At 43.8% G+C, this 72,089-nt stretch overlaps 1 protein-coding gene across 4 annotated transcripts; it reads left to right on the forward strand.

The window, feature by feature from the left end:
- The first annotated feature begins 12,636 nt into the window (after positions 1-12,636).
- Positions 12,637-44,338, forward strand: LOC106579808 (scavenger receptor class F member 2). 4 transcript variants are annotated; one of them, XM_014160001.3, is made up of 11 exons: positions 12,637-13,531; positions 19,416-19,474; positions 19,622-19,723; positions 19,991-20,510; positions 24,610-24,828; positions 25,555-25,683; positions 26,288-26,391; positions 29,102-29,216; positions 29,885-30,009; positions 37,307-37,462; positions 38,552-44,338. In XM_014160001.3, exons 1-11 carry the CDS (start codon positions 13,425-13,427, stop codon positions 39,796-39,798), a joined length of 2,883 nt encoding a protein of 960 aa, XP_014015476.1. In that variant the 5' UTR covers positions 12,637-13,424; the 3' UTR covers positions 39,799-44,338. The 4 variants fall into 4 exon arrangements, with proteins under 4 accessions (XP_014015476.1, XP_045560225.1, XP_014015475.1 ...); XM_045704269.2 differs by having other exon boundaries at positions 29,912-30,009; XM_014160000.3 differs by having other exon boundaries at positions 12,638-13,531; positions 37,304-37,462.
- Positions 44,339-72,089: the final 27,751 nt, after the last annotated feature.

Consider the following 72,089-nt stretch of genomic DNA (forward strand, 5'->3'; position numbering starts at 1 on the left):
ATTTGCACATTTGGATCAAAATGACTGTTAATTAAAACCATCACCCCTTTTTAATTTATTTGCCCATGGGAGAAATATATTTCACCCCCCCCCCCCCCCCCCCAGTCCTTTTTCTACAAAACTTCATCTAAAATTGTTGAATGGGTTTCCTGTAAACAATAGGTATTATATTCCTTCTCTTTTAGCCAGGTAAATACTGATTGCCTTTTCTTATTATCTGCCAGGCCATTATAATTGTAACTGGCTATACTTATTTCACCACTTACCATAATGAGACACAACTTTCAATTCTATTTATCAAAATATATGTTTGTAAACATACCATTAAAAAGTAACATGATGATTGAGTGTCTATATAGCTGTACCATGATATTTGCATTGCTACTAAGTAAACCTAAAATTGGTCACTACTATTTCACCCTCTAAAAGCCCTCCTCATCCCTAGTTGGGTTGTCATCCCAATGCCCGGCAGACCACCCCCGACCCCTCTTATCCCATGGCCCTGAAAAGACTGGGATCCATCCTAGAAAAGAGTACACAGTGCCATTTACAGAACAGAAGTAGATCAACCTCCAAATGCATTTCCATCGCCCTCACCTCGATTTGTATTATATATAGCCATAAAAAAAAAATATATAAGACTCCTATTAATATTTGTAGTAATGTAGGCAATTTATGAAAAGGATTTTACCTCTCACCAGTCTCGCCATTATCAAAATTACATTATTGCAAGCAATTATTATTTTAGCAAACAATTGTTGTGAATCATCCTCTATTGTCCCTAACATCTTTTACTCCTTCGGAACAGTTGTGGGATACACACATACACTCATACACACTCACCCCTTTCCCCCCACACAACCATAGGCTCACATTCTCAACAGTTGCACCATCCCTGAGCTCAACTCAAGAACGGTCTTGATTTACAAATGCATTTACAGTTGCAGCTGTATGAGAAGGCCTGCAAGACCGTGCAAAAAAAATGGGCAGAAATTGAGATTTTATTAACCATTGTCACGTCCTAGATGATGGAGGACAAATGTACACCTTTTTCCTGAAACACCCATAACACGGTCCCCCATATTGACCATATTCCCAAGCATCTCCATGCAGTCAGACTTTTGATTTTGTGCCACCAAGGCCACAATAATATACCCCCTTTCTGAATGTCTGCGTGTGACCCCCTCCCCATGGGTTACCGTAGCAAGTGTTGCCAGCACTGCCACTGCCTGGGTGGGGGCACCCCACCGGAATCCCCACCGGCTAGGTACAAGGTCGTCAAGGTTCTCATTAGCAGCTTTGAGAATTTCCTTGTATAGTATGCTCTCCCTTCAGGGGGCTTTGGCTTTGCAGGACCAACCCTGCCAAGCAGTCTTTTACCCAGGCTTTTAAATCATTATTTTATCTTTAAAGGAAGCAAATTTGGCAACGATTTAGCGTTCATACCTTTGCCCTCTCTGTTTCGCGTGGAATCTGAAGTGCTGTAAGGAGGAACTCTCTAACTACAGATTAAGGAACTTCTTCTTTCTCTTGGATACCTGTAAGTACCAGATTCTCTCATGGATCTAGTCTGTATGTCAAGTAAGGCTTCTCTCAGAACAGTGTTCTCCTTTTTAAGTTAATTCACTTCGGTTTCAATCTTATTGACTGTCCCTTTCAGCTTGTGTGTTTCCTTCTCCAGTGTCACAGCTTTTTAAATCACTCAACTCTTTTATCCTTACTAATTCAAGTATACCCAGTTTGTCATTTATTGATTTTAACAGATCGGTTTTGACCTTCACCATTCCCGGTGGTGAAAATATTAAATTGTCTGTGTCTGTAGAACAGTCACGTTTTCGTTTAGAAATCGGTTCCCCTGTCTTACTCTCCGTCATGTTTGGGTGTTGCTTGTTTTTGTAATATTTGTCAATACATGTCTTTAGTCTTAAGATTTATTTTGTGTTATTATCCAGATTGAAAGTTATCACCCACCAGATTGTGTAGTGCTAATATTTAGTCTAACTTGCCGATATTGAATATTACGTTTTTATCTTGAGGTGCTCTACATAACTTCGTTCAGTCTGCCATTACCTGTCTCAGTCCCGCCTCCCGCCTTGTGTACAGCAATCTTTAAGTCATACCACAGATTCTCAATTGGATTGAGGTCTGGGCTTTAATTAGGCCATTGCAATACCTTTAAAATGTTTCCCCTTAAACCACCCGAGTGTTGCTTTAGCAGTATGCTTAGGGTTATTGTCCTGCTGGAAGGTAAACCTCCGTCCCAGTCTCAAATCTCTGGAAGACTGAAACAGGTTTCCCTCAAGAAGTTTCTTGTATTTAGCGCCATCCATCATTCCTTCAATTCTGACCCATTTCCCAGTCCCTGCCGGTGAAAAACATCCCGACAGCATGATGCTGCCACCACCATGCTTCACTGTGGGGATGGTATTCTCGGGGTGTGGAGAGGAGTTAGGTTTTCGCCAGACATTGCATTTTCCTTGATGGCCAAAAAGCTTGATTTTAGTCTCATCTGACCAGAGTACCTTCTTCCATACGTTTGAGGAGTCTCCCACATATCTTTCGGTGAACACCAAACATGTTTGCTTATTTTTTTCTTTTAAGCAATGGATTTTTTCTGGACGCTCTTCCGTAAAGCCCAACTCTGTGGAGTGTATGGCTTAAAGTGGTCCTATGGACAGACACTCCAATCTCCACTGTGGAGCTTTGCAGCTCCTTCGGGGTTATCTTTGGTTTCTTTGTTGCCTCTCTGATTAATGCCCTTCTTGCCTGGTCCATGAGATTTGGTGGGCGGCCCTCTCTTGGCAGGTTTGTTGTGGTGCCATATTATTTCCATGTTTTAATAATTGATTTAATGGTGCTCCGTGGGATGTTCAAAGTTTCTGATATTTTTTTATAACCCAACCCTGATCTGTACTTCTCCACAACTTTGTCCCTGACCTGTTTGGAGAGCTCCTTGGTCTTCATGGTGCCATTTGCCTAGTGGTGTTGCAGACTCTGGGGCCTTTCAGAACAGGTGTTTATATACTGGGATCATGTGACAGATCATGAGACACTTAGATTGCACACAGGTGGACTTTAACTAATTCTGTAACTTCTGAAGGTAATTGGTTGCACCAGATCTTAATTAGGGGCTTCATAGCAAAGGGGGTGAATACATATGCACGCACCACTTTTCTGTTTTACTTTTTATTTATTGAAACAAGTAATTTTTTTCATGTCCATTACATGAAATCCAAATAAAATTCATTTTAAATTACAGGTTGTAATGCAACAAAATGGGAAAAATGAATAATTTTGCAAGGCACTGTAGTTAGTGGCTCAAATGTAAGCCTAACACCCCAACAGACGGACTTGCCTAAGCTTTCTTTCTCTGTAGCGGACACACGTGATCTGTCAACAAAAAAGGAGCGAAAAAGAAAGCTGAATGATCCACTCATTATGGATGTGAACAGTATTATAGTGTTCATTATGTTGGAGCTCGCCACAGTCCACACACACAAACATTATTAAATTCCTTGGTGAACATGAGCCTGGCACATCAAATCCCATTCCATTTGTTTAAATAAACACAATTCCATGAATTGTATTGCCCTTGAGGCACCAGCCGGTGGATATAGGACACATATCCCCACAGGTGGGGCCCAGATAGACTGATTTAGCTGTCCCTGCCCATGTTTAATTGGACCTTCACGAAGGGCACTCAGACATACTATACAGCTGGACCTATGTCCATACCATTACAGAAATGAGATCTGACTCATATCACGTGATATGACTACTCAGGGGCCGGTAAGCTTGATGACTATACAGCCTGGTCACACCAGATCTAATGCAGTATTCGACATTCATCCAGGTCCACAGAATGGCGGGAGATGCCTTCAATACCGGGCCACTAGGGGCAACGGTGAGCACTATTACCATCAAGTGGGCGTTGTGGATGGGGATGGGCATAAGCCATGAGCTCCGGCTCCAAGGATTGCAGGTTCAATCCCAGTGCTAGGCACTCTTCTTATTTTATTCCCAAACATTAACCAATCGGAATCAATGCCTAAACTTAACCGTCAAACTCTTTAGTTTATCTCCCCTTTGGACCATGGTCGAATACCGTGTTAGACTGTGTCAGTCCGTGAGATCTTGTTGGGGTATTTGGACGTAAGAAAGTTTGGTAACAGGGGGTAGATGGTATGTCTGGACTGTAAGTGGAATACCTTCATCAGACATGAGATGGAATGTAAATACCTAGGGGGTGGGTTGTTGGTTGGTTATTTGTGTGTAAAAGTACAAGCTTGTTGTGAAAAATGTTTTTTTTTTCTTCTCGGGGATGATTCTATTATTTTATATTCCATTCTATGGAAGACCAAGCATCCCCTCTTGTTCATACTGTGTCTCACTCACATGCTGCTGAGATGCTGCCTGGTGCAAGCGTCTTTGATAAGTCACATGAGTACATGTCAAGCACAATTGTATCAGAGCGTTGTCTTGCATCAAATTGGACTAGCTAACTCTCCCTGGCTTATGCCTTGCAAGTCTGTTTTTTACCAACACAAAGGTCTGACTGTCTTCTGATGGTAGACAAAGTCCAGAATAAGCCAAAAACTTAACAGAGCAGAAATGACTGGGTGTCCTGTCCTAATATTATTTTCATGGTAGAGTTAGATTTTTCAAACAGGGCAGGGAGTGAGTAAAGGCCACACTGTCTTACACCTGTTTTTGCAAATTAAACAAGATCTCAGGCAGCCATTGGTCTGAGTCAACAGAGCTGATCACCTGCTGATTCTGAGATGTACCTGACCAGAGTGACCTCTTTCAGAGAGAGACAGACACAGAGAAACACTCAGTCCTTTGGCATTATGTCCCTATCTCTCTCTTGCACTGGATGCAATTCAGACGAATTTACTTATTTTTTAGGCATGTAATCTCAAAGTTATTCTCCAAAGAGGGGAAATGAAGGTGAGTTCAGAAGAATAACTCAGTGTGACTACACTCCTCAGAGAGGACAGTGTGTAAGTTTTTCCTGGCCTGTCATACAGTTTTATATCAGAGCAGGGATCAGACTGTCTCCGTCTTGTGCTGCTGCAGCTTGCCTCATGTGACAGAATTCCTGAAGAGTGAGAGTTCCGAGAAGACAGCCAATCAGACAAGGGCCTTGACCAAACCGACCAATGGGGTCTGGACAGAGTAGTGTTTACATCCTGAGAGGGATATCAAATTATAGCCTGTCCCTGGCTTCAAACAGGGGAAAATCATACTGTGGTCGTTCACCCTGGTTAGATCTGAATTCCTTTCATTCAGAATAAGGAAATAACATTCGTTTGCGGAAACACTTTTGATGTGTGAAAAATACGTCTACCTGCAATTTGAAAGGTTTCTCAAAATGTGGTGCTGCCAACAGGTGCCAAACACAAAAGAGCCTTAACTGCATCAATTTCCTCTTGACACTGGGTGGACCAGAAATTCAGCCTTGGCCTTCAGATTGTCAGGGGAGACACTACTATAGAAAAGTTTACAGAAAGCACGGTAGTACCCCGCCATTACCAGGAAGCGCATCAGTTCTTTCTTTGTGGAGGGCTGTGGGAACTGCTTCACAGCCTGAACCTTGGCTTGAACGGGACAGACAACACCCTGACCAACAACCTTGCCTAGGTATGTGACTGTAGCTTTGGCAAACTCACTTTTCCAAATTGACAGTCAACCTGGCCCACACCAGTCTTTCGAACAGGGCTTGCACTCTCCAGACATACTCCTCCCAGGAGTCTGAGTAGACGACCACGTCGTCCAATTGCAGCCTCTTCCTCAGATACACAATAAAATCTTTTTGATAGACATCGGAGATGCTAAGCCTATGTCATGCTCAATTAAGTGGGTTTGCGATAGAGTGTCAGAAAACAAAACAGGGTCGTTTCTAATAAGAGCTACCAATTCATCACATTTCTCAGAGTCTAAATGATCTACCAAAACCCCAAGGTTTTGCAAAGTCTGGGAGTTTTTCAACCAACCTTGTAAGACCTCATCCGAAACCCTAACTCCCTCCTCTTCTCCCCCCTCCAAAGTTAAAGCCACAAGATGCAGTGACTGGAGCAGCAGTCAACGCTGACCTCACCGCTGGAGTGCCTTCCACTTTGCTTAGATCACGGGAGTGATAACATTTTAACAAGTTCACATGGCATAATTTAGAGGACTTCCTATGACCAGGGGTTTCAAAACGATAGTTCAAATCTGACACTTTGCCTAACACAGTGAAAGGACCACAGTATTTTGCCTGAAAAAGTGAACGTACAAAAGGCAGAAGAGCAAGCACACGATCACCGGGACCAAACTCACGCAGCTCAGCCTGTCTGTCATATTTCAGTTTCATTTTCTGTTGAGAACATTTTAGTTTCTTTCGCCAGTTCACCAGCCCTATACAACTTCAGCCTAAAACCATTTACATAGTCAATAAGGTTCCGAAGTGGTTCCTCAGGCAAACAACCATCCTGCAGCACTGCTAAAGGCCCACTCACCTTATGACCAAACACTAAGTAATTTGGGCTAAACCCTGTGCTTTCCTGCACTACTTCACGAGCAGCTAGTAACAGCCAAGGTAACCCCCTCCTCCCAATCTGCAGACAGTTCTGTACAGTATGCACGAAGCAAGGATTTTAAAGTTTGATGAAAACGTTCCAAAGCTCCCTTACTCTGGGCATGGAACGCAGTAGACCGGTGTTTAACTTTAAGCTGTTTAAGAACCTGAGCAAATAAATGGGAGGTAAAGTTAGACCCTGATTTACTAATTTTGAAGTTGTGGTACACAAGGAAAAAGCTGCCGGATATCTAGTTTCTTGACACATAACAGTTAATAAGTAGCTATGACCTGACTTGGACCGTGGTAAAGGCCCAACACAATCAATAAGATGCTCAAAAGGTTGCCCTATGGCTGGTATTGGATACAAAGGTGCTGGCTTTACAACCTGGTTTGGCTTGCTTGTGCACTGACACGCATCACAAGTTTTAATAAACTGAGCTACATCCCGCTTTAAACGTGGCCAGAAAAAAAATTACGGAGTATGCAATCATAAGTTTTACGAACACCCATATGACCTGCCACATCACCATGTGATGTTTGCAACACCTTATTTCAAAGTAGTAGGTACAACTATTTGAAGGACTGGTTCCCCTAGACCCTGATCATAGTGTGGAACCCATTTCCTAACCAACAGCCCATCAAGAAGAAACACTGAGCACTATTCCTCACCACTGAATCAGGAACTTTAAACAGATCAGCCAAGGTAGTATCGGCCTTTTGCTCAGCTATCAATGAATCTCTAGAACTACTCAACTGTTCTGTCTGGAGTTTGACTGGCAACTAAAGACTTGCTGGCTTACTCGCAACCTTATTACGAGAGGCAGCGCCGGTAACAGCACAAACTGGAAATACCTCAGGAGACAGTTGCGATCTGAAGATACCCTTGCTGAGGACACTGAAGGTTGCTTCATAAAGATGTTTAGTTTGCCATCTGCCCACACCTTTCTACCTGCCAAGTCATTCCCCAAAATCATGTGGACTCCCTCTACTGGCAACTGGGGTCTAACCCCAACATCTACATCACCCTCCACCAGACCACATTTTAGGGTAACTTCATGTAAAGGAGAAGAGAATGGAACTAAACCCATACCACGTACCATTACACAACTGCCAGTATCAGACTCCTTAGAGAACAGCAAAACAGATTCCAGAATAAAAGAATCTAAAGCTCCAGTGTCTCCTAACATCTTGATTGAAACATTTTGCTTGCCATCTACCAGGGACACTACACCATCTGAAATAAAGGCTGAAAAATCAGTGGGAAGAGAGAATCAAACTCAACTAGTGGCTGAAAAAGCTCACCCTGGTGGTCAGAGGCTGAAACAGGAGCTGCCATCACAGTAGGTTTAACTTGACCTGACTTTTGATTTAAAAGTAGAGGGCAATCTTTCTTCCAATGTCCTTCAACTAAACAGTAGTGAAAGGTATTAGCATTAACCGGTGCTTTAAGTCCTCCAAACCCAAACTTCTGCTGAGGCCTTTGGAAAGAAGCTCCAAGAAAAGGTGACCTACTATTCCTAGAAGTAAAGTTATTTCTATGGTACATGTCACTGTTTCACTCAAAACAGCTTTTATGTGTTAGCCTGTACTCATCTGCAAGGACTGCTGCATCACTTGGAGACTTAACTTCACGTTCATTCATGTATGTAGCAACCTGGTCAGACAGAATTTTTGAACTGTTCTAACAATCAAATTAGACAGATCCTCAAGTACTAACTTCAGAAGCTGTACACCAATGATTAAATGCAGAAGTCAAATTACGAACCAACTCAGAATAGGTTTGTGAATCTAACTTTTTCCTGTAACCAAAACGTTGACGATATGCCTCTGGCACAAGCTCGTAGACCTTCAGAACTGCTTATTTAACTTTAGCTTACACTTTACTGTCGGCTACACTCAGTGCTGCAAAAGCCTCACGTGCTTTACCTGCAAGTACACATTGCAACATAGTCATGTCCAAATCTGACCAAGCTCTAGCTTCCACAATACGCTCAAATACTGCAAAGTATGTGCCTGGATCTGACTCAAATTTAGGCAACAAAGACTCTGAAACATCAAACTGTGGTAGTCCTTCTGGTCTATTAGCGCGATTGAGAAATGCTATCTCCAACTGCATTTGCAACAGCTCCCACTGCTGCTCAAAAGTTAATTACATTTTTTACATTTTTTGTCATTTAGCAGACGCTCTTATCCAGAGCGACTTACAGTAGTGAATGCATACATTTCATACATTTTTTTCTCCGTACTGGTCACCCGTGGGAAACGAACCCACAACCCTGGCGTTGCAAACACCATGCTCTACCAACGGGACCATAGTTCTGGGCGGATTCCTCACCTCACCATGATCATTGCAACTCCACGAGGTGAGATCTTGCATGGAGCCCCAGGCCGAGGGAGTTTGACAGTTCTTTTGTGTTTCTTCGAATAATCGCACCGACTGTTGTCACCTTCTCACCAAGCTGCTTGGCAATGGTCTTGTAGCCCATTCCAGCCTTGTGTAGGTCTACAATCTTGTCCCTGACATCCTTGGAGTTCTTTGGTCTTGGTGGAGAGTTTGGAATCTGATTGATTGCTTCTGTGGACAGGTGTCTTCTATACAGGCAACAAGCTGAGACTAGGAGCACTCCCTTTAAGAGTGTGCTCCCAATCTCAGCTCGCCACCCGTACAAAAAGACACCTGGGAGGCAGAAATCTTTCTGATTGAGAGGGGGTCAAATACTCATTTCCCTCATCAAAATGCAAATCAACCCACAACATTCCTGACATGCGTCTTTCAGGATTTTTGTTGTTGTTGTTATTCTGTCTCTCACTGCTCAAACAAACCCACCATTAAAACCACAGACCGACCACCTCTTCGTCAGTGGGCAAACGCACAAAATCAGCAGGGGATCAAATACCTTCCCCCCCCCCCCCACTGTACATGTAACTACTTATCTTCCAAGAGATTCGATCTTTAGTCGATTAATTGATAAAGTATGAACATATTGAAGGGCTAGACTAAACTTGTACCTTCACTACTAGCAGACTGACCCCAAAAAACACCTATTTCCTTAAGACCCTGCTATAATTTAGTTTTAAGTCATTTTTTTTTAGCAACAATCTCAATCTGATAATGTTCAGCAATTTCAATTAACTGCTCCTTAGTACACAACTCTGAAGCTACCTCTGGAGCTTGAACAAAATTACTCAGAATGGAAGACATTTTCCTCAACCAATAACCATTACAAATGCTAAAAAAAAATAAAAATAAATACAACTCACCTGCTGTCAGTCTGGGTTCAAGAACAGGAGCCACACCCCACTATCCTCCAAAAACAATTAACTGACCCTGGTCTTTGTGCAGTCACATGTGGTGGGGTTTTATGCACACAAAATCAGTGGAGTGGAAAAGACAACCAGAACTGCGGCCCCCCCATAACCCTGGAGGTGCTCCCGAGCCAATGTAGGGGAAAAGGAAAGCTCTACCCACATTCACTGCCACCTAAAACAAAAACACCACGAGCCTCCTATTGACACTCGCTGATAAGCCTGAAGAGGAGGAGAGGACTCCCACTTGAACAAAAACCCAGAAAAACCCAGAGTGAATTGCTAACCAAATTTAGCTACCAAACTAACTTAACCAAAAGAACACAAGGCTCTCACTCTCTCCAACAGTATTGGCCCAACCAAAACATCCCCTTAAAGAAAAAAATGTGTCAATCTGAACTAAACTAACCCAAGTTAACTATAAAAGTCAAATAAGCCAAATTACAAAACAAACGTATCAATAATAAAGCAAAGACAATCTAGACAAAACCTTAAAGTAAATGAAAATACTAAAGTAAGGCTAAAGTACAATTAACTTATGGACGAGCCCCCACTTGTCACAGGCCGGCTCATAGCCTGTAGCAAAAATGAGGGGACATGAACAACAGGTATAGGCCAATCAAAAGGTTCTTTATTATAAACCAAAAAACGATTAACTTTAAACAAAGAAAAAGGAATGAGGTGTGGAAATGTCATAATGTAGGGTGTATGTAAGGTGCATGGATGCATGAATCTGTGTGTGGGAACATGACTGAGTGGAAACTAAGTAAACCTACAAAAGAAACAATCAAAAGAAACAAACAAAACAGGATCATACCTGGAGGAGCAGAGAGAGAGATAGTGGTTAGTGAAGCAGTTTTAAATACCCTGAGCCCAGGTGGCTCCAATCACGCCAGCTCCAATCACTAATGACCCTCCTCTGCCAGCAGGAGGAACCGCCCCTGCACTGCAGAGGAGGGGCCATGACACGGGACATAATAGATTCCCTGCTCTGCTGCATCTTTAGGTTAACTGAATGTTGAAAACTGTGGTTAGGTTTTTTGAACCACTCCAAAGAAGAAGTTCCCTCAATGAAGAAAAAATATATATAAATCCAACATGTAAAGTGTTGGTCCCATGTTTCATGAGCTGAAATAAAATATACCAGAAAATGTCCATACACACAAAAACATATTTCTCTCAAATGTTGTGCAAAGATTTGTTTACATTACTGTAAGTGAGCATTTCTCCTTTCCCAATATAATCCATCCACCTGCCAGGTGTGGCATATCAAGAAGCTGATTAAATGGCACGTCATTGCACAGGTGCACCTTATACTGGGAACAATAAAAGGCCACTTTAAAATGTGAAGTTTTGTCACACAACACAATGTCACAGATGCCTCAAGTTTTGAAGGAGCATGCAATTGGCATGCTGACTGCTAGAACTGTTGCCAGATCATTGAATGTTAATTTCTCTACCATAAGCTGCCCCCAACGTTGTTTTAGAGAATTTGGCAATACGTCCAACTGGCCTCACAACCGCAGACCATGTGAGCAGTATTTCTGTCTGTAATAAAGCCCTTTTGTGGTTGGCCTGGCTCCACAGTGGGTGGGCCTATGCCTTCCGAGTCCCACCCATGGCTTCACCCCTGCCCAGTCGTGAAATCCATAGATTAGGGCTTAATGAACTGACTGATTTCCTTACATGAACGGTAACTTAGTAAAATCTTTAAAAGTGTTGCATGTTTCATTTATATTTTAAGTCAGCATGCAGGACAGATTAGAAAGTGAAACCACAGAAAGAAACCTTTAATGTAAACAGACAGAGAAGATAGCATGCAATGATGTGCCTCTAATTTTGCTTTATATGTACTTCGCCAGTTTGAGCTTTACAACAGGAAATAAATACAAAAAATAAGCTTGATTAGTATAGGCCTACCAAACCTCCTTATCAATCAAAAGGTCATAAGAGCATAGTGTGAAAACCACCAAACTTCTGAGCAGTTCTAAATTGTCTTTACTCTTGTATGCTTCCTGTGTATGTTCAAAGTCAAGAGGGGGAAGTATTTCTGCTTTTCGGTGGAGTTCAACTGTGTGCCCGCGTCCTACTCCGCTTAGAAAGGACATTGTCTTCTGAAGTTTATATCCGCGCCTGCCCGAGCCAGGGCGGATACAGTTTTGACGTAAAACACGTGTGTATTCCTCCTTGGTAAAGACTTTCAGGTGGATTCCAGCTCTAAAATCGAAAACACCTGTCCCAATAAATATCCCATCAAACAGGAAATCGTCGTTTTTATTTTCCAAATTAATGTAACAAGTTGATGAAAATAACTATTGTATTAATCGCACAGTAAAGTATTGAAAACTACGGTGAAATGGTAATAATCCAGTCATGTCATGTGGTTATTTTGTCAGTTCATTCAATGAAACAGACGGGGGAGCCATTGCCTTGCGAAAGTTAACTGTAGGAAGGGTGCTGCCAAGAGTTTTTCTTTCTGTTAAATTTCGATCCAATGAAGTTGGCCTTGAATAATGATTGATTGGGACTAACATTAATGTTACAAACATTTGAAAAAATAAATAAAGTTTGGGTACTTCATTGCCTAAATTGAATTACTGCTATTATTTTACTATAAATAAACCCCCTTTTTTTAACAAAATTATTATTATTATTAAAGTATTCTCTTATATTTTGAGGAAATGTGGACATTGAAGAACCAGACATAGGCCTATATCATAATATTGTCTATTTGTCCACTTGTGGCACACCCACTTTTTTTAGTTGCTTATGGCTTCTTTTCTCAGAACAAGAAATCAACTGTGGCGCACGAAAAGTAAATCCACTTGACTCAGTGTAACGACAGCGAAGGATAGACAAGGCTAAATCGGGAATTTTCCTCTGACACACGTGAGAGCCCAAGAAAGAGAAGACAATAACGGAATAAAACTTTATTAATCTTTGATTTAAAGAAAATTTGACATTTTGACTCGGCCTGTTGAAATATTTCGTTTTCTACTCGTTTTCTGTTAGTTTCGTTTTTCCGCTGGGCACAAAACAAGATTTGTGACCAAATTATGGTTGGTGGCAATAAACGCCTGCTTATATTGTCGAAGGAGGATGCCTCTTGTTGGCTTCCGCTACTTTCCTGATGCCTCTTTCCTGCTTGTTTATTCTTTTGAAAATGTATGGAATAACGAATAGTTCTGTTACAAATCTGCAATGAACGAAAGTCATCATTCGAGGAGATCGAATTGCGTGCTCATCTTTGGGTTTTATCATTTATTTGGAACAGTACTCTGTGTGGTTTGGTGTCGCTACACTTTCTTTCAACTCTGGGTACGTCGGTGGCGTAGATAGCGCAGTGGTGAACCTTTTCTCCTCAACTGGAACATGTATTATACCATACTTGGATAAAGTATCTGAAGTTCCGACAATAACAAATAAACACCTTTTACCGCCGTGGATTATACATACAGAAACCCTGGATAACACAATAGTAGGAGAAAGTGTTGTTTTCTGGAGAGCAGGAACGCGGAGTGTAAGAGGCGTCTAGAAGGATGCTGTTTCTTGTACAATGGAATTGAATAATTTTTTTGCAGTTGTTGTGGTTGTTTGTTCATTTTTTTCGAGTTTCAGCCAAGAACTCAATCCCAAAGGCAGGAATGTATGCAAACTACCAGGGTAAGTAAAATAACGGTTCTGTCGATTAAAAAAGGAGTTGCCTGCCTCTATCGCTCTCCATATCGTGCAGCTAGCCTACTTCTTGATGTATTGTGCTTTTATTTATTGATTGCTCACATTGCAAAATATTTTTTTTGACGTTGTCTTTCCCTCCACTAACATTTTACATCTTTGATATTGCGTACTAGTTGGTCGTATTTCTTTTCATATGTATAACATCTCCTTACACAAGAAGGAGTCCATCTGAACAGCCATCCCATCCAGATGCGATATGCATCTGAAACCGTGGATAATGTTCCATATTTTCTTATAGGGGGCGCTATATATTGAGTGACACTGGCCTGAAGTCGTGGCATCAGATAGTTGTGTTTCCCAACTCCAGTCCTCGAGTACCCCAACAGCACAGATTTTTGTTGTTGTTGCCCGGACAAGCACATCTGATTCAACTTGTCAACTAATCATCAAGCCCTGAATGAGTTGAATCAGGGGAGTTTGTCCGGGGCTACAACAAAAATGTATTCTGTTGGAGGTACTGAAGGACTGGAGCTGGGAAACATTGAGCTAAATGACTGAAAATAACCACACACAATGTTATGGCTTCAGCTGCCAGACACAAAGGAAAGTTATAGACTGAACGTAAACAGCTCAGTTTCCCAATGTTTTCATTCGATTCTGAACACCCATGAAGTAAGTGTGTGTGTGCGTGCGTGAGTGCACAGCAATGACAATCTATTCACTGAAGCATTAATTTCTTACTCTCCAGTAAGCACCTTTACTATGCAAGCATGTCAAAGGAGGGTCAGGTGCAAGAGAAGAGTGTATGGGATCCAAAGTAGAGGTCATAGCCCGTCTGTGGTCTGCCCATCAACACACTCTGACATTAGAAAGGAGACCCCAGGGCCCAGCCTGCTTCTATCCTTACCATTCCTGTTAGAATGTCTCCTGACAATACAACTCCAATAGCCAATGATGAGCATTTACAGTACCTCATGTAGTCTGTATAAAACACATTTCTTTATTGTCATAGTTGTTGCCCAGGTCTATATAGTTGGTTTGATGGTCAATATTTTGACTTTTAGCATCCCCACGGAGTGTTTTTGTTTAGGGTACAGTAAACTCTCCATTCTTCATCCTCACCACATACATATTTGGCATTGGCCCAAATCTCAAATCTCAATTGCAATCATATCCTTAGTTTTTTTTACAAGCTTGAGTGCTTGCTTTATGGCAGTGCACCATCCCTATCATTTTATTTCATTTGTTCCTTTTGTTTTATATTTTTACTGGGTTCAGTCACAGGATGAATTGAGGGAAGTTATTTTTAATTTATCATTGCTGCCCAGCATTTCTTGTGTGTCCTCATGTTATTAATCAGCTCTATTGTAGCTGGGTGTTACTAAATCAGCTCTACTGTAGCTGGGTGTTACTACATCAGCTCTACTGTAGCTGGGTGTTACTACATCAGCTCTACTGTAGCTGGGTGTTACTACATCAGCTCTACTGTAGCTGGGTGTTACTACATCAGCTCTACTGTAGCTGGGGATTACTAAATCAGCTCTACTGTAGCTGGGTGTTACTAAATTAGCTCTACTGTAGCTGGGTGTTACTAAATTAGCTCTACTGTAGCTGGGCGTTACTAAATCAGCTCTACTGTAGCTGGGTGTTACTAAATCAGCTCTACTGTAACTGGGTGTTACTAAATCAGCTCTACTGTAGCTGGGTGTTACTAAATCAGCTCTACTGTAGCTGGGTGTTACTAAATCAGCTCTACTGTAGCTGGGTGTTACTAAATAATATCTACTGTAGCTGGGTGTCACTAAGTAATATCTACTGTAGCTGGGTGTTACTAAATCAGCTCTACTGTAGCTGGGTGTTGCTACATCAGCTCTACTGTAGCTGGGTGTTGCTACATCAGCTCTAATGTAGCTGGGTGTTACTAAATCAGCTCTACTGTAACTGGGTGTTACTAAATCAGCTCTACTGTAGCTGGGTGTCACTAAATAATATCTACTGTAGCTGGGTGTTACTAAATCAGCTGTACTGTAGCTGGGTGTTACTAAATCAGCTGTACTGTAGCTGGGTGTTACTAAATCAGCTCTACTGTAGCTGGGTGTCACTAAATAATATCTACTGTAGCTGGGTGTCACTAAATAATATCTACTGTAGCTGGGTGTTACTAAATCAGCTCTACTGTAGCTGGGTGTCACTAAATAATATCTACTGTAGCTGGGTGTCACTAAATAATATCTACTGTAGCTGGGTGTTACTAAATCAGCTCTACTGTAGCTGGGTGTTGCTATGTCAGCTCTACTGTAACTGGGTGTTGCTAAATCAGCTCTACTGTAGCTGGGTGTTGCTAAATCAGCTCTACTGTAGCTGGGTGTTACTAAATCAGCTCTACTGTAGCTGGGTGTTACTAAATCAGCTTTACTGTAGCTGGGTGTTACTAAATCAGCTCTACTGTAGCTGGGTGTTACTAAATCAGCTCTACTGTAGCTGGGTGTTACTAAATAATATCTACTGTAGCTGGGTGTTACTAAATCAGCTCTACTGTAGCTGGGTGTTACTAAATCAGCTCTACTGTAGCTGGGTGTCACTAAATAATATCTACTGTAGCTGGGTGTCACTAAATAATATCTACTGTAGCTGGGTGTTACTAAATCAGCTCTACTGTAGCTGGGTGTTGCTACAATCGCTCTACTGTAGCTGGGTGTTACTAAATCAGCTCTACTGTAGCTGGGTGTCACTAAATAATATCTACTGTAGCTGGGTGTTACTAAATCAGCTCTACTGTAGCTGGGCATTGCTAAATCAGCTCTACTGTAGCTGGGCATTGCTAAATCAGCTTTACTGTAGCTGGGCATTGCTAAATCAGCTTTACTGTAGCTGGGCATTGCTAAATCAGCTTTACTGTAGCTGGGTGTTGCTAAATCAGCTCTACTGTAGCTGGGTGTTACTAAATCAGCTCTACTGTAGCTTGGTGATTCGAAATGAGCTCTGCTGTAGCTGGGTGTTACTAAATCAGCTCTACTGTAACTGGGTGTTACTACATCAGCTCTACTGTAGCTGGGTGTTACTAAATCAGCTCTACTGTAGCTGGGCGTTACTACATCAGCTCTACTGTAGCTGGACGTTACTAAATCAGCTCTACTGTAGCTGGACGTTACTAAATCAGCTCTACTGTAGCTCGGCGTTACTAAATCAGCTCTACTGTAGCTGGGCGTTACTAAATCAGCTCTACTGTAGCTGGGTGTTACTAAATCAGCTCTACTGTAGCTGGGTGTTACTAAATCAGCTCTACTGTAGCTGGGTGTCACTAAATCAGCTCTACTGTAGCTGGGTGTCACTAAATAATATCTACTGTAGCTGGGTGTTGCTAAATCAGCTCTACTGTAGCTGGGTGTTACTAAATCAGCTCTACTGTAGCTGGGTGTTACTAAATCAGCTCTACTGTAACTGGGTGTTACTAAATCAGCTCTACTGTAGCTGGGTGTCACTAAATAATATCTACTGTAGCTGGGTGTTACTAAATCAGCTCTACTGTAGCTGGGCGTTGCTAAATCAGCTGTACTGTAGCTGGGCGTTGCTAAATCAGCTGTACTGTAGCTGGGCGTTGCTAAATCAGCTTTACTGTAGCTGGGCGTTGCTAAATCAGCTCTACTGTAGCTGGGCGTTACTAAATCAGCTCTACTGTAGCTTGGTGATTCGAAATGAGCTCTACTGTAGCTGGGTGATACTAAATCAGCTCTGCTGTAGCTGGGTGTTACTACATCAGCTCTACTGTAGCTGGGTGTTTCGAAATGAGCTCTACTGTAGCTGGACGTTACTAAATCAGCTCTACTGTAGCTGGACGTTACTAAATCAGCTCTACTGTAGCTGGGCGTTACTAAATCAGCTCTCCTGTAGCTGGGCGTTACTACATCAGCTCTACTGTAGCTGGGCGTTACTACATCAGCTCTACTGTAGCTGGGTGTTACTACATCAGCTCTACTGTAGCTGGGTGTTACTACATCAGCTCTACTGTAGCTGGACTTTACTAAATCAGCTCTACTGTAGCTGGGTGTTACTAAATCAGCTCTACTGTAGCTGGACTTTACTAAATCAGCTCTACTGTAGCTGGGTGTTACTACATCAGCTCTACTGTAGCTGGGTGTTACTACATCAGCTCTACTGTAGCTGGGTGTTGCTACATCAGCTCTACTGTAGCTGGGTGTTGCTACATCAGCTCTACTGTAGCTGGGTGTTGCTACATCAGCTCTACTGTAGCTGGGTGTTGCTACATCAGCTCTACTGTAGCTGGGTGTTGCTAAATCAGCTCTACTGTAGCTGGGTGTTGCTAAATCAGCTCTACTGTAGCTGGGTGTTGCTACATCAGCTCTACTGTTGCTGGGTGTTACTAAATCAGCTCTACTGTAGCTGGGTGTTACTAAATCAGCTCTACTGTAGCTGGACTTTACTAAATCAGCTACCTGACTATAAATGGGCCGTTGACAACATCAACAATGCCGGTACACATGTCATTGTTTGTCAGTATTCAGTGCATCATAAAGTACCATGGGAAAGTGAGAAATGCAAAGCAAACCCATAAAAAAGTGGTAAAGCTGCTATCTGATTTTGTCAGTCTCAAGAAACAAATGTAATGTTGAATGAGGAATTCAGTACTAGACGCCCTTCGAAGTGGCAAATCACTAATATAGGAGTTACGAAATACAAATGTGGGTCCATCTTTGTTTCTAAACCACATCTTTCACACAAAGAAAAAATTCTGTCTTCTCCAGAGCTGTGATGGATTGAACTGTGTGTCAAAGGTCAGATGGGTTCAACCCCGTACATGAACAATGTGATTTATCTACATTACACAGATACCATTGACCACCTTGGAAACACCTCACTGAGAGTGGATCTGGTTCATAGTTTACAAAGGTTCATGGCAGCTTTTGATCCATGTTTGCATACCTTTAATCCAGAATTGTAAAGAATCTCTCAAACTCAGCCTACCTGCGTGTCACAGAAGTAGCTTTGAGACATAACAGAGGAGATAAGCTGGCATAGTTTTAGAGTAAAAAAAGTGTGTCTCTATCGGTGAGTCTGTGTATGCGGGCACTCCCTGTGTCTGACTGAAGGCAGAATGCCATCCCCAACACTTCAGAGGAAGGAAAAGTGTGGCTGGGTCCTCTGGGAGGTCAGTGGTGTGGGAGCAAAAGGAGAGATCCGATCAGCGCAGTGCACGGTGTTTCTGCCACCGACTAGACCGCCATGCCTCTCTAAACTCGCACACCCCACTACTTTCTGGCTAGACGTGGGGTCATCTTAAAAAAGTATTTGTTTTCTTTAAGATATTTTAGCTGTAGCTTGCCTGGCGCAATGGAACCAATAGATTAGTCCCAAAAGTGCAACCCCTGTCCATCTGACACTCCAGGCTCAATGAAACACTGAAAGTTTAAAAGAAAACAAATACTATTTTGAGGTGGTGGGGATAGTGACGGTGTTGGTGGTGTGGTGGTAGTAGTTGTGGTGGTAGTGGGGGTGGTGGTAGTAGTGGTGATGGGAGTGATAGTGGTGGTGATGGTAGTTGATGCTGGTGTGGGTGATAGTGGTGGTAGCAGTTGTGGTGGTATCAGTGGTGGTGGTGGTGATAGTGCTGGTAGTAGTTGTGGTGGTAGTGATGGTGCTGATGGTGATAATGTTGGTAGTTGTTGTGATAGTGTTGGTAGTAGTTGTGGTGGTAGTGATGGTTGTGGTGGTGCTGGTGGTGATAGTGTTGGAGATGGTATTGGTATTGGTGGTGGTTCAGGGCTGTGGCGTGTTGTTGTGCTACACTGAGTGTTTCCTGTCTTATCTTGTTCCTCTCTGACACGCTCCTTTTTCTTCCCCTCTGTTTCAGGTCACCAGGCTTGGTATGCTGCAGCGGGTGGGGGCAGCTAGGCGATGAATGTTTGACACGTATGTATACATATCAACATCAAAACACAGTATTTCCATACCTCTTCATATTCACATTTGTAATATATCAGTAACATCACAACATGGTAGGTTTTCCATGTTGTGGATATTGCTAATAATAATTCAATATTCACCTCCTCCCACCAGCTCTTTGTGTAGGGAACTTTACCTGTAAGGAGAATGAGGTGTGCGTCAGGCCCAATGAATGTCGCTGTCGCCATGGATATTTTGGAGCCAGTTGTGATACAAGTAAGCAACTTGCTTTTGTGATACTATATTTCAAACGTATATATTGAAATCACTTTCATGGCCATGACTTGTACTTTCATTGTCAAGGGAACCATTATGTTACAGTTAATAGTTGAAATGAAACTGAACTGTCAGCTCTGAATGAATGGTGTTGAATATGCTGTCCTAAACCAACAGGAGGGAAATGTCGAAACCATTCAACATTATATTCCTTGACTTGTGAAGTTCCGGTGATCATCTAAAAAGGTCTCTATCCTTCTTCCCCAGAGTGCCCAACCCAATTCTGGGGCCCGGACTGCAAGGGCAAGTGCCAGTGCTTCCCCAACGGCCACTGTGACGACGTGACGGGCAAGTGCACATGCAACCCCAACCGCTGGGGTCCCAACTGCGAGAAGCCCTGCCTCTGCCAGAAGGGCAAGTGTGACCAGGACACGGGCTCGTGCACATGCCACCATGGCTTCTGGGGCCCTCAGTGTGCTAACAACTGCTACTGCAGTCTCAACTCTGTTTGTGACCAGAACACAGGAAGGTGTAACTGTAGTCTAGGTTGGTCGGGGAGGAACTGTGCCATCCAGTGTAACTGCAATAACTCACCATGCGAGCAGTTTACGGGTCGGTGCCAGTGCCAGAAGAGACTTTGGGGCCCGCGGTGCGAGAGGTATTGTCAGTGTATTCATGGGAAGTGCAACCAGGCAGATGGCTCGTGTACCTGTACGCCGGGGTACCGAGGGAAGTTCTGCAGGGAACCGTGTCCCGCTGGATTCTATGGACAGAACTGCAGGAACAGGTGAGGAACCAAAACACTGGAGGGGAAACATTCGAGTTCACTGGATATCGAGTATTATTCTAACAGAATAGGGAACATACATTTTTCATGAAAATGTAACCGATGCGAAACATTAAAAGCCAATGATCCTAAAGCACAAGTTTTTCTCTTTTATTTTTGCTAAGGATCTTAACGTTCAAATCCATATTATATTGTACAGTGTTTTTTGAAAATATGAATTGACATAAGCTCCAGCTGATAACGCCTAACATATCTTCAACATGTTAGGTCATGGAGAAACAGTTTAATAGGGAGATACTGGGGAATTGGTGTTCACATTATCTCATAATAATCATCCAATATGCTGAAGCCATTCAGTTGAAGTGGATAACCTTGTTCAGGGTCTGCAGAACTGGTGTTATACAGTCGTGGCCAAAAATATTGGCACCTTTGCACTTTTTTCAAGTAACTCACAATTTTCCCTAAAAATAAGTTGAAATTGCACTGCATCGCAGTGCTAGCTGTGCCACTAGAGATTCTGGGTTCGAGTCCAGGTTCTGTCGCAGCCGGCCGCGACCGGGAGACCCATGGGGCGGCGCACAATTGGCCCAGGGTCGTTCGGGTTAGGTGAGGGTTTGACCGGCAGTGATGTCCTTGTCCCATCATGCGCTAGCGACTCCTGTGGCGGACCGGTCGCAGTGCATGCTGACACGTTCGCCAGGTGTACGGTGTTTCCTCTGACACATTGGTGCGGCTGGCTTCCGGGTTAAGTGGGCATTGTGTCAAGAAGCAGTGCGGCTTGGTTGGGTTGTGTTTCAGAGGACGCACGGCTCTCGACCTTCGCCTCTCCCGAGTCCATACGGGAGTTGCAGTGATGAGACAAGACTGTAACTACCAATTGGATACCACGAAATTGGGGGAAAAAAATAAGTTGAAATTGACAAGTATTTGGTCTCCACAATTCTTTATTTCACTGTTAATATTACAGAACCTTTGTTTTGATTCAGAACTTAATATATCCATTTAAATCAGAAAAGAAACAGAAATTGCAAATTTTTTTACACCCTAGACTTAATATCTGGTAGCACAGCCTTTGGTAAAAATAACTGCAATCAAGCGTTTCCTACAGCCATTGAAGAGCTTCCTACACCTCTGTACTGGCAGTTTGGCCCACTCTTCTTGTGCAAACTGCTCCAGTTTTCCCAAATTTGAAGGGTGCCTTTTCCCAACTGCGTTTTCAGATCCCTCCACAACTTTTCAATGGGATTTAGATCTGGACTCATTGCTGGTCACTTCAGAACAGTCCAGCGTTTGCCTTGAACCATTCCTGAGTGCCTTTTGAAGTGTGTTTTGGGTCTTGTCCTGCTGGAAGAACCATGACCTTCGACAGAGACCCAGCTTTCTGACACATGGTCCGTCATTGCGCTCAAAAATGCCTTGGTATTTTCCTGATTTCATGATGCCATGAACATGTTCAAGACACCCAGTGCCAGAGTCAGCAAAGCAACCCCAAATCATCACTGAACCTCCTCCATGTTTGACTGTAGGGAAGGTGTTCTTTTTTTGAAGGCTTCATTTTGTTTTCTGTAAACGTAGAGATGATGTACTTTACCAAAAAGCTCTACCGTAAATTCCGGACTATAAGCCGCAACTTTCTTCCCAGCTTTGAACCTCGCGGCTTAAACAATGACGCGGCTAATATATGGATTTTTCCTGCTTTCAATTTTTTTCTTCTCCAAAAAAACACATTCTGTGACGTGCTCAGTTTTTTGGCAGCATGAAGCTTTCATTAGACCAATGAAATTGCCGAACGGGTTAAGGTCAAACAACTTTTTTGTTTACTGTTTAGATTAAATCGAGCTCTCTCAAACTTCACATCATTCTGATTACGGTAGTCACTTTGTCACCCTCATCATGGCAAAGACGGAGAAATGCATATGATGCAGCTTTCAAGTTGAAGGTGATTGATCTGGCTGTTGGAAAAGGAAATAGAGGTGCTGCAAGGGAGCTTGGTCTTAATGAGTCGATGATAAGACGTTGGAAACAGCAGCGTGAGGAACTGACTCAGTGCCAAAAGACAACTAAAGCTTACTGCTAATTTTGTATTTTTTGTTACAAGCCGTGTTTCGTTAAAGCCTGTGTAAAGTTAATTTGTTTCAATGTACCGGTAGGCACCTGCGGCTTATAGACATGTGCGGCTTATTTATGTTCAAAATAAAAAATTAAAAAAAATTCAGTGGGTGTGGCTTATATTCAGGTGCGCTTAATAGTGCGGAAAATACGGTAATTTGGTCTCATCTGTCCACAGGACATTCTCCCAGAAGGATTTTGGCATGTTCAGGTGTGAATTCAGGCTTTCTTATGTCTTTCTCACAGCAGTGGGGTCCTCCTGGTCTCCTACCATATAACCCCCTTTCATTGAGTTGGCGACAAATGGTGCGAGTTGAAACTGTCCTACCTTGTGTCTGAAGGTCAGCTTGAATCTGTGGGACAGTTGACCGAGGTGCTTTCTCCACCATTTGAACAATCCTTCACTGCAATCTTCCATCAAGTTTTCTCTTGTGGCCATGTCCAGGGAGGTTGGCTACAGTGGCGTGGGCCTTAAACTTCTTGATAACATTGCATACAGTGGAAAAAGTAACTTCAAGGTCTCTGGAGATGGACTCGTAGCCTTCAGATTGTCCATGCTTGACTACAATCTTGTGTCTGACCTCTTTTAATGATTTTTATATTGCAGGTACCTGCAACTCACCACAGGTGAGCTCATTTCCAAAGTAAAGGAGAATCACATGCTTGAAATGTTATTATTTCTAACTACTTCTAGAAGGTTTGAATAATATTGTCCGGGATATTTTAGGATTTCTTTGTGGAATAAGCTTACTAAATTATTCAGTTTTTTTGTTTTTGTTTAAATGCACACCAAACACATACATACAGTATGTGGATACCAAAATATGTTTTAATTTCAATGGTTTTCTGGAAGAAATGGTGTATTATTTTACTAAAGTACAAAGGTGCCAAACTTTTTGGCCATGACTGTACAACCGCAATGTAGCAACTTTCCCACACTTCTCTAACCTTAGTGTTGTAGATATTCTAAGGATAGGTACAGGTGTAGAATCTTAATTTCAGCCAGTTTACTGCAACAGGACATGTGAATTATTATGTGGATTATAATTAATGGACAATTTTGGAGGAGTTGATACATTTTTCATTAGCGAAAATCAAGTCTAAAATGTAAAAGTGGAAATTACAAACTTCAGAAGCCTTTTTAAAATCTCATACATTAAAAGTTCTGCAACAGGGTGATCAAATTAAGATCCTACATCTGTACTACACACATTGAAAATGTATACAGGTCCCAAATGTAGCAAATCCTCAAGTGTTATCTTGCATATAAGGCATTGTTTTGACAGCACCAAAACTATGAGATATTACCTAAACTGACCAAAATGTCATCCAATAGTCATGCTGCTCCCAAATTGTGATGACAGACTCAGCTTCGTCCAAAAAGCTCCCTATTTCTATATAGTGCAATACTTTCTCTGCACGACATAAGGAATATGGTGCCATTTTTCACACAACCAATGTTTCCACTTCCATTCTAATGTCTCCCCCTCTTTCAGCCTCTCTCCCCCCAGTTGTTGGCATGTCTCCCCCTCTTTTAGCCTCTCTTCCCCGAGGTGTTCTAATGTCTCCCCCTCTTTCAGCCTCTCTTGCCCCAGGTGTTCTAATGTCTCCCCCTCTTTCGGTCTCTCTCCCCCCAGGTGTTCTAATGTCTCCCCCTCTTTTGGCCTCTTTTCCCCCAGGTGTTCTAATGTCTCCCCCTCTTTTGGCCTCTTTTCCCCCAGGTGTTCTAATGTCTCCCCCTCTTTCGGTCTCTCTCCCCCCAGGTGTTCTAATGTCTCCCCCTCTTTTGGCCTCTTTTCCCCCAGGTGTTCTAATGTCTCCCCCTCTTTTGGCCTCTTTTCCCCCAGGTGTTCTAATGTCTCCCTCTCTCTCCCCCAGGTGTTCTAATGTCTCCCCCTCTCTCCTCTCTCTCCCCCCAGGTGCTCTGTCTCCCCCTCTTTTGGCCTCTCTTCCCCCAGGTGTTCTAATGTCTCTCTCTCTCTCCCCCCAGGTGTGGGCACTGTAAGGGGCAGCAGCCCTGTAAGATAACCGAGGGCAGGTGTGTAACCTGTGAGAGGGGCTGGAACGGGACCAAGTGTGACCAGATGTGCCTGTCAGGCTTCTTCGGAGAGAACTGCCTGGATGTGTGTCCTCCGTGTAAAGACGGCCACTTCTGCAACCGCATCGACGGAAAGTGCTCCCACTGCAACCCCGGCTGGATCGGGGACAGGTGAGAGAGAGGCCTCACGCATACACCTGGACCCACGGACAGGGGTACACAAACGTGTGTACACACACACAGACACACACACACACACACAGACATACACACACACACATACACACACACACACAGACACACACACACACATACACATACACATACACATACACAGACAGACACATACACACAGACACATACACACACGCACACACACAGACAGACACACACACACACACAAACACACACACACATGTTCACATTCCATTAGGGTTCATTGTAGTTGTTTAGTAGGAGAGTAAATATTTATTGCCCTAATGGGTATTAAACTTTGTAGAATTTCAACATAACATTTCATATCGACAGATGATGTGGAAAAACACATTATCTTTATTGTTTAGTGCAGTCATGTTGTCCACTTGTTCTCATGCCAACGTATCATTCAGACTTTTTGTATTTCCATTTCAAGCACTTGAAAGAATCATTTCAAAGATTTGAACTTGTACTAACCAATGCGCGCGTGCTGTGCTAATGTTCTGAGTGTGTACACATTTTTACAGTACTTTTCAGTATGTGATTTACGTAGATACTGTCTTATAGTTACTACATCAGAGGATTGAACTTGCGTTGCTAATGGCTCTGAGACGTGACTCAGTATTTTCTTTATTTTTTATGATTACAATGACTATAATCAATATTGCTTCAAGTTGTGTCCCATCCTGTCCTGTCCTCTAGGTGTGAGGTGCGTTGTCCCAACGGAACTTATGGGGATAACTGTGAGAATGACTGCAGCCACTGTTTTAACGGCGTCTGTCACATTGCCACCGGAGAGTGCCTGTGTGACCCAGGATTTTACGGGACATAGTAAGTCACGAGAATGAAACCCGCATCAAAACATCCTGTATGCGCCTCCCCTCATGTCTACAATACTCAGACAGAATGTTCAACAATTTAAAAAAAAATTGTACGCACTCATGCTTCACGCCTAGAGGTTTCCTGATTACATGGCCAAACCAGTAAACCCTTTAGAACCTAGCATATTTCTAGTGCCCAGGTCACTAGTGGTTGGGAAAAACTCCTGGTTGTACGTACAGATATAGGATCTTAATTTGACCCCTTTTGTCACAGCAAAATAATCCTGCAGCACAGGATTTGAACGTTTAGTCCATAATGTTGCTTGATCGGTGGTTAGGCTATTATTTGGCCAAGGAGGCTACATGGCATTTTTAATATAACCTTGTTAGTGTGGGTTTTCCGTGAATCTGCATTTCAGGAAAATTCTCAGCAACAAAAGAGTGATCAAATTAAGATCCTATACCTGTAAGCGTTATTCAGTCAGCGCCAGTAGTCAGTCAGTCAGTGAAGAGGGAGCTTCATATAGTCATTGTAGTACATTATTAGTTTATTCCCTGTCTATTTCAATGCACCTGTCTCAGTCACTAAGATGTTGTATGTGTCTGTCTTCTAGCTGCAACATGACGTGTCAGATGGGTCAGTATGGAGTGAACTGTGCCCAGACCTGCACCTGTCACGACAACAACTGTAACCCAGTGTCTGGGGCCTGCAACCTACGTAAGGAAACCACTCTCTGTATTTCCTCATTCACTTTTCCAGATCTGGGAGAATGTTAGGTCGTTGTTTTTGAAGGCAGCCACACCGCAAGACAATATTCAGATGTAAAAAAGGTGTTCTTAGCGGAGTACTAAGGGCGTCAAACTCTGGTTCTTCTAGTGTTAAAAAACCCTGGTGCTTCTAGTGTTAAAAAACCCTGGTGCTTCTAGTGTTAAAAAACCCTGGTGCTTCTAGTGTTAAAAAACCCTGGTCCTTCTAGTGTTAAAAAACCCTGGTCCTTCTAGTGTTAAAAAACCCTGGTGCTTCTAGTGTTAATAAACATATATTTGATTTTTTTAAGGAATGCAGGATGTAAAGAAAACTCACCCCTGCCTACACGCGACCATAGAGATCATATAAAATGGGTGCACTCTACATGAAGGTCCCAAATGTCTAAATAGCCAGTTGCTAACAGTGACGCAGCACATGTATAGCATGTCTGTCTGTGAGTTGGACGGAGACAGCGAGCGCTAACACACGTTTATTCAGGTTACTGTAGTAGAGTTGACATGGAGGAACCCTGATGGCCTTTCCAGAATGCCTGGTGTCCTTTTTTACTACTGTGTTTGTTGGCCTTGTTCCTATCCAGCCGGAGAGAGAGAGACGGGGTGGGGGGGGTGGTAGGAGGGATGAAGGTGAGAGAGAAGGAAAGTAAGGGGAAAAGAAAGAAAGAGAGGGAGAAAGAGAGAAAAAAGATAAATAGAGTGAGGGAGGATGGGAGAGAAAGAGGGAGAGAGAGTGAGGGAGGATGGTAGAGAGAGAAAGCGGGAGAGAATGAGGGAGGATGGTTGAGAGAAAAATAGGGAGAGAGTTAGGGAGGATGGTAAAGAGAGAGAGAGAAAGAAGGAGGGTGAGGGAGGGAGGATGGTAGAGAAAGGGATGATGGTAGAGCGGGTGAGGGAGGATGGTAGCTAGAGAAAGTGAGGGAGGATGGGAGAGGGAGTGGGAGGATGGTAGAGGGAGAAAAAAATGGAGAGTGAGGGAGGATGGTAGAGAGAATAAAGCAAAGAGAGCAATAAAGAATGAATAGAGAGTAAGAGAGAGAGAGAGAGAGAACTGGAGGAGGAAAAGAGATGGGATAGCGGGAGGAGAGGAAACGAGGTCACCAGAGGTTTTGGCAAATGGGCATGTTGGGAAGCGGCGATGATGTCACTGGGTCAGGCCATTCAGCTGTGCCAGGCCAGTCCCTTCCTTTATCCAGCTGTGAACATAGAGGCCCTACACGCCACACCAAGGACACACAACCATTCTTCCACAGCCTCTATGACAGCAGAGGGACATAGAGGGCCAGGGGCCACCAGTATTTATCTAACTGCTAGGTTATCTCAGTGACGGTGCCATCTGGCTGCAGTGTGTCTGTGGTGATTAAGGCTGCATCTGAAATTGCTCTCCTTTTACAGTGCACCACTTTTGATCAGGGCTCCATAGGCCTAGAGATGCTTATCAATCAAATGTATTTATAAATCCCTTCTTACATCAGCTGATGTCACAAAATGCTGTACAGAAACCCAGCCTAAAACACCAAACAGCAAGCAATGCAGGTGTAGAAGCATGGTGGCTAGGAAAAACTCCCTAGAAAGGCCAGGACCTAGGAAGAAACCTAGAGAGGAACCAGGCTATGAGGGGTGGCCAGTCCTCTTCTGGCTGTGCCGGGTGGAGATTATAACAGAACATGGCCAAGATGTTCAAATATTCATAGATGACCAGCAGGGTCAAATAATAATAATCACTGTGGTTGTCGAGGGTGCAACAGGTCAGCACCTCAGGAGCAAATGTCAGTTGGCTTTTCATAGCCGATCATTCAGAGTATCTCTACCGCTCCTGCTGTCTCTAGAGAGTTGAAAACACCATGTCTGGGACAGGTAGCACGTCCAGTGAACAGGTCAGGGTTCCATAGCCGTAGGCAGAACAGTTGAAACTGGAGCAGCAGCATGGCCAGGTGGACTGGGAACAGCAAGGAGTCATCAGGCCAGGTAGTCCTGAGGCATGGTCCTAGGGCTCAGGTCCTCCGAGAGAGGGAGAGAGAGAGGGAAAGAAAGAAAGAAATAGAGAGAGAATTAGAGAGAGCATACTTAAATTCATACAGGACACCTGATGAGACAGGAGAAATACTCTAGATATAACAGACTGACCCTAGCCCCCCCTGACACATAAACTACTGCAGCATAAATACTGGAGGCTGAGACTGGAGGGGTCGGGAGACACTGAGTTTTATGTGTAACCAGCCTAGAAAGGGAGGGTGCTTCTAAATCATGAAGGAATTATGGGGGTAAAGGGAATCGTAGCAGAGGGGTAATAGAGTGAGTGAAGGATAGGGTTCAGTGGATGCTTCTAGAAGTCAGTTAAGTGGATCCACGACTGGTGATTTTTAGAGAGGAGTGCTATTGCATGCATGGCTGAATTTAACATCTATTACTTATCTCTATTGGATATCTCTTCAATGCCCACTTCATGGTACAGACGATATGTCGACAGTATTTACATAGTGCAGAAAGGCTTGAGTTTCAGCTCCAGAGTCTTGGTTCTGGGAGTTCAGGGAGTTCTGACAGAGAATGTCAGTTGGCACCAGATATATACAGATGGCTCTGTTGGCTCTGGTTGGCACTGGCAATCTGTACCAGTGTGGCACACCCATAAACCCCTGCTTGTGTCTGTCTGTCTGCTGTTTTAGAGCCTAACCAGCGGATGGGCGTGATCGCGGCGGGAACCCTGGTCTTCTTTCTGCTCATTGTCCTCCTCTCACTCCTCTGCTGCTGCTGCCTCTGCAGAAATAAACACCACCACAAGTGAGTGACAGACACAGGCCTGGTGTAGAGTAAGGGCAGGTGATGGGATGGAGGGTTAGAGAAGATTGGACCATTCCTTGTTAAAATAGCAGAGGGCTACATCCTTTAAAGAGTTTTTACCCTTTTATCTTGTATCGTCACTGTCGGAAAAAAATAAAGTAGGCACAAATGGAGTTACAATATTTTTCTTTTGACAGCAATGATATATATATATATATATATATATATATATATATATATATATATATATATATATCATATATATCAATATATATATATCATATATATCATATATATATATATGCATATATTAGTATTACAGTACATACAGTATAGTTAAGGCTATGGGTTTTTTGATATATAGTATTACAGTATAGTTAGGGCTATGGGTTTTTCCTGGTCGTGATACCTGATCAGGAAAGACTGTGGGTCCTTGTTATAGGTTACAACCGAGTTTAAACGTCCTGCACAGTATATCTTATGTTGCCAAATCCAAAATGGGTCAGTATGATAAGTGTGTTTGGTCTTTTTCTTCAAGTGGCCCATGGCATGTAGCTCGTACTGCAAGCGTGTCAGTGTAGATGAACCTCACCCACATTTGAATCGGTTTGTATGGTTTAGTAATTTAGTATGTTTTCCATGGCGTCACCCCTCCCTCTTTCCCTCAGTCCTGACCAAGACAACTCTACCAACAGTAAAAAAGCCAGGCGGATCCTGTGTGGACGATTCAGCCGAATCAGCACCAAACTCCCCCGGATCCCACTGAGACGGCAGAAGCTGCCTAAAGTAGTCGGTAAGCCCTAATCCCTCCTCCCTGATAGGCTACTGCCTTCACCATGCCAAGACAGAGGCTCCTCTGTGTCCCAAATGGCACCCTATTTCTTAAGGGCTCTGGTGAAAAGAAGTGCCATTTTGGACACTAACCAAGCCACTGTTGCTGTCCTCAAACCTCCTTTGTTCATGTCTCTTGATGTCCTAATAGTTTCTGTGTCTCTAGTCATTACAAACCTCTAACTCTTCAGCAAAAGAGAGAGATCATTTTCATTTTCCCTTTGCTCTGTGACCTGTCTCTGTGACTATGTTGAGTGGTTTTCAGACAATGAATAGGGTTGAAAAGTGTACTGCAGCTGCCAAATGGGTTTGGGGTTTCATCTGAGAGGAATGCAATGGTTGTGGGCCTTATTATTCTTGGCACCTCTTAAATACCATGTGTTCATATTATTACAACCCCTCACTTCCTCTCTCCTGAGCTCCTCTTCTAGTGGGATGAAGGCTGTGTTAGTAAGAGAGACAGAAAGGGTCAGTGTAGTGATGTGGTGCTCAGGTACGTCTGATTGGTGTTGAGTGATACCTTATCAAAGGCTGCTGTGTTATTAGTAATGTGGAGAGTAGCGTCTGTCTGTCTGTCTGTGTGGAGGGAGGGAGGTTTGGATTGTCTGTCTGTCAGGACCCATCTCAGGTCAGCTTTAAGGACATTACACATAGCTTACATACTGAATAACTCTCCCCTTTCTACCCAGATGCCTTCTGGAATCTTTAGACATTCCAGACACAGCCATGTTCTGAATCGGCGTTGGCCAGGATGCATTGGCTCTGCTATGTAGGAGATCAATTGAATCATGGACATCTGCTCTGAATGCATGGATGGTCTGAGTATAGTATATTTTGAAGGGCCGGAGAAGTGCCCTATTTGTGGACATCATTGTAGTCACTCTACAGAGTAATATTACACCTTTTAAAGCGGTCGTTAAAAAACAAGTGGCGATGAAAGAGTTAAACAGCAGTGACCTCGTTTCACTTCTCCTCTCTTTCACAATGAGTAGCATGTGCTTCTCTTCTTCAGCTGACTAGTTCAGCTAACAGCTGTCTTCATCACGCCTGCATAGAAACACACACTGGAACAGTATTGTCTTTGTCAGAGACTTGTCTTGTGTCATGGCACATTAACAGCATTTTCTAAAAACACCCTCAAAGTTTACTGTAACATATAAACAATCGGCCAGAGGCTTTAGAAATTGCATTTTGTTAACCTGTTGGGGATAGGGGGCAGTATTTGCACGGCCGGATAAAAAACGTACCCGATTTAATCTGTTTACTACTCCTGCCCAGTAACTAGAATATGCATATAATTGTTTGATTTGGATAGAAAACACCCTAAAGTTTCTAAAACTGTTTGAATGGTGCCTGTGAGTATAACCTGTTATGGATAGGGGGCAGTATTTTCACGGCCAGATAAAAAACGTACCCGATTTAATCTGATTATTACTCCTGCCCAGAAACTAGAATATGCATATAATTATTAGCTTTGGATGGAAAACACTCCAAAGTTTCTAAAACTGTTTGAATGGTGTCTGTGAGTATAACAGAACTCATTTGGCAGGCCAAAACCTGAGAAGATTCTGTACAGGAAGTACCCTGTCTGACCATTTCTTGGCCTTCTTGATCATCTCTATCCAAAACAAGGGATCTCTGCTGTTACGTGACACTTCCTACGGCTCCCATAGGCTCTCAGAAGGCGGCAAAAAGCTGAATCGTGGCTTTGCAGGCCCTGACTGAAAAACAGTAGCGCATTTTGATAGTGGTCGATCAGAGTACAGAGATTGGCGCGTGCGTGCACGAGGCGACCCCATGTTTTTATTCTTTCGTCTTTGAACGTAAACAACGACTCCCGGTCGGAATATTATCGCTTTTTTACGAGAAAAATAGCATAAAAATTGATTTTAAACAGCGGTTGACATGCTTCGAAGTACGGTAATGGAATATTTAGAATTTTTTTGTCACGAAACGCGTCGGCCGCGTAACCCTTCGTCACCCTTGGATAGTGTCTTGAACGCACGAACAAAACGCCGCTATTTGGATATAACTATGGATTATTTTGAACCAAAACAACATTTGTTATTGAAGTAGCAGTCCTGGGAGTGCATTCTGACGAAGAACAGGAAAGGTAATCAAACTTTTCTAATAGTAAATCGGAGTTTGGTGAGGGTCAAACTTGGTGGGTGTCAAAATAGCTAGCCGTGATATCTACTCAGATTATTGCAAAATGTGCTTTCACCGAAAAGCTATTTTAAAATCGGACATAGCAAGTGCATAAAGGAGTTCTGTATCTATAATTCTTAAAATAATTGTTATGTTTTTTGTGAACGTTTATCGTGAGTAATTTAGTAAATTCACCGGAAGTGTTCGGTGGGAATGCTAGTTCTGAACGTCACATGCTAATGTAAAAAGCTGGTTTTTGATATAAATATGAACTTGATTGAACAAAACATGCATGTATTGTATAACATAATGTCCTAGACGTGTCATCTGATGAAGATCATCAAAGGTTAGTGCTGCATTTAGCTGTGGTTTTGTTTTTTGTGACATTATATGCTAGCTTGAAAAATGGGTGTCTGATTATTTCTGGCTGGGTACTCTGCTGACATAATCTAATGTTTTGCTTTCGCTGTAAAGCCTTTTTGAAATCGGACATTGTGGTTAGATAAAGGAGAGTCTTGTCTTTAAAATGGTGTAAAATAGTCATATGTTTGAAAAATTGAAGTTTTTGGATTTTTGAGGAATTTGTCATTTGCGCCACGCCCGTCATTGGATATTGGAGCAGGTGTTCCGCTAGCGGAACGCCTAGATGTAAGAGGATAACAGAACTCATTTGGCAGGCCAAAACCTGAGAAGATTCCAAACAGGAAGCGCTCTCTCTGACTATTTCTTGGCCTTCTTGATCATCTTTATCCAAAACAGGGGATCTCTGGCACAACGTGATATTTTCTAACGCTCCCATAGGCTCTCAGAAGGCGCCAGAACATTGAATGGTGACTTTGCAGGCCATGGCTGAAAAACAGTAGCGCATTTGGTAAGTGGTCGATCTGAGAACAATGAGACTGGGGCGCGTGCACGAGCCGACACCATGTTTTTATTTTTTCGTCTTTGAACGAAAACAGGGTTTCCCGGTCGGAATATTATTGCTTTTTTACGAGAAAAATCGCATAAAAATTGATTTTAAACAGCGTTTGACATGCTTCAAAGTACGGTAATGGAATATTTAGATTTTTTTTGTCACGAAATGCGCCATGCTTGTCACCCTTATTTACCCTTCGGATAGTGTCTTGAACGCACGAACAAAACGCCGCTATTTGGATATAACTATGGATTATTTAGAACCAAACCAACATTTGTTATTGAAGTAGAAGTTCTGGGAGTGCATTCTAACGAAGAACAGCAAAGGTAATCCAATTTTTCTAATAGTAAATCTGAGTTTGGTGAGTACCACACTTGGTGGGTGTCAAAATAGCTAGCCCGTGATGGCCGGGCTATCTACTCAGAATATTGCAAAATGTGCTTTCACCGAAAAGCTATTTTAAAATCGGACACCGCGATTGCATAAAGGAGTTCTGTATCTATAATTCTTAAAATAATTTATGTTTTTTGTGAACGTTTATCGTGAGTAATTTAGTAAATTCATCGGAAGTGTTCGGTGGGAATGCTAGTCACATGCTAGTCACATGCTAATGTAAAAAGCTGGTTTTTGATATAAATATGAACTTGATTGAACAAAACATGCATGTATTGTATAACATAATGTCCTATGAGTGTCATCTGATGAAGATCATCAAAGGTTAGTGCTGCATTTAGCTGTGGTTTGGGTTTATGTGACATTATATGCTAGCTTGAAAAATGGGTGTCTGATTATTTCTGGCTGGGTACTCTGCTGACATAATCTAATGTTTTGCTTTCGTTGAAAAGCCTTTTTGAAATCGGACAGTGTGGTTAGATTAACGAGAGTCTTGTCTTTAAAATGGTGTGAAATAGTCATATGTTTGAGAAATTGAAGTAATAGCATTTCTAAGGTATTTGAATATCGCGCCACGGGATTCCACTGGCTGTTGAGTAGGTGGGACGCAAGCGTCCCACTGGCCCAGAGAGGTTAAAAGTCAGAGCGTCCGACCTCCTTTCAAACAAACAAGCCCTTTCATTCTTGTATACGCAAAGCATATGCCATGCCTGGGTTGCAATCAACTAGAACAAACTACCACTTTGGGAATTTCAGAGAGTAGAATAGAGTTTTTGGTCCAAGCCAAAAGCAATTTTCTCTTAAGTTTTCCTCCCTCACATTCAAGAATACATGACAACCCAATTCATTTTACAGTCATTCTCCCACTGAAGCTTATAGATCCTCCTCTTGTTCATAAGGGGAGATAAACTGGTCAGCCTTTCCCTCCCTCCCCAGAGCCAGGCCACTCTGCTCTGCTCTGCTTTCCTCGTTGCCTGCCTACAGAAGTGTGGCCTGCCTGCCAGCGTTTTGAAACTCTACCCTCCCTGGGGCTCCTTCAGTCCCTGCAACATTCCGCAGGAGGCCCACTGGACTAAAAACAGGAAGTGGCCAAATTTACCCCAACCTGTGTCAGACCTATGATTTATCCACACTGGGGTCAACACACTACAACAGATGTGGCAAAGGAAAGAGGGACAGGGGAGAAATAGGAAGAAATCATGTGTGCTGTTTTTGCATAGGTCATTTAGCTCCTTCATACACAAACTCTCACCCATCTCAAGATAAAGGAAAGAGAAACAGAGAGAGGAGGACAAGGAAGAAAACGTTTGCTCTGTCTTGCATAGCTCATAGCTCCTCCGCTTCTCAATACGTAAATGTTCCCCCATCCCCCTCCTCTACTTATTAAACCTCCAAACTGCTTCGACTTTGTCATTCCATGCCCTATACTATAGCTAGCTATCTGACGCTCGGCTGGCTGGCTTCCCCCATTCCCATTCCGTGGCACTCTGTGTGTCTGCGTGGGCTCTGGTCAAAAGTAGTGTACTATATAGGGGTTAGGGTGCCATTTGGGATGCAATTACATGTCCGAATGCTTCCCTGTGAAAAGTGATGTAGAGTGGGACCACCTGCTCCAGTGTTGTTGGCCTCACAGGCAGCTATTATAGGACTGTGCAGCTGGGGCACGGTTGTCCAACGTTGGCCTCTGTGTAGGCAGGGCTTTGGGCTTTCAGTGGCGTCCTGTCTCTCTCTTAAGATGAATGTGGCTCCGGACATTTAGTCTGGTGTGAACATCCAAGGACAGCAGTTGTTAGTTTACTGTTGCGTTAAGATAACGGAGGCTTAGTTACTTTACAATAGACCCTAGACTCGTAGGAAAAAAAAGTTAAATATAACCTAAAACGGTTCTTCTGCTGTCCCCATAGGAGAACCCTTTGAAGAACCTTGTATTATTTCTACAGAGGGTTCTACAAGGAACCCAAAAGTGTTCTACTCGGAACCAAAAAGTGTTCTAATTATCGGTTCATAGGTTATCCTATGGGGACAGCCGAAGAACCCGTTTGGAACCCTTTTTTCTAAGAGTGTATACCAGGGGTCGGCAACACGCGGCCCGCGGGCCCCCCAAAGTTTTTAGTAAAACTATGATTTTAGTTTTTGATTAAAAAAAATTTAAAAAATCACCAGGAATTCAGATAAAAATGTCTTTAATTTAGAAAAGTATTGCCAATAATAAAAAAAATAAAAACGAGACGTGATGTATATGTCTCAATGTAACCAGGGTAGGATATGACTCTTATTTTCAAATACAACGTCTTTTTGGGCTTAGTTGGGGTCAATTTGCAGTGTATGAATTATTCTAATTATGTTCCAGCCCCCCGACCACCTAGTTGCCTACCCCCGCCCTGTACTATACCAATTGGCCACTTCACCAGTACTGTTTGTCTGCTATAGTCTAGTACAGCATTTGGTTAGTTAGTCAATGAGCTTAGGGCCACTCTGCTACTTACATTGCATCTGTTCTCTTTAGTCTATCACAGAAGGGCTGCTACAATAGAGAAAGTGCAAACCACTCATAAAGACATTCAGACATGTATGTATGTAATGTATGTATGTATGTATCGCCTTCATTGAATTTGAGCAAAATATTTTTTGTCTTGAAGAAAAGCAGCTATGAAGTTATTTTCCTGGATAAATATCTGGTGGGTATTGTTTACAGTATATTGTTTCTAACCTACTGCCATTGCTACAATCCAACAAATGTAATCTACATCAAGTCAAGTTCCTTAATATAATCATCCAGTCACCATTGTACTGTAGTATTGCAATTTTTCCAGGAACAATATCCGAATTATTCATTCCGAGACTGTGCAGTCTGCTGGATATCCTTATAATAAGCTCAGCTGTCAGTGGAAATTCCCACCAACAAAGTCCCCTGATTTCACTAGTGTTGTGAGAGTAATAGAATTCTGCTGCCCTTGTGTTGACACATCTCCTGGTAGTCATTTAGTTGTAGCTGTACTACACCTGGCCATGCTGTTGTTACTAGAGGTCAGTTGTTTTACAGTTTGGAAGATGACATCCATGCCACAACCATATCTTATACCACAATAAGGACCAAAATGGAAATATGTTGTAAAACTTAATTGGTTCTTCCTCGTTGATTTTACATGCAATAAATCTGCTTGTGTGGCGGATTGTGTTTCAAACTGTCAAATAAATCAAATCCAATACATAGAGACTCAGGGTAGTTAGAGGGGATCTTTCAGCCGAAACACGGTTTAGGGTTAGCTTAGTGTCAGCGGAGAACAAACGGATGGGCTCATGTGTCATCGGGTGGAGGGGGGATGTATGTAGACGAATCTGATGTGTCCAGTTAACGCCCAGTCACACACAGTCAGTTAGTCCACTGCCAGATGGGGAAAGGAGAGCAACCACAGGCGTCCCAAACAGAACACAGCTGTCCTCAGACTGAAGGGTCAGCAGAATACACCAACATGGAGGCAGGGAGGGAGGGAGGGAGGATCTACATTTAGGAAAAATAGCATTCGCTAGCTAATTTCTCAGTAAATACTTTTGTTCAAAGAATAGATAGACCAGATATTAAAATGTCCAATGCACACCCACAAATCAAGGACTTGATCATATACGTCATCACAGAAAAGTTTTATATCATTTCAAACATAACTTTGTCTCAAGCTACCCTTTATCTTTCATTACAACCCCAACACACTCGCATCTCCATTTGTTGTTCCTGTTTGGTAGTGCCATTCCCTTCCCCCTCCTTCTCTGACCCTGTTTCTCTGTGCCCTAACCCCTCCAGTAGCCCACCACCCTGAGAACACATTCAACTGCAGCTTCATCGAGCCCCCCTCTGTAGCTGAGCTGCCCAGCCCCTCCTCCTGGTCCTCCCAGGAGTCCTTCGATTCCTTCGAAGAGGAACCCAGTGATGATGGCCCTGTGTACTGTGTTCCCCATGAAGGTGAGTAATTACGCACGCACAAGCACACACACCCTCAATAAGCACGGACGCATGCACACACACACAGTGAAGGCGGCCCCGTCTAAACAATGTGAAACCCCATGAAGTCGTCAGGAAAGAAAAACAAACACTGTGATTTGATTTGACACGGCAATTTCACAAATAAACACATGTTGGCCCGAACGGTTGCATGCACACTCACACGTACTCACACTCTTGGAGTGGGATTTGTTTGTCACAAGGGCACTGTGAGTCACACACCTCTGGAAAGCTAATTAGATTAATAGGATAGTAAGTTCTCCTTATCATGTGCCATTGAGCCCAGTTCCTTCCCCCATGTGCAATTTTTTATAATAAAAAATAAAGTTCAAATTATTACCTGTGGTTTGATCAACCTGCAATAGAGCATGCTTGAAAATATGATGATGGGCATGGTTTTGAGTGGTTTTGAGCAAACATATATTTGTAAATTTACTCAACAAGCTTGTTCAAATTCAGCTCACCTCGGGTAGTATGTGTTGCTTTAATGTACAATTGTAAGGCAACCAGCTGCAATAGGATTGTGAGTTTGCTCAACATTTGAGTGTATCCTTCCAAAGGGAAACGTATACATTTGTTTTTATTCTTATAGTTCTTATACATTTATACATGTGAGCAAATTTGTTGACTGAACAAACATTCATACATTAGCTCAATTTCTTTTCCTGACAGAATAATGCTCATCAAGCAATTAGTTTCATTTGCTTTTTACAGTGTGGCTGCAAAAGCATGAACAGGAAATGTAATGGTAAATTTAGAAAATGGCACATGTTCAATTCATGACTCACTCCTTGCAGTTTGTTGGAAAATATCCATGCCCACCAGTTTTTTTGTATCGTGTGGGGAAGTTAGATTTCCCAGAAACAATGTTAAAGACATGCTCCGGTACTTTGGCGACCAAGTAAGTATTTTTGTAAACATGCCTCACATCTACATCCTTTATCCCTGATGATGCAGTCATACTGTATTTCCTGATCACCTATGTATGACCACCATTACCATCCAATCTAAACCTGACTCTCATCCATGTTCTCTCTTCCTGTCCTATAGAGTCGCTGAATGAGAATAAGGTGAAGGGCAGTTCCTCTGTGGCTGAGATGCCAGCAGCAGCCTTCCACGGTGAGGATGATACAGGTGGGTATACCTCCCTAAAAGACACCAGCGCCACCACCGACAAACCCCAGGATGGGAGTGAAGCGCCCCTCAAATCCTCAGACAGCGAGGGCTCCACCAGCAGTTCCGAGTCAGCCATTGGGGCCCTTTATGCTCGCATTGCACATCTCTCCAAGAATTCCAAGGAGGAAGAAGATGGGGGTGACAGCATGGTCACCATCGAGGTCAAGGGTAACAGGAAATCACCGTCCCCGGGGGGAAAGACCAGGACTAAACCACGCCCGCCAGACCCCTCCACCAAACCCAAGGTGTCGTGGATCCATGGGAACAACGGGGGTACCACTCTCCAGGTGGAGAAGCCAAACCAGGGGGGCAAGGGGCTAACATTTCCCAAGGTGAAGACAACCAGGAGCTCCAGCAACAGCTCAGCCAAGAGCGAAGAGAGGCAGAGGCTGAAGGAGAATTCCAAGGAGAAGAGCAACCGAGAGGAAAAGGGGACGGAGGTCAACGGCTCCCCCAACAAGGCCCACTGGGTGGGGAGGTCCAGGGAGAACATGAACCACATGGAGCACATCAACGGGGTGGTGCAGAACGCTCTCAAGAAGATCGGCAACTTCCACAACTCCAACAAGAAGGCAGCCGCTGTGGAGATCCCCAAGGAGGCGCCCAAGAGCCCCAAAGTGATCCACCCACACATGAACTCAGAGGCCGCCACACTCCTGGCCGCCCAGCTCAAGGAGAAGACGCAGAGCATCACCCGGAACGAGGGCACAGGCCTGGTAAAGACCAACGGCCTGTCCACCCCGATCCTCCGGGGCCGAGGAGAACTGGAAAAGCCCACCCCTCCGCAGAAGGCCAAACGGACCACCGCTCCCACACCAGGCCACCAGGGCTCCAACAAGCTTCTGCTGCCTACCACCACCAGCCTCCAGAAGATGGTGGGTGTGGGGATCCCCAAAACGGACCCAGCTACCCCCGAGGTTGCCCCCAAGAGCCCGGAGAAGCAGGACTTGAACGGCTCTAGAGTGGGAGAGGGTTGTGGTGGTGCGGGGGACCCCACGCCAAAGAAGACCCCCATCCAAAAGCCTCCCCGAAAGAAAGGCAAGGATGGGACATTGGATACTACTCTGGAAACTAAGACACCAACAAAGACAGCGATTATGCCACCGCAGATAGTCAAATAGACCGTTTTTTTTTTATTGTTTCTCACAGACAGGACAATGGTGACAATGGTGAATGAATTACTTTTCTTCCAACGGAGACATGCAAAAGGACTTGGTGGTTGTTCATCAAAGGAATTTATTATTTTTGCGCGTGTGTGTGCTGTGTGTCCAGAACCAGTGGAAAGTAAGTAGAACTTGTTTGTAATGTATTGAACTGTATACCATACTAGTATTACATGGACTGAAATTGAAAGTAATTTCATGGACTCTTTTCATAAACCTGCGATGTATCTGTTTTCTACTACAACGCCAAACATAACTGGGGGAGAGTGCTGACAGTGCCAAGCAACCGTATTTAATTTCTTCCATATTTCTCCTATGCTCACAACTAAGTATTCATGTAAGAATCTCATCATTGTATCATTATAATTTAAAAACGTTTTTCCTCAATATTCTATGTGATGCAATCAAATCTATGCAATGTAAGTGAGGTGAAGGCTAAGTTGATCCATGGTACTGAGAATACAAGTACAATATTTTTCAGTTTGATTTAAATTAGCCAGTTACACTCCATAAAGGAGATTGTTGACGTCTTTTTTTTTGTCCTTTTTTGTTGTTAATATGTTGCGTAATACAGAATACAAACCATTTTAACTTCAGTACAGTATCTAGCTCGTCCTGAGTTGCCCTGTTCTTCAAATCAAGATTCTCTCCTTTGGCATTGGATTTTATTGTCTTTAGAGAGTACATTCTTTCACAATTTTGTCAGTCATGGTTTGTTGGCAAACAAATTCGCTTTTTGAACTCAAGCAAACTGTTAAGGAAGCATTACGTTGTCATTCTGCTCCTAACAGAGCTATGGCCTCATGAGACTCGGCAATACATTTTTGTCCTCTCTAATTGTTATTCGTTTTTGTTCCGTATCTCTAAGGCCTGTGTTAGGTCCTGTTGTCCCTTTTGAGAGGACATTCTGGGATTTTCAATGATATCACATGTGTGGGGTGTCATCTTCATAAAAAAACTAATCTGGTTCAAAATGGCTCTATTACAATTTCCATCACAATTAACACATTTTATTGTGTTATCATTTTTGTGAGTTTGATATTCAAATTGTTTCTAATAAGTAAATATCTCAGGAATAGTTTGGTAAGTTTTCAGAGCTGTGTAATACATTTTCCACATAAAATAAGAGTAACTTTTACATATGCTCTTGTTTTACAAGTAAAACCTGCAAAAAAAATGCTAAGCTATCTTTTACTTGTGCTTATCGAATAGCTAGCTAGTGTAAATGCCATACTTTTAGGTTCTTTCCAAATCCTTACTTCAATCTCACCCACGTACGGGTAAGCAACACTCCGTATCAAGAAGTAATAAAGAACATCCTTGCATAATGTTTCTATGCATTGTTGTTTCTGTAGCCATTGTTTCATAAAGGGCATGAAACAATGGCTACAGTGCTAGAGGCGTGACTACAGGCTGTATCACAACCGGCCGTGATTGGGAGTCCCATAGGGCTGTGCACAATTGGCCCAGCTTCGTCTGGGTTTGTCCGGTGTAGGCCGTCATTGTAAATAAGAATTTGTTCTTAACTGACTTGCCTAGTTAAATAAAACATTTAAAAAATGTAATGATGGATTAGTCATCTGGTCTTATCACAATGTTGTCTATTAGGTTGAAGGCATTGTGGAAGTTTCCCTATAAAAAGGCAGTGATCATTGTCCTAATGGATGGAGTCAGTCTGGTCAGACAAACAACTTTTGGTTGTGAACTGATATCTCCCTTCTTCTGCTGCTCAGATACATTAGTGCATTTGTTACGTACCTCCTAGTAGGAGGGAGGTGCATGGAATCATGAGCAGGAGAGCAAGGAAGTCCCAGTGGCACAATCGTTTATTAAAGGCGTCCCAAACAACAACATGAGAGAAAACACGCTAAAACGAAGTCGCCACACACAGGGAAGAAACGCAACACACGGAGGAGAAACCTCTACTCCTAGAAATAAATCAATCAAAACGGTAACATTACCGTGAGCAAAAAAACCCCGTGGTGCATACACGCACCCCTAACAACGTAACTCTGAACAATCCCGCACAAAGATGAGCAGGCAGCGGGGTGACTATAAACGCATCGAAATCAACTAAATGAACACAGGTGTGAAAAAACAGACAGACACAAACGAAAAGGAAAAATGGATCGGTGGAAGCTAGTAGGCCGGCGACGACCGCCGAGCGCCGCCCAACAGGGAGACGAGCCTCCTTCGGTGGAAGTCGTGACAGCATTATTATTCTGTGGAAGGCCCTAAGTAGCTACATCTTCTCTGATTCATAAAGGCATAGTATAGTGGAACACTCGCTATAGCAAGTATTTCAATTGCGATAATAAATAGAAAAGCACATCCTCATGATAATTTAATACTTTCAGAAGAATTAACATTATTTATCATTTCACATGCAAGGTTGTTGTGCATGACTTTTCTGCTGTTTTGCCAAGAGATTACACCACTAATGTCTGATGGTACCATTCATTGTTAGTGGGAAATATTACGTAGCAGAAGAAATACAACACAAACTGTTTGATACTTCAGTCATTAACTTCCTGTGGTTTAATTCACTATTGCATGACTTAGTCTAGACATGTTATATTGTTTTGATGCTAAGTTTACTTTGTCCCAACTTGAATTACGAAGTGTGGTAAATTAGTTTATCAAAGCCAGCTAATTGGGGCGGCAGGTACCCTAGTAGTTAGAGCGTGGGGCCAGTAACCGAAAGGTTGCAGGATCATATCCCAGAGCTGACAAGGGAAAAATCTGTTGTTCTGCCCCTGAACAAGGCAGTTAACCCACTGACTTGCCTAGTTAAATAAAGGTAAAAAAAAATAAAAAATAAGCTAATTAGCTAATTATCACCCTATCCTAGACCCAAAGGAATGTATTGTGTCTATTACTGTAATCAGTCTAAGACATGGGAAATATGATGATGGGTGTGGTTTTGAGCAAATGTAAATTTACTCAACAAGCTTGTTCAAATTCGGCTCACGAGTAGAATGTACAATTGTAAGGCAACTAGCTGCAATAGGATAAGTTGACATGGAATTGTTTTAATGGTCATAATGGTGTTTGATAAAATATAGAATTTGGCCTTTAGTACCAAATCCCATAGAAACGCATTGAATAACACATTCATAAAGGGAATAAGGTTTTATAGTGTCTGTCCTAAATCTTTGAGATATAAGAAAGCTCAGGAAATATACAAAATATATATTTTTTACACATATTTAACCCCTTTTTTTGGGTAAATATTTTTTCAAAACCGGTACCGGTTACATTCAGATGAGTCCCGTGGGGCTTGTGGGGGTCGTAGAGCAAAACGGAGACCCTCATCGTGTTCGTAGGAGTCGCATCTATCCATAGAGTGGACTCTACAGCAGTTTTCATGAGAAGTCAGATTTTTGGGATGTCTCATGGTCTGACAAACACCATTGTAGCTCAGCCACCTCTTCCACCACAGATGAGGAAGGCCGTCATAGGCGGATGTGGTGATATCTCTAGCTTAAACTGATGGATTTTGATGGGGATTTGTTTTATTATGTTAATTAGATTGATGCACCGGTGCATCAATAGACTCTAGGGGGCTACAGTAATATAGTTGTGTGTTTTTATGCATATGATAGTAACTACATTGCAAGAGGAAGCTCACAGAACTGGAGCGTATGGGATATGGACACAACATATTCATATAAAATTAAATGTGCATATTATAGTACATAAGTGACAGTGGTTTATGCTGTGGATTCAAACCTACATTTCACTTTCACAGTTTGAAAAGCTATTTGAGAGTGCTTATGATTCCTACACATTTGTTATTGCTGTTTTCATTTTTAAAAAATGTGGGTTTCAACGATACAGCCAGTCTCCTCTTTACCAGTTATTGTTTTCTACATGTGAAAGTATAATTGTTAATGTTTGTAAGCTGTGCTTATATAAATAGTTTTGCTACTTTACTCTGTATGTGTTAATGAACTGGCTTTCATGTTATGTTTGATTTCTTTGTGTCAGGTTCTCTGCAGCCACGGTATGAGTACTTACTTGGCTTGTCATTTCCCTTTTCTCTGTGGATGTGGTTAGTTTAACACTTAACTTTATAAAGCAGAGTGAAATTATATGGAAACCTATAGCCTTCTCTCTTTATCTTATCAACTTTTCTTAATCCTTTTGTCCATAGGAAATATCAAAACTTCAAAGTATTGTACAGGACATGTATTATTGTGTCACCACTGTTATTAAGTACATGTGACTGAAACCATACAAGTTGTGTGATTATAAAGTGCCAATTTAAGCAAGCAGAAAACACATATTTTTATATCTGACTGACTGGCCTCTGCCTGCTTTCACAGGCTACAGTACATATTTGTAAGCAGGGCCTCAAAACGCTGCAGAAACATTATCAGCGATACGGTTGTAACTCGTCATTCTGTTTGTCTGATTAGATTTTCAATTGTTTGTCTTTTTAAAATTATATATATATATTTTTTTCATTTACTTTGAAATAAAAGCGATACATGTAGTGGCTATGTGGAAATTCTCACATTAATCTGTGAACATATACCTCAGTCAACCTTTTGCATGTGAAAAGAGTATCACTTTTCATTCCCATGACACAAACATCTCACAGCGGCCCTGATGTAATGATTTCAGAACCAGCGATATAGCCCCCCCCCCCCTCCCCCATCTGTAGCCTAGAAACCATCCATCCCTGCAGCAATAAAGGATATTTTACAGTTTCCGGTGACTCCTGGCCATCTCTCTCCTGGAGACGAAGAGGATCCAGAGGCTTTTTCACACTGGATCATTAAAGAGCCAAAATGGCCAGGGGACCCACTGCTGTGCTCCTCCTGAGGGGGGACAAGAGCCTCTTTCATGGGGAAAACAGTGGGAACTCTGTGTTTAGGGCCTAGAGTTAATGAATCACACGTTCCATATTTGTATTCTTTTGGAGGAGAGAGGGATTTTGCTAGGAGCGAGGCAGAAGGCTGTGGAGAGGAGTGTATGGATGGATCATGTGGTCGTGTAATTGAATCCAGAAGACCGGGCCGTTTGCTTGGGCCTGACATGGTGCTCCACTTACATGTTTTTTAACTCGTGTGTGTGTGTGTGTGTGTGTGTGTGTGTGAGTAACAGACTAAACAAAGCCCCCCCAAAGCTCAGCTAGACTGCGAACTAGGGCATGGTCAAGACATGACACAGAGGTTGACCGCAGCTTCAGACCACACTGTGACTACAAAGAGAGAGTCTGAGCCAATCATATCCCAGACGGAACCGAAAAAAACAGCAGTTTAATTTGTCTTGACTGACACATGGATTTTCTACACAGTTTTTTTTAATGTAATGACCTTTCTAGAATAGGCCCTCCCTCCACTACCTACCACATACAAACCCTGTTTATACCTGCCGCTAACATGCGTCCTTCATCCTGATTTTATCCTAATCTTAACCTAATCCGATCTTGTCTCTTTACACTCATATCTTTTAATCCTCTAATGGGGCACAATAAGAATGTGGACAAGATCAGGACAAAGGCTGCATGTTAGAACCAGGTATAAACAGGGCTAAAGTCTGTCATTCTAACTCACCACATCCCAAAGAGTTAACTCTCAACTGTCCCTCCACTCACAAGCACACAGTCGTGAAGAAGGCACGACAGCGTATCTTCCCTCTCAGGAGTTGAAAAGATTTTCCTCAAATAGTTCTACAGCTTCACCATTGGCATCTTGACTGGCTGCATTACTGCTTGATATGGCAGCTTCATCGCCCTCAATCGAATGGTGCAATAGAGGGTGATGCGGACAGTCCAGTGCATCAGGGCCGAGCTCCCTGCCATTCAAGACCTCTACAGTATATCAGGCGGTGTGAAAGGAAGGCCCAGCCACCCATATTTTTTGCACTTACTCTATGCACACTCAGTCACTCACAAAGAAACTGAAACACAAACACACTTCATTTGCTCACACACACACATAAGACACACACACATTCATACTGACTCTACACACACACACACTCACATATAATCATCATATACATTATATACAGTGCCTTGCTAAAGTATTCATCCCCCTTGGTGTTTTTCCTATTTTGTTGATGTTCTAACCGACTTGCCAAAACTATAGTTTGTTAACAAGTAAGTTGTGGAGTGGTTGAAAAATTAGTTTTAATGACGCCAACCTAAATGTAAACTGTTCAACTGTATATTAAGGAGTTTGGTGTACAGTGCCTTGCAAAAGTATTCATCAACCTTTGCGTTTTTCCTATTTTGTTGCATTACAACCTGTAATTTAAAAGGATTTTTATTTGGATTTCATGTAATGGACATGGACACAAAAGTCTCCAAAATGGTGAAGTGAAATGAAAAATGATTTGTTTCCAAAAATTAAAAAAAACTGAAAAGTGGTGTGTGCATATGTTTTCTCCCCATTTGCTATGAAGCCCTTAAATAAGATCTGGTGCAACCAATTACCTTCAGAAGTCACTTAAATAAACTCCACCTGTGTGCAATCTAAGTGTCACATGATCTCAGTATATATACACCTGTTCTGAAAGGCCCCAGAGTCTGCAACACCTCTAAGCAAGGGGCACCACCAAGCAAGCGGCACCATGCAGACCAAGTAGCTCTTCAAACAGGTCAGAGACAATGTTGTGGAGAAGTAACGATCAGGGTTGAGTTATGAAAAATATCTGAAACTTTGAACATCCCACGGAGCACCATTAAATCCATTATTAAAAAATGGAAAGAATATGGCACCAAAACAAACCTGCCAAGAGAGGGCCGCCCACCAAAACTCATGGACCAGGCAAGGAGTGCATTAATCAGAGAGGCAACAAAGAGACCAAAGATAACCCCGAAGGAGCTGCAAAGCTCCACAGCGGAGATTGGAGTATCTGTCCATAGGACCACTTTAAGCCATACACTCCACAGAGCTGGGCTTTATGGAAGAGTGGCCAGAAAAAAAGCCATTGTTTAAAGAAAAAAATAAGCAAACACGCTTAAGGTATGTGGGAGACTCCAGAACATATGGAGGAAGGTACTCTGGTCAGATGAGACTAAAATTGAGCTTTTTGGCAATCAAGGAAAACTCTGTCTGGTGCAAACCCAACACCTCTCATCCCCCCGAGTACACCATCCCCACAGTGAAGTATGGTGGTGGCAGCATCATGCTGTGGGGATGTTTGGGAAACTGGTCAGAATTGAAAGAATGATGGATGGCACTAAATACAGGGAAATTCTTGAGGGAAACCTGTTTCAGTCTTCCAGAGATTTGAGACAGGATGGAGGTTCACCTTCCAACAGGACAATGACCCTAAGCATACTATTAAAGCAACACTCAAGTGGTTTAAGGGGAAACATTTAAATGTCTTGGAATGGCCTAGTCAAAGCCCAGACCTCAATCCAATTGAGAATCTGTGGTATGACTTAAAGATTTCTGTATATCAGCGGAACCCATCCAACTTGAAGGAGCTGGAGCAGTTTTGCCTTGAAGAATGGGCAAAAATTCCAGTGGCTATATGTGCCAAGCTTATAAAGACATACCCCTAGAGACTAGCAGCTGTAATTGCTGCAAAAAAAGGTGGCTCTGCAAAGTATTGACTTTGGGGGGGTGAATAGTTATGCATGCTCAAGTTTTCAGTTTTTATGTCTTATTTCTTGTTTGTTTCACAATTAAAAATATTTTGCATCTTCAAAGTGGTAGGCATGTTGTGTAAATCAAAGGATACAATCCCCCATAAAATCTATTTTAATTCCAGGTTGTAAGGCAACAAAATAGGAAAAATGCCAAGGGGGTGAATACTTTCGCAAGCCACTGTATACAGCAGTATGTGAACATCCCTTCAAATTAGTGGATTCGGCTATTTCAGCCACACCCGTTGCTGACAGGTGTATAAAATTGAGCACACAGCCATGTATTCTCCATGCACAAACATTGGCGGTAGAATGGCCTTACTGAAGAGCTCAGTGACTTTCAACGTGGCACTCTCATGGGATGCCACCTTTCCAACAAGTCAGTTCGTCAAATTTCTTCCCTGCTTGAACTGTCCCGGTCAACTGTAAGTGCTGTTATTGTGAAGTGGAAACATCTTGGAGCAACAACGGTTCAGCCGCTAAGTGGTAGGCCACACAAGCTCACAGAATAGGACCATTGAGTGCTGAAGCACCTAGCCCATAAAACCATCTGTCCTCGGTTGCAACACTCACTACTGAGTTCCAAATTGCCTCTGGAAGCAACGTCAGCACAAGAACTGAGCTTCATGAAATAGGTTTCCATGGCCAAGCATTGGCTAGAATGGTGTAAAGCTCACCACCATTGGACTCTGGAGCAGTGGAAAAGCGTATTCTGGAGGGATGAATCACGTTTCACCATTTGGCAGTCCGACGGACAGTTTGGCGGATGCTTGGAGAATGCTACCTGCCCCAATGCATAGTGCCAACTGTAAAGTTTGGTGGAGGAGGAATAATGGTCTGGGGCTGTTGTTCATGGATCGGCCTTGTCCCCTTAGATCCAGTGAAGGAAAATCTTAACACTACAGCATACAAAGACATTCTAGACGATTCTGTGCTTCCAACTTTGTGTCAACAGTTTGGGGAAAGCCCTTTCCTTTTTCAAATCAAATTTATATAGCCCTTCTTACATCAGCTGATATATCAAAGTGCTGTACAGAAACCCAGCCTAAAACCCCAAACAGCAAGCAATGCAGGTGTAGAAGCACGGTGGCTATGAAAAACTCCCTAGAAAGGCCAGAACCTAGGAAGAAACCTAGAGAGGAACCAGGCTATGAGGGGTGGCCAGTCCTCATCTGGCTGTGCCAGGTGGAGATTATAACAGAACATGGCCAAGGTGTTCACATTTTTTAGTTCTAGTCAGGATTCTAGCAACCGTATTTAGCACTAACTGAAGTTTATTTAGTTATTTATCCGGGTAGCCTGAAAGTAGAGCATTGCAGTAGTCTGACCTTGTCACGTCCTGACCAGTATAAGGGTTATTTGTTATTGTAGTTTGGTCAGGATGTGGCAGAGGGTATTTGTTTTATGTGGTTCGGGGTGGTGTTTTTGTAGAAGGGTATTTGATTTATGTATTCTGGGGTTTTTGGGCACTATTCATTGTTAATAACGTATTTCTATGTTTAGTCTAGTTAGTTGTAGTTCTATGTTTAGGTTAATGGGGGGTTGGACTCTCAATTGGAGGCAGGTGCTTTCTCGTTGCCTCTGATTGAGAGTCCTATATATGGGTATGTGTTTGGTTTAGTGTTTGTGGGAAATTGTCTCTTGTTTTGCGTGTGTGAGCCTTACAAGACTGTTTGGTTGTTCGTGAGTTTTTCGTCGTTTTGTTATTTTGGTGTTTTCTTGGTTTCAATAAATATCAAGATGAGCATCCATATTCCTGCTGCGTTTTGGTCCTCCTTTCCCGACGACAACCGTGACAGAATCTCCCACCACAAACGGACCAAGCAGCGGAGGAAGGAGCAACAGGTGGACTTTAAGGAGCAAAGGGATTTCGAGATGGACTGGTGGGAGAAATGGACCTGGGAGGAAATTCTGGACGGGGCTGGACCTGGGCACCAGGCTGGGGAATACCGTCGCCCAAGGGAGGAAATCGAGGCAGCCAAGGCGGAGAGGCGGATGTACGAGGCCTTGTACGCGCAGAGGGAGAAGCATGAGAGGCACCCCCAATCATTTTTTTGGGGGGGGCACACGGGTAGTTTGGCTGGGCCAAGGGTGAGACATAAGCCAGCTACCCGTGTTTATATGGAGGACCGTATGGAGTGGAGGGCGCCGTGTTTTGCAGAAGTGCGCACAATCGCGCCCATACGCACGCACAGTCCAGTGCGAGTTATTCCAGCCCCTCGCAGATGCCATGCTAGAGTGGGCATCCAGCCTGGTAGGAGGATGCCTGCGCAGCGCGTCTGGTCACCGGTGCGCCTCCTAGGACCAGGCTACCCCACGCCCGCTCTACGCATGGCAACCATCAGGCCCCTGCACAGTCCAGTTCGCCCTGTACGAGCGGGGTGCTAGTTCCATCCAGCCAGGACGGGTTGTGCAGGAGGTGAGATCAAGACCGCCTGTGCGCCTCCATGGCCCGGTGTTTCCAGTTCCTGTCTCGTGCGGACCCGGAAGTGCGAAACCCCAGTCTGGCACGTCCAGTACCAGCACAACGCACCAGGCTTCCAGTGAGTCAGCCCAGTCCGACTCGTCCTGTTCCCGCTCCCCGCACTAGCCCTGAGGTGCGTGATCCCAGGCTGATACCTCCAGTACCAGCACCACACATCAGGCTTCCAGTGCGTCAGCCCAGTCCGACTCGTCCTGTTCCCGCTCCCCGCACTAGCCCTAAGGTGCTTGTTCCCAGTCTGGCACGTCCAGTACCAGCACCACGCACCAGGCTTCCAGTGCGTCAGCCCAGTCCGACTCGTCCTGTTCCCGCTCCCCGCACTAGCCCTGAGGTGCGTGTTCCCAGGCTGATACCTACAGTACCAGCACCACGCATTAGGCATCTAGTGCGTCAGCAACTCGCCAGTCAGGAGTCGCCAGAGCCGCCCGCCAGTCAGGAGTCGCCAGAGCCGCCCGCCAGTCAGGAGTCGCCGGAGCCGCCCGCCAGTCAGGAGTCGCCGGAGCCGCCCGCCAGTCAGGAGTCGCCGGAGCCGCCCGCCAGTCAGGAGTCGCCGGAGCCGCCCGCCAGTCAGGAGTCGCCGGAGCCGCCCGCCAGTCAGGAGTCGCCGGAGCCGCCCGCAAGTCAGGAGCTGCCGGAGCCGCCCGCCAGTCAGGAGCAGCCGGAGTGGCCCGTCTGCCCGGATCAGCCGGAGTGGCCCGTCTGCCCGGATCAGCCGGAGTGGCCCGTCTGCCCGGATCAGCCGGAGTGGCCCGTCTGCCCGGATCAGCCGGAGTGGCCCGTCTGCCCGGATCAGCCGGAGTGGCCCATCTGCCCGGATCTGCCGGAGTGGCCCGCCGCGCCGGATCTGCCGGAGTGGCCCGCCGCGCCGGATCTGCCGGAGTGGCCCGTCTGCCAGGATCTGCCGGAGTGGCCCGTCTGCCAGGATCTGCCGGAGTGGCCCGCCGCGCCGGATCTGCCGGAGTGGCCCGCCGACCCGGAACCAAGGGGGTCTGCCCGTGACCCGGAACCGAGGGGGTCTGCCTGTGACCCGGAACCGAGGGGGTCTGCCCGTGACCCGGAACCGAAGGGGTCTGCCTGTGACCCAGAACCGGGTGAGTCTGCCTATGACCCGGAACCAAAGGAGTCTAGCAGCAACCCGGAACTGAGTAAGTCTATTAATGATCCAGAACTAAATTTAAGTAACTGTGTTTCAAATGAGTCTACTGACAGTGTGGAATGGAAGAGGTCTGCCTACGATCCGGAACGAGGGGAGTCTGCCTACGGCCCGAAACGGATTAAGTCTGTCTGCATTCTGGAGGACAGTAGGCCGGAGCCTGAACCACCACCTGTATAGGTGGGTTGGGGAGGGGGGGTGTAGCACAAGTGCCGTTGGTGACGGTAGCCACCCTCCCTTCCCTCCCTTTAGTTTAGGGGGATTTTTTTGTTGTTGTTTTGGGTTTTGTTTATTTATGAGGTACATCCGGGGTCTGCGCCTTTAGGGGGGGGGGGTACTGTCACGTCCTGACCAGTATAAGGGTTATTTGTTATTGTAGTTTGGTCAGGACGTGGCAGAGGGTATTTGTTTTATGTGGTTCGGGGTGGTGTTTTTGTAGAAGGGTATTTGATTTATGTATTCCGGGGTTTTTGGGCACTGTTCATTGTTAACGTATTTCTGTGTTTAGTCTAGTTAGTTGTAGTTCTATGTTTAGGTTAATGGGGGGTTGGACTCTCAATTGGAGGCAGGTGCTTTCTCGTTGCCTCTGATTGAGAGTCCTATATATGGGTATGTGTTTGGTTTAGTGTTTGTGGGAGATTGTCTCTTGTTTTGCGTGTGTGAGCCTTACAAGATTGTTTGGTTGTTCGTGAGTTTTTCGCCGTTTTGTTATTTTGGTGTTTTCTTGGTTTCAATAAATATCAAGATGAGCATCCACATTCCTGCTGCGTTTTGGTCCTCCTTTCCCGACGACAACCGTGACAAACCTAGAAGTAACAAAAGCATGGATACATTTTTCTGCATTTTTGGACAGAAAGTTTCAGATTTTTGCAATGTTATATAGATGGAAAAAAGCTGTCCTTGAAACAGTCTTGATATGTTCATCAAAAGAGAGATCAGGGTCCAGAGTAACGCCGAGGTCCTTCACAGTTTTATTTGAGACGACGGTACAACCATCAAGATTAATTGTCAGATTCAACAAAAGATCTCTTTGTTTCTTGGGACCTAGAACAAGTATCTCTGTTTTGTCCGAGTTTAAAAGTAGAAAGTTGGCAGCCATCCACTTCCTTATGTCTGAAACACAGGCTTCTAGCGAGGGCATTTTTGGGGCTTCACCATGTTTCATTGAAATGTTCAGCTGTGTGTCATCCGCATAGCAGTGAAAGTTAACATTATGTTTTCGAATGACATCCCCAAGAGGTAAAATATATAGTGAAAACAATTTTGGTCCTAAAATGGAACCTTGAGGAACACCGAAATGTACAGTTGATTTGTCAGAGGACAAACCATTCACAGAGACAAACTGATACAGTGAGGGAAAAAAGTATTTGATCTCCTGCTGACTTTGTACATTTACCCACTGACAAAGAAATGATCAGTCTATAATTTTAATGGTAGGTTTATTTGAACAGTGAGAGACAGAATAACAACAAATAAATCCAGAAAAATGTTATAAATTGATTTTCATTTTAATGAGGGAAATAAGTATTTGACCCCCTCTCAATCAGAAAGATTTCTGGCTCCTAACGATTGCGTCTGAAGCAGGGCTTGCAGCACAGCTATCCTCGCCGTAAGGCGATCTTTCTCCTGTATATTATGAGTACAACGACTGCAATTAAAAGGCATCATGTTAATGTTACTACTTAGCTTCGGCTGTTGGAGGTCCTGACAATTGCCCACACACAAAGTGAGGTCCACACAGAAATGGTTTGTCGAGATCAGTGTGGAAGAACTTGACTGGCCTGCACAGAGCCCTGACTTTAACCCCATCGAACTTTGGGATGAATTGGGATGAATTGGAACACCGACTGCGAGCCAGGCCTTGTCGCCCAACATCAGTGCCCAACCTCACTAATTCTCTTATGGCTGATTGGAAGCATGTCCCCGCAGCAATGTTCCAACATCTAGTTGAATGCCTTCGCAGAAGATTGGAGGCTGTTATAGCAAAGGGGGACCAACTCTATATTAATGCCCATGATTTTTGAATGATCGAGCAGGTGTCCACATACTTGCAGTGTATATACTACTACTCCCGATACTACTCCTGATGTCTAGTCACGTTAACTCTATACATATATACCCCTACAACTCCAGTATCCCTGCACATTGTAAATTTGTTAATGGCATTGACCCTGTATATTGATGCCATACTTTGTCATGTTTTTCTTATTTCGATTTGTGTTTTTGTTTTACGTTATCTTAGAATACTATATGTTGACATTGATTACTGCATTGTTGGGAAAAGAGCTTATAAGAAAGGCATTTCACTTTACCTGTCCATGTGGCAACAAAACTTGAAACTACAGTATTTAATGTCTGGCCATGGAACTGAAGGAGTAGAATGTTATAGAACGGGCAAAGTAGAATGTTATAGAACTGAGACTAAACTGTTATAGAACTGAGACTAAACCGTTATAGAACTGAGACTAAACTGTTATAGAACTGAGACTAAACTGTTATAGAACTGACAGAGTAGAATGTTATATTACTTACTGAGTAGAATATTATAGAACTTACTGAGTAGAATGTTCTAGAACTGACAGTGTAGAATGTTATCGAACTGACAAAGAAGAATGTTATCAAACTGACCGAGTAGGATGTTATAGAACTCACAGCGTAGAATGTTATAGAACTGGCCGAGTAGAATGTTATCAAACTGACAGAGTAGGATGTTATCTAGAACTGGCAGAGTGGAATGTTAAACAACTTACTGAACGTTAGAATGTTATAGAACTGACAGAGTAGAATGTTAAAGTACTGACAAAGTAGAATGTTATACAACTTACTGAACGTTAGAAAACTTACTGAATGTTGGAAAACTTACTGAATGTTGAAATGTTATACAATTTACTGAATGTTAGGTTATATAACTTACTGAATGTTAGGTTATAGAACTGACCGAGTAGAATGTTATCTAGAACTTACTTAGTGTTAGAATGTTATAGAACTTACTGAACATTAGTATAACAACACAGGACGAGACCCAAAGGTCAAGGACAGGCAGAAGTTTGTAAACCAGGTCAGAGTCAGATGGGTGCAGGACAGCAGGCAGGCTCGAGGTCAGGGCAGGCAAAATGGTATGGCAGGTGGGCTCAGGGTCAGGGCAAGCAGAAAAGGTCGGAACCGGGAGGACTAGACAAACAGGAGTATGAAAAAACATGCTGGTAGGCCTGACAAGACGAACTGGCAACAGACAAACAGAAACCACCGGTATAAATACACGGATAATGGGAACAATTGGGAGACACCTGGTGGGGGGGTGGAGACAAGCACAAGACAGGTGAAACAGATCAGGGTGTGACAGTTAGAGCATTATAAAATTTACTGAATATTAGAATGTTATAGAACTTACTGAATGTTAGAATGTTATAGAACTTACTGAATGTTAGAATGTTATAGAACTTACTGAATGTTAGAATGTTATAGAACTTACTGAATGTTAGAATGTTATAGAACTTACTGAATGTTAGAATGTTATAGAACTTACTGAATGTTAGAATGTTATAGAACTTACAGAACGTTGGAATGTTTATAGAATTGACAGAGTAAAATGTTATCTAGAACTTACTGAACGTTAAAATGTTATAGAACTTAATGAACGTTAGAATGTTATAGCTGAATGTGAGAATGTTATAGAACTTACTGTCAGAGTAGAAACAGAGCCATGTAGTTACATGTAAATACATGGCCCTGAGTAGAACTTACTGTCGTGTAACTTGCAGATGGTGGAGGTTCTCAGTCTAGCATTGCAACATCTGTCGCGCAGTTGCTCTCCCTCAACATGCCCTATGAGACAGAAAGGAATGAGAAGGCATATTGGCATGTTGTCAGTGGCTTTGAGAATGACATGTGCAATCTAACTTTCAACCACAATGTTTTTGTACTAGTAAATGTGCAGATAGTGTTTTAAGTCTTTTCTTCCAACTCAGCCACTTAAAATACTATTCTTTAGTTGAAATTAGAAAATGCCTTTTTTTCTACGTACTGAAACATTCCTGTGTAAATTGTTGTGGTTTTGGACTTAGTTGTGATTCCATCCAAAGTGAAACATTGTTTAGAGAAATATGAAAATATTTGTTCTCTCTTTATTCAGATTATTAAAGCTTCTTTTGCAAATTGTAAGCCACAGCATTAAGAAAAACAAAAGAACCATGCAGAATATATTCTAGGTATGGCAGTTTAAATGTTTGGGGGCGAATAAAATACGTGGGAACTACAACGACAAGTTTACTGCCCGTCTAAACAGAACTTGGATCTTTGCCCATACTAGTCTTACGAAAAATAATTCCAAAGGTGTTCTTCAGCTGTCCTCAAAGGATAACACTTTTTGGTTCCGGGTAGAATATTCTGTGGAAATGGTTCTAACTGGACCCAAAAGGGTTAAACATGTAACCAAAAGAGTTCTACCTGGAACCAAAAAGGGTTATCCTATGGGGACAGCCGAATAACCGTTTTAGGTTCTAGATAGCACCTTTTTTTCTAAGAGTGTTTATTGTACCAGGTCTATAGAAACAGCAACTAGGCCTTAAAAACTAGAGCTGCAGTGAGTCAGCCAAGCTAACAGCCCTAGAACCTGGATGTCTTATTCAGAAGCCTGCGTTTCCATGGTAACAGGAACAGATTGCTTCCACATCTGGTAGCCATTTCAGTCTTGGCTGCAAAAAAAAGTGGAAGAAATACATTTATGGGTGAGGGAAAAAAAATACAAATATTTTCTGCAATGCAAAGCAGAAATGAAACTGGGGTAAGGTTACACTTGAAAGGAGTTGAAAATATAAATGTTTCTGGCGGCTAGAATGCATGTAGAACATGTTTTATATCTCCCCATAAGTTATCGGTATTAGAGTGAGCTCCACTGTTTGACATGTACTACTTGTAGGCTGACATATTGGACGAAGCAGAGTATTTCAACATTGAGGGGGCACTACAGGTTAAGATATACACAAGGCCTCTAGCCTAAGGGGATACAAAGAAAGTCACACTTCTAGAAAAAAAAGGGTTTGTCCCCATAGGAGAACTATTTTTGGTTCCCTTTAGAAACCTTTGGTGTTGAAAAAGGTTCTATTCAAAACATTGTATTAGTGAAAGGGTTCTCTTAATTTTCAGAGGTTTCTGCTATGGGGACAATTCAAGAACTCTTTAAGGGTCCAGGTGGAACTTTCTTTTGTAATAGTGTATCTTAAGAACAGCTAAATTATAAGAAGCATTTGTTGGATGCAATGGAAACAGTCTTTGACACTGAATCATACTTCATATGCAGTATGATGGATGTTTGACTGCTCCACATGTGGTCCTTTTTGTTCTTTTATGATCAGATACTGTATTGCCCGAAGTAATTGTCTGGTAAGTTGTTTCAGTATAATTTACTTTAACATTATTTAAGCACTGCTTTGAAAAGGTTGTTACTGTCTGATGTTCATGGCAACATCTCTTACAGCAAGAGACATTGGGCGTTTTCGACTTTGCAGCCGACTTTAAAGACGAGGCGAGACTGACTAATCTACAAATCACCTTGCATCATAAATAACTACTCAATATAATTTGTAGATAATTCAGTCAGTCACATGATACATCCCAGTCTTGATGCTCTCGAACATGGCCAATACAGTGCTTAATACACTTGCAATGTCATTTATTATACATTTCAACATGTGGAGCTGCAGTAACTAAACTCAGCAAAAAAAGAAACGTCCCTTTTTCAGGACCCTGTCTTTCAAAGATAATTCGTAAAAATCCAAATAACTTCCCAGATCTTCATTGTAAAGGGTTTAAACACTGTTTCCTGTGCTTGTTCAATGAACCATAAACAATTAATGAACATGCACCTGTGGAACGGTCATTAAGACACTAACAGCTTACAGACGGTGGGCAATTAAGGCCACAGTTATGAAAACTTAGCACACTAAAGAGGCCTTTCTACTGACTCTGAAAAACACCAAAAGAAAGGTGCCTAGGGTCCCTGATCATCTGCGTGAACGTGCCTTAGGCATGCTGCAAGGAGACAAGAGGAGTACAGATGTGGCCAGGGCAATAAATTGCAATGTCCGTACTGTGAGACGCCTAAGACAGCGCTACAGAGAGACAGGACGGACAGCTGATCATCCTTGCAGTGGCAGACCACATGTAACAACACCTGCACAGGATCGGTACATCTGAACATCACACCTGCGGGACAGGTACAGGATGGCAACAACTGCCCGAGTTACACCAGGAACGCACAATCCCTCCATCAGTGCTGTCCGCAATATGCTGAGACTGTCCGCAATAGGCTGAGAGAGGCTGGACTGAGGGCTTGTAGGCCTGTTGTAAGGCAGGTCCTCACCAGACATCACCGGCAACAACGTTGCGTATGTGCACAAACCCACCATCCCTGGACCAGACAGGACTGGCAAAAAGTGCTCTTCACTGACGAGTCGCGGTTTAGTCTCACCAGGGGTGATGCTTGGATTCGCGTTTATTGTCGAAGGAATGAGCATTATACCGAGGATTGTACTTTGGAGCAGGAATCGATTTGGAGGTGGATGGTGCGTCATTGTCTGGGGCGGTGTGTCACAGCATCGTTGGACTGAGCTTGTTGTCATTGCAGGCAATCTCTACGCTGTGCATTACAGGGAAGACATCCTCCTCCCACATGTGGTTCCCTTCTTGCAGGCTCATCCTGACATGACCCTCCAGCATGACAATGCCACCAGCCATACTGCTCATTCTGTGCGTGATTTCCTGCAAGACAGGAAGGTCAGTGTTCTGCCATGGCCAGCGACGAGCCCGGATCTCAATCCCATTGATCACGTCTGGGACCTGTTGGATCGGAGGGTGAGGGCTAGGGCCATTCCCCCCAGAAATGTCTAGGAACTTGCAGGTGCCTTGGTGGAAGAGTGGGGTAACATCTCACAGAAAGAACGGGCAAATCTGGTGCAGTCCATGAGGAGGAGATGCACTGCAGTACTTAATGCAGCTGGTGGCCACAGAAGATTCTGACTGTTACTTTTGATTTTGCCCCCCCCCCCCCTTGTTCAGGGACAAATTTTTTCATTTCTGTGGAACTTGTTCAGTTTATGTCTGTTGTTGAGTTTGTTATGTTCGTGCAAATATTTACACATGTTACGTTTTCTGAAAATAAACGCAGTTGACAGTGAGAGGGCGTTTCTTTTTTTGGAGAGTTTATGAGATTACCTTTACTGGAAATGGAACTGGCGTTTCCCCTCACCCTAAACCACAAACACATAAACACAGACACAAACACACACAAACACACACACACACTAACCACCCCTTGCTGAGGTCAGGGTATCACCATAAGGAAGTAGCGCTTGGATCCCATGTGTATTTATATATTTCCAGTGCCATCTACTCACTTCGTGATTTATAACAGTATAATATAGCCCAAAACTCCCTTACAATGGCACCACACTTAAATAGAACATTCTGACATTCTGTAGCCATTGTTGATTGACTACAACCAGATTGCATGACCTCCCAGATAGACATTCGACCACACTTTACTTTCGTTTTCTAAATCACTAATGTGCATTATGATGTAGCTATGCATCATAGAAAGACATAAAGGGATTAGGAGTGAATAATTAGTGTTTAAAATAAGTCTGTAATAACGTAATTAAGCTACATTTGAGGTTTGAAGTGTCAGCAGACATTGAAGTGGGCGGCAGGTAGCCTAGTGATTAGAGCATTGGGCCAGTAATCAGAAACTTGCTGGATCGAATCCCCGAGCTGACGAAGTAAAAATCTGTCATTCTGCTCCTGAGAAAGGCAGTTAACCCACTGTTCCCTGGGCGCTGTGGATGTCAAATAAGGCTCTCTGATTCAGAGGGGTTGGGTTAAAAGCGGAAGACACATTTCAGTTGAATACATTCAGTTGGACAACTGATGAGATATTCCTCTTTCACTGAATCATCAGTATTGTGCCTTTTCTGCAAATGACAACAAAATTAGATCTGCTCTACATAAACTACAAGGCATTTGTAGCGTAGGCTAGCTCTTCTGAAACTACAAGGCTTTTAAAGCGTGGGCTAGCTTTACTGAAACTACAAGGCATTTATAGCGTAGGCGAACAAAGTTGTGACATGCAAAGAGACAGTAAACTCAGCACACTATTAACATTCAACAACACCACTTCTGTAACACAGACACTTAGCTGGCAATTATGCTTGTATGATTCGTTAGTTTATCATCTCATCTTGATGTAAACATGGCATTACAGATGAATGTGAATAATTGAGGATACAATGAATCTATCTACAGTCCCTCTCCATCCAGAATGTTTTCTGGTGGAAAGAGAGGGGTGTGAAAACAGTTGTCTGGAACATTAAATTGCTTAAATGTATTTTTCCCCTTTTGTCAGCATACTTCTGCTGAGAGTGTATTAAGGAGATCTGAGTCTTGTAGAAAACATGTCCGTTTCTTCCTTTTCCATCTCTCTCTCCCTCCCTTTCTCTCTCTCCCCCTTCTCTCTTTCTCACTCTGTTCCTTCCTTACCTTTCTCTCTCTCACTTTCTTTATCTATCTCTCTTTCTTTATCGCTCTCTTTATCCTCACACCCTCTTTCCCTCATTCCATCTCTCTTCCCACACCCCCATCCACTATCTACTGTATGTAGAGGAGGCTGAACAGTGTGTCTCTAGCCATGTTTCAGTTTTCACATATTCCAGATTTAGGCCCAGAGCTTTTGAGTAAAGAACCTCACTATGCTCCAAAAGGATCACAAGATTCAGCTCTCTTCTATCCAAAACCGGGAAAAGGGAAACGATTCAGAGCAACAGAGTTTATATTTTTATTCACTGAAGCAATGGTCCTAGAGTAAATCTAATCAAAGCATTCTAATACTTACACTTAAGCCTGAAGCGGTTGAACACCTTGTGTACATTGTACATGTACGAGATGCAGCCGTTCTTTGAACTCTTTTCTGTGCCAAGAATTGTTACTAAAACGTATGTCAGGTTTTCCCCTCTCAGGCTGTCCCCTTCTCTAACTAGATCCATCTTACCTTATCATTCTCTCCCTCTCTCCCTTTCCAGCCAAGTCATGGTTATTCATACCCTCTATATCCAGGCTTAATTTGCTGAGGCGATTCAGCTCTCCGTCTGCCCACTCAGTGTTCTGCCTGAGACAATACAGCTCTCCATCTGCTCTCCCAGTGTTCTGCCTGAGACGATACAGCTCTCCATCTGCCCTCTCAGTGTTCTGCCTGAGACAATACAGCTCTCCGTCTGCCCTCCCAGTGTTCTGCCTGAGACAATACAGCTCTCTGTCTGCCCTCCCAGTGTTCTGCCTGAGATGATACAGCTCTCCGTCTGCCCTCCCAGTGTTCTGCCTGAGACGATACAGCTTTCCGTCTGCCCTCTCAGTGTTCTGCCTGAGACAATACAGCTCTCCGTCTGCCCTCTCAGTGTTCTGCCTGAGACAATACAGCTCTCCGTCTGCCCTCTCAGTGTTCTGCCTGAGACAATACAGCTCTCCATCTGCCCTCTCAGTGTTCTGTCTGAGATGATACAGCTCTCTGTCTGCCCTCTCAGTGTTCTGCCTGAGACAATACAGCTCTCCGTCTGCCCTCTCAGTGTTCTGTCTGAGATGATACAGCTCTCTGTCTGCCCTCTCAGTGTTCTGCCTGAGACTCCAGGGTTTAATAATGTCCGTCTGACTTTCTGACTGAACACAGTGAGGGAGTCACTGCTTTGGAGACTCCAGGGTTTAATAATGGCCTGGCCATCTGACTCTCTAACTGAACACAGTGAGGGAGTCACTGCTTTGGAGACTCCAGGGTTTAATAATGGCCTGGCCATCTGACTTTCTGACTGAACACAGTGAGGGAGTCACTGCTTTGGAGACTCCAGGGTTTAATAATGGCCATCTGACTTTCTGACTGAACACAGTGAGGGAGTCACTGCTTTGGAGACTCCAGGGTTTAATAATGGCCTGGCCATCTGACTTTCTGACTGAACACAGTGAGGGAGTCACTGCTTTGGAGACTCCAGGGTTTAATAATGGCCGTCTGACTTTCTGACTGAACACAGTGAGGGAGTCACTGCTTTGGAGACTCCAGGGTTTAATAATGGCCGTCTGACTCTCTGACTGAACACAGTGAGGGAGTCACTGCTTTGGAGACTCCAGGGTTTAATAATGGCCGTCTGACTCTCTAACTGAACTCAGTGAGGGAGTCACTGCTTTGGAGACTCCAGGGTTTAATAATGGCCTGGCCATCTGACTTTCTGACTGAACACAGTGAGGGAGTCACTGCTTTGGAGACACCAGGGTTTAATAATGGCCGTCTGACTCTCTGACTGAACACAGTGAGGGAGTCACTGCTTTGGAGACTCCAGGGTTTAATAATGGCCATCTGACTCTCTGACTGAACACAGTGAGGGAGTCACTGCTTTGGAGACTCCAGGGTTTAATAATGGCCTGGCCATCTGACTTTCTGACTGAACACAGTGAGGGAGTCACTGCTTTTGAGACTCCAGGGTTTAATAATGGCCATCTGACTTTCTGACTGAACACAGTGAGGGAGTCACTGCTTTGGAGACTCCAGGGTTTAATAATGGCCTGGCCATCTGACTTTCTGACTGAACACAGTGAGGGAGTCACTGCTTTGGAGACTCCAGGGTTTAATAATGGCCGTCTGACTTTCTGACTGAACACAGTGAGGGAGTCACTGCTTTGGAGACTCCAGGGTTTAATAATGGCCTGGCCATCTGACTTTCTGACTGAACACAGTGAGGGAGTCACTGCTTTGGAGACTCCAGGGTTTAATAATGGCCGTCTGACTCTCTGACTGAACACAGTGAGGGAGTCACTGCTTTGGAGACTCCAGGGTTTAATAATGGCCGTCTGACTCTCTAACTGAACTCAGTGAGGGAGTCACTGCTTTGGAGACTCCAGGGTTTAATAATGGCCTGGCCATCTGACTTTCTGACTGAACACAGTGAGGGAGTCACTGCTTTGGAGACACCAGGGTTTAATAATGGCCGTCTGACTCTCTGACTGAACACAGTGAGGGAGTCACTTCTTTGGAGACTCCAGGGTTTAATAATGGCCATCTGACTCTCTGACTGAACACAGTGAGGGAGTCACTGCTTTGGAGACTCCAGGGTTTAATAATGGCCTGGCCATCTGACTTTCTGACTGAACACAGTGAGGGAGTCACTGCTTTGGAGACTCCAGGGTTTAATAATGGCCATCTGACTCTCTGACTGAACACAGTGAGGGAGTCACTGCTTTGGAGACTCCAGGGTTTAATAATGGCCGTCTGACTTTCTGACTGAACACAGTGAGGGAGTCACTGCTTTTGAGACTCCAGGGTTTAATAATGGCCGTCTGACTTTCTGACTGAACACAGTGAGAGAGTCACTGCTTTGGAGAGTCCAGGGTTTAATAATGGCCATCTGACTCTCATGGCTGGAACACCGTGAGTCACTGCTTTGAATGTGTGTGTGTGTGTGTGTGTGTGTGTGTGTGTGTGTGTGTGGTGTGTGTGTGTGTGTGTGTGTGTGTGTGTGTGTGTGTGTGTGTGTGTGTGTGTGTGTGTGTGTGTGTGTTGTGACGGCCCTAAATTTGTCTGAACCGTCTCAGTACATCTCCTTCCAATAGGGCGCTTCCCCTTTAATTCCCAAATAAATAATGCTTCTCCTTCCAATAGGGCGCTTCCCCTTTAATTCCCAATTAAATAGCCAGCATCAGCTGCGCAAAAGTGGAGTTGTGATGGAGACGCGAACGAGGGTGTGTTCAACCCTCAGTTCCGAAGCGTCGCTTCCGTTTGTTTTGTTGTATTTAAAAGTGTGCTTTGTAGCCCAATAGCATGTTTACCAGGATCGGATCCACTCTTTGCGTCCGTTGGACTACACATCTCCACTGTTCTTTGTAGCCTTTCTCTGTTGGAGATCTGTTGGTTATTTCCAATGTTTTAAGGGTTTATGAAAAGTGTATGTCAATCCTGACTTTTACGAGTCCTTTGTATTGGTGTAGACTTGCTGGACCAGATGGGACTCATTCCCTCCCAAACCAAAAGGAGAAACCAATGTTTTCTCTGGTAGGCACAACCTACCTGGCACCCCTATAAACAATAACCTCAAGTCAAAACCGTTACATAAAAAATGGCACCCCAGATGGGACCTTAACATTGAGAAATAACGAAAGCAAATCTTTTGTGTGAAATGCAACAATGGATTCACCCCAAGAAAATGTGCTCATCCATATCATACCTGTCAATGGGAATACACAGGGACATTCTGACCATTGAGCCGACAATACAAATCATAATGTGAATGGAGATAATGGAGTTGTTTTGGGCCAGAGCCCTGGGAATCTGAATGCTCGGTCTGGACCACAGGAGGTCTAACCAGTTACTCTCTTATTGACATGGATCTGTGTGGAAGTACTGAGCTAGCCCTCCCTCTGACACCCAACCTTCCTCCATTGTCTGGTTTATCTCCAGAGGTTGTGGTCTTACAACTTCAAGGTGACATCCTTTTATTTGTCAGACTCAACATCTCCAAACTCTAATCCACCATAAATTCAAATGTCTGAGCGAAGAGCAACAACAGAGTGCCATGGAATTCAGAAACTCACTGAGCACTCTAACCCACACGCTGACAGAGCTCAGTGAGAGTGGAAGACGGGAAATTACTGGTGACATGAACAGGCAGTTTGACTACCAACGAAACCAACTCACTGCCACTCTCCAGTGGCGCCTGCAACATCACCACACTGAGGTCCTCAAGGACGTTAATTCTGTTTTTTTTCTCTCCTCTGGTTAACACTGTAGACCACTTGCAGACAGAGCTCTCTAAATGTGTTAAAATATTGGATGACGTGTCTGTTGACACGGCCTCCGTTAGGCACAACTCCTTGCACAGAGCTTCTTTGGTATCCACTTCTGTTCAGACCACTGAGGGCCAAGCTGGCACCTCAGACCAGCCAAGACAAGGCCATGCTGCAGCCACCCCTTACAGGATGCAATCCACCATGCATCCTGGTGTTCATTTTCATGGTCTGATAACTTCTTCAATCCCTTCTAGCTCTCTTGTTCATGGTGATTTGAGTAGACGTCATGTGGGGGCGATGCCCATTAAATTGCAATTTCCCACCTTTGGGGAAAAAGGATGACAGTCCTGATCCGCAAATGTATCTGGAAAGATGTCCTGACTTTCTTGCCCTCAATCCCCTGGCTGACGAAGAACTCCTTGCCACATTGAGGAATGTGTTGCATGGGACAGCTCGAGACTGGTGGGATGTGGCACATCTCACCACTACCTCCTGGGCTAACTTTGAGGCCAGGTTTTCCTCTGCATTTCTGTCTGAGGACTACACAGATGAGCTGGCAGACAGAGTCAGAAATCGAGTGCAAAGAGAGAGAGTATCTGTGACTTTGCATATGGTTACTACTCCCTGTGCAGAAGGTGGAAACCTGGCATTGAGGAGGAAGAGGTCATTAAGTTGATCTTGAACATCAAACCACTACTAGCCAGTCAACTCTGAGAAAGAGTCACCACTGTCGATGGACTGGTTCGACTGGGACAGGAGTTCGAGAAGGACAGAGAATGCCAACAGCAATATGAACAGAGAAAGAAACAGACACCCAAACAGTTACCCAAGCCAGACCATCAACAACAGCCAGAGTCTCCAGCCAAGATCCTCCCATGTTCTGTTGGAGATGTAGCCAAAAGGGACATTCCTCAGCTACATGCCCTAGACAGTATCAAGTAAACCCTTCCAGAAACCACATCACAACAGGCCAACACACCTAACTCCCTTCGCAGGAAGGACCATTCTACTCTGGGTGCATTGACCAGAGCTGAAACCCCACAAGTCACTGCCTGATCCCCTGTGGGAATCAAACCCACAACCCTGGTGTTACAAACACCATGCTCTACCAACTGAGCCACACAGGACTATTTCTTCCAATCAGAAGCTACGAAGTTACATGATTTGGGTTCAAATGTGGCAGTCTTCTCTGCCGTGGCTGCAGTTGATGTTCTGAAAGAGCTGCAAAATCTGGACCCCTACAGATCAGCCGGGGTAGACAATCTGGACCCTTTCTTTCTAAAATGATCTGCCGAAATTGTTGCAACCGCTATTACTAGCCTGTTCAACTTCTCTTTCGTATCGTCTGAGATTCCCAAAGATTGGAAAGCAGCTGCGGTCATCCCCCTCTTCAAAGGGGGGGACACTCTTGACCCAAACTGCTACAGACCTATCTATCCTTCCCTGCCTTTCTAAAGTCTTCGAAAGCCAAGTCAACAAACAGATTACCGACCATTTTCAGTCCCACCGCACCTTCTCCGCTATGCAAGTTGGTTGCAGAGCTGGTCATGGGTGCACCTCAGCCATGCTCAAGGTCCTAAACGGTATCATAACCGCCATCGATAAGAAACAATATTGTGCAGCCGTATTCATTGACCTGGCCAAGGCTTTTGACTCTGTCAATCACCACATCCTCATCGGGAGACTCAATAGCCTTGGTTTCTCAAATGATTGCCTCACCTGGTTCACCAACTACTTCTCAGAGTTCAGTGTGTGAAATCGGAGGGCCTGTTGTCCGGGCCTCTGGCAGTCTCTATGGGGGTGCCACAGGGTTCAATTCTTGGGCCGACTCTTTTCTCTGTATACATCAATGATGTCGCTCTTGCTGCTGGTGAGTCTCTGATCAACTTCTACGCAGACGACACCATTCTGAAAACTTCTGGCCCTTCTTTGGACACTGTGTTAACTACCCTCCAGACGAGCTTCAATGCCATACAACTCTCATTCCATGGCCTCCAACTGCTCTTAAATACAAGTAAAACTAAATGCATGCTCTTCAACCGATTGCTGCCTGCACCTCCCCGCCCGTCCAGCATCACTACTCTGGACAGTTCTGACTTAGAATATGTGGACAACTACAAATACCTAGGTGTCTGGTTAGACTGTAAGCTCTCCTTCCAGAATTGAATCAAACATCTCCAATCCAAAGTTAAATCTAGAATTGGCTTCCTATTTCGCAACAAAGCATCTTTCACTCATGCTGCCAAACATACCCTCGTAAAACTGACCATCCTACCGATCCTCGACTTCGGCGATGTCATTTACAAAATAGCCTCCAATACCCTACTCAATAAATTGGATGCAGTCTTATCACAGTGCCATCTGTTTTGTCACCAAAGCCCAATATACTACCCACCACTGCGACCTGTACGCTCTCATTGGCTGGCCCTCGCTTCATACTTGTCACCAAACCCACTGGCTCCAGGTCATCTACAAGACCCTGCTAGGTAAAGTTCCCCCTTATCTCAGCTCGCTGGTCACCATAGCAGCACCCACCTGTAGGTATATCTCTCTGGTCACCCCCAAAGCCAATTCCTCCTTCGGCCGCCTCTCCTTCCAGTTCTCTGCTGCCAATGACTGGAACGAACTACAAAAATCTCTGAAACTGGAAACAATTATCTCCCTCAGTAGCTTTAAGCACCAGCTGTCAGAGCAGCTCACAGATCACTGCACCTGTACATAGCCCATCTGTAATTTAGCCCAAACAACTACCCCTTCCCCTACTGTATTTTATTTATTTTGCTCCTTTGCACCCATTATTTCTAGTTTGCACTTTCTTCCACTGCAAATCTACCATTCCAGTGTTTTACTTGCTATATTGTATTTACTTTGCCACCATGGCCTTTTTTGCCTTTACCTCCTGTATCTCACCTCATTTGCTCAATTTGTATATAGACTACTACTATATTATTGACTGTATGTTTGTTTTACTCCATGTGTAACTCTGTTGTTGTATGTGTCGAACTGCTTTGCTTTATCTTGGCCAGGTCGTAATTGTAAATGAGAACTTGTTCTCAACTTGCCTACCTGGTTAAATAAAAAATGAATGATATGTTGACACGATATAATTTAATGTTCCTCCTCTCCCTGGGCTGCTCCTGTTGTCCTCATCCCAAAAAAGACTGGTGGTCTTAGATTTTGTGTGGACTATAGGAAGACCAACAATGTTTTCCAGACTGATGCCTATCCTCTTCCCACCATCCAAGAGATCCTGGAATCATTGTCTGGCGCTGTTGTGTTCACTACCCTTGACCTCAATAGTGGTTATTGACAGGTTGAGATGGACCAAGAAAGCAAGGACAAGACTGCTTTTGTCTGTGCTGAGGGCTTGTTTTCCTTTAAGGTGATGCCTTTTGGGTTAAAGAATGCACCTGCCACTTTCCAAAGACTCATGGAGATTGCGTTAGGTGAGCTCAAAGGGAAGATCTGTTTCGTCTACCTGGACAATATAATTGTCTACTCCCAGACCAGAGAACAACACTTTCAAGATCTTCAAGCCGTGTTGGACAAGCTAAGAGAAGCTGGTCTGACATGAAGCTGGTCTGACATGAAGAAGAGCAACTTCTGCCAAACCTCCCTGAAGTTCCTTGGCCATATTGTCTTTTGACGGCATTCATGTGGATCCTGAATAGACAAGGCTGTACAAGACTTCCTTGTGCCAACCACACTCAAGGCCCTTCAACGGTTCCTTGGGATGGCTGGATGGTACCATCGGTTTGTGTCGCACTTCTCCCAGGTGGCAGAACCACTCAATGCATTGAAGCGAAAAGGAGCAAAATTCCGATGGACGGTAGAGTGCCAGACCTCTTTTGAAACCCTGAAACGACACCTCGTCACACCTCCCATTTTGGGTCATCCCAACTTTGACTGCCCTTTTGTTGTTTACACTGATGCACGTGATGTTGGACTTGGTGCTGTCCTAGTCCAACAGACTGGACTTGGCACTGAAGAAGTGCTAGAACGGAACTACTCCACAACCGAGCAAGAGTGCCTTGCAGTTGTTTGGGCTTTGGAAAAGTGGAGGTACTACCTGGAAGGAAGACACTTCACTGTGCTCACTGACCATTCCTCCCTTGTTTGGGTGTTCAAGACCAACAAACCAAGTACCAGACTCATCAGATGGGCTCTACGGTTGCAAGAGTTCACCTTTGGAGTAGAATACAGGAAATGAAAATACAACACTGTTCCAGACGCCTTATCTAGAGCTCCTACTGGTGGTAATGGTGGCCTCATCTTACATGTGCTACTGTCCTGTCGAGACTCACCCAAAACTGACTTTCCCATCTCTGATGAGGCCATTTGGAAAGCCCAACCGGATGATCCAGAAGTACAGGCTTTGTACCAGACTATCTTGGAAGATGGAGAAAAGATGGTCAATCCTACCACAAAGCTGACCATCATTGAAGACAGTCTACCGAGTTGTACAACTACCTCACAGACCACTCTACCAAATATACATACCTGAAACTCTACGCCTTCAACTGCTGCAACATTTCCATGAAGACCCATTAGATGGTCATTTGGGCAGGTTCAAAACCTACAAGCGGTTGCAAGCATTACTGTACTGGCAACATCTGAGCATGGATGTGAAGTCACACATCCGAAACTGTCAGGTTTGCCAAATGTACAAACCAGAAGGTAGAAAGCCTGCTGGCAAGTTGCAGCAAATGGTGGTTACCCAACCTTGGGAAATGTTAGGAGTGTATTAGATGGGTCCATTTCCTAGAAGCTCCAATCAGAATGTGTACATGCTTGTTTTTGTTGATTACTATTCCAAGTGGGTGGAGCTCTTTGCCCTCCGTCAGGCCACAGCGAGGACCATCTCTAACATCCTTACGAAAGAGATCCTGACCCACTGGGGAGTGCCTGATTTACATCCTGTCTGATCGAGGTTCCCAATTCGTCTCTGATCTCTTTGAGGAGACCTGCCAAATATGGAACCTGAGACAGAAGTTGCCCACGGCCTATCACCCACAGACCAACCTCATGGAGAGAGTGTCTTCAAGGTTCGATTTAATGGTTGCTTCCTATGTAGGGACCCAGGACAAGCACCTTCACGAGTTTCGATTTGCTCTGAATTCTGCTGTGCAGAGCTGAATCTGAGTCTTCCCCTATAAGGACCTTTGGATATGGTGCTACAGCCCCAGCAGCTTACTCCAGATTCTGCATGCTATGACCAGGTAGTCCATCTCCACGACTTGAGAGCTCTTGTCTCAAAGAACATGATCCAGGCTCGACTCAAGCAGAAGAGAAATTATGATAAGAACAGACGAGACATGCAGTTCCAGCTTCGTGATCGAGTGTGGCTTCGCTCTCATCCTTACTCAAAAGCTGAACAATTCTTCTTGGCCAAGCTCACTCCTAAATGCAAGGACCATATAGGATTGTGGAGCAGATGGGCCCTCTGAACTACCGAGTGGTGAAAGAGGACACAGGTGAAGATATGCGCGTTGTCCATGTCTCACGCCTTAAGGCCTGTTACCCCTCGGCTGAGGAATTGGAGGAGATTGAGCGCCGCAAGGTCCTGGATATCTTTGAAGAGAAAATTGAGACTTTTCTCGGTTTCCCAGACCAAGATGTGACTTCCAGGGCAATGGTCGGCTTTTTCCAGGGGAGGGGGTGTTTGACGGCCCTGAATTTGTCTGAACCGTCTCAGTGCTTCTCCTTCCAATAGGGCGCTTCCCCTTTAATTCCCAATTAAATAGCCAGCATTAGCTGCGTAAAACTGGGGTTATGATGGAGACGCGAACGAGGGTGTGTTCAACCCTCAGTTCCGAAGCTTCTCTTCTGTTTGTTTTGTTGTATTTAAAAGTGTGCTTTGGAGCCTAATAGCAAGTTTACCCAGGATCGGATCCACTCTGTGTCTGTTGGACTACACATCTCCGCTGTTCTTCGTGGCCTTTCTCCGCTGTTGGCGGATTGGATTGTCTGACTGACCGACTGACATACAAAAAGGTTGTAACGGTATTTCATTTGTTTTGGGGTGATGTATACCGTGATGATTTATGTAGTTAGTTGTAGTTGAGGACTTATTAAGATTTGATACGCTTTATGGTTGTGTGGCAAAATAATTGTTATTTTGATTGTATGCTTGATACTGGGTTTACGCTACACTTGTATGAACGGACAAACATTGCGTGACTAAGGTCACTTGAGTTCCCTGAACTCCTTTACCGGGCTGGACTGTTTTAGGCCCGAGGTACAGGACTTTTCTGGAGGATCCAGAGCTCATTATGTGTTTATATTATTATTCAAAATAACCTCAAGTCAAAACCGTTAGTGTGTCTAACAAGCTCTGTCTCACTGCAGTATCCGACATTTGTCCATAAACATCACATTTCGAGGGTTTAGGCATTAATTCCAAATGGTTAAGGGTTAATGTTTGGGATAGGGTTAAAACCAAAACATAAAAAATGTGTCCCTAGCATTAGGCTTGAACATGAGAGTTTGCGGCTAAACCCAAGACTACTTTATAGTAAACAGCACTCACTGGGAGATGACTTCCACCAGGTACAACAATGTGCTGCTTACCTGGACCGACATTGAATTTCATTGTGGATCTTGAGCGACCTGGCTGGTGTGTGTGTGTGTCCCAACCATGTATTTAGCACACACACAGCCATGTGTTTTCCATTAGCAGCCTGATATCAGAGGGGGCAGTGGTAATCTGTCCCATAGCCTCTCTGACAGAGTCAGCGGCTGGACAGGACATCGATCATCACAAAGCTCCCGCATCCGCCATGATGTCAATCCCCCCCATGGTCTCCCCAGTGTACTCTCGACCTTTTGTGTAGCTGTGGAGACTAATGACTAGTCCCGTCCCCCCCCTGGTGTGCAACCCTGTTTCATGACCTACCCTTACCATCCTACTACTACAATGTTTTACCGGTTTACAGGCAGCAGACAGAGACATGGAGGGATGCCTTAGTTCCTCTGCAGCACTGAGGGTCCAGACAGAATCAAAAACACAACCCCTGTTACTGTAGGGAAAGCTTCCCAACCGCCGCAGTGCCACATTAGTGTCTGTATAACAAGCTACGGTGACTGCTGAGTGTGAGGACTCTAAGGCAGGAGACAGGATGGACCCACACAAACATATATATATACACACACAGAGAGGGAGAGACAGGGGCCTGCAGAACCGGCCCTGTTGGGAGAAGAGAGGGGGCCTTCCGTTTGGTTTCCAACATTGTGCACGGTGTACAGGACGGCGTGCTGGGAGAAGAGAGAGGGCCTTCCATTTGGTTTCCAACATTATGCACGGTGTACAGGACGGCATGCTGGGAGGTTATTATACTCACACTGACATCATAGGAAGGAGGTAGGGAAGAGTCTTATTGAGGTGGATGTTTGATCCTGCTTTAGGTTCTGTTACTATATACCTGTATAAGGCAGCACTAGGGCCCATGGGTTGTCCCTGGTCTGATCACGTGCTAAGGACATACCTGCGGTCCTAAATAAGTATACTATGTTTGATTATGGTGCGATACTCTGAGATTTGACAAAACTGATGGTGATTTGCCACATATAGGGGCATACAGACACTGGGCTAAATTTTATGTTGAAAGGGGAACAGGATATGATATGAATGGAGGTTTTTTGAAAGGGGAACAGGATATGAAATAATTTTACGTGTGTGTGTGTGTGTGTGTGATATGAATGAAGGTGTGTGTATGTTGAATGGGGAACAGGCTATGATATGAATGGAGGTATTTTGAAAGGGGAACAGGATATGAAATGATTTGACGTGTGTGTGGATGATATGAGTGAAGGTGTGTGTATGTTGAATGGGGAACAGGATATGATATGAATGGAGGTGTGTGTATTATATTACATGAATGGAGGTGTGTGTATGTTTTATGGGGAACAGGATATGACATGATTGTAGGTGTGTATGTTGAATGGGGAACAGGATATGACATGATATGATAGGTTTGTATATGATATGAATGGAGGTGTGTGTGTGTGTGGTGTGTGTGTGTGTGTGTATAACTCTTAACTGCATTTCTTTCCCTGTCTTTTCACATGAATTAGTGATCACCATCTGACCTACTGTATCTCACTGCAGCCCTACACTACACCACACACAGGGAGAGTACATATGGTATGCATCTACACATAAACAGTACTAATCTCACAGAGGCATGCCAAGG

Source organism: Salmo salar, chromosome 20, assembly GCF_965601325.2.
Source record: "Salmo salar chromosome 20, fSalSal1, whole genome shotgun sequence".
Classification (NCBI taxonomy): Eukaryota; Metazoa; Chordata; class Actinopteri; order Salmoniformes; family Salmonidae; genus Salmo; species Salmo salar.

Bases quoted from the DNA above. Each gene is read 5' to 3' on its own strand.
- LOC106579808 (XM_014160000.3), top strand. From the start codon at position 13,425: ATGGAATTGAATAATTTTTTTGCAGTTGTTGTGGTTGTTTGTTCATTT. The intron at 13,532-19,415 runs GTAAGTAAAATA...CCTCTGTTTCAG, and splicing joins AATGTATGCAAACTACCAGG to GTCACCAGGCTTGGTATGCT. The intron at 30,010-37,303 runs GTAAGCCCTAAT...TAACCCCTCCAG, and splicing joins GAAGCTGCCTAAAGTAGTCG to TAGCCCACCACCCTGAGAAC.